This window comes from Strongylocentrotus purpuratus, unplaced genomic scaffold, assembly GCF_000002235.5.
Source record: "Strongylocentrotus purpuratus isolate Spur 01 unplaced genomic scaffold, Spur_5.0 spur5_scaffold_21, whole genome shotgun sequence".
In the NCBI taxonomy this organism is placed as follows: Eukaryota; Metazoa; Echinodermata; class Echinoidea; order Camarodonta; family Strongylocentrotidae; genus Strongylocentrotus; species Strongylocentrotus purpuratus.
This window is the reverse complement of record NW_022145607.1, coordinates 2740085-2812173: the sequence shown is the minus strand read 5'-3', so window position 1 is coordinate 2812173 and position 72089 is coordinate 2740085. Positions and strand designations below refer to the sequence as shown.

Here is a 72089-nt window from a genome sequence, read left to right as displayed (position 1 = left end):
TCTGAAGATTGATGGACATTTTAAAACGTGTCAATGACTACTATAAAATTTAATTTCCTACAAATGCATATTTCCAACAATTTCACTTTCTTGTGGGCTTGATACTTTGATACCTTGATACAAAGCAGAAAGCCGCACATGTTACATCTAATGCTAACCGCACCATCACATTCCAGAGAAGCGCGCGCTTTGCAAAGAGTTGATCGTTGATCACTATTGCGGTATAAATAGTCTGGGAGAACATCATAGTCTGATACAAAGCAGAAAGCCGCCAATGTTACATCAAATGCTAACCGCACCATCACATTCCAGATAAGCGCGCGCTCTGCAGAGGTTCTGTTTAAGCTACATCGTTCTATAATTATTTGCTGTGAGAGATCAAACTCTGAAATTGACAAATATTTATTCATGAGTAAAATATCAGAAACATAGTTTTACTGTACACATTTATTGCATCATGATCAAGGGCGTCAATCCAAGTTTGAGCATGGGGGGGGGGGGGGATACAATTACATGTCACCTTTACAGTTTCTTTCACAATTATACCATGTTATGTTGCTACACTCACACTCTCTCTCTAGTTATTCTGTTTCACGGCATGTACTTTCATTGGTGACCGGTTCATTTCTTGTCTTTTTATCTTTGACGTTTCATTAAATTATTAGAAAAAGAAGCCGATTCATTGTAGCGTTGTCGACTCTTAATCCTTGTTTAAATTCAGTTCCCCCCCCCCCTCCCGCGCAAAGCGAGGAAGCTTTGACGTTTCATTAAATTATTAAAAAAAGAAGACGATTCGTTGTACCGTTCTCGACTCTTAATCCTTGTTTGAATTCAGTTTCCCCCTCCCGCGCGTAGCGCGGAAGCTGTGACGTTTCATTTAATTATTAGAGAAAGAAGACGATTTGTTGTACTGTTCTCGACTCTTAATCCCTGTTTCATTAAAGTTTTAGAGAAAGAAGACGTTTAGTAGTACCGTTCTTGACTATTAATCCTTGTTTGAATTCAGCCCCCCCCCACCTTCCCGCGCGGAAGCTCTGACGTTACATTAAATTATTAAAGAATTTCTTTTCTGACAAAACACGGGGGGGGGGACATTTTACCACCTGAAAATTAGTGGGGGGACGTATCCCCCGTCCCCCCCCCCCCCGATACGTCCCCCCCCCCCCCAGGATTGACGCCCTTGATCATGATACTGCTTGTATACATGATAATATTGTTTGAAGGATATTTGGTGCAGGATTTATAAAAGGTGTGCTGGCATGCACTGTATACGACAGTTTCCAGCAGGTACATATTCGTACAAGTCTACACATTAAACAAAATGCATCATGAATTTGGCAGAACAAAAACAGTTGAGGGGCTTATGCTGTATTTCTCCCACGTTTCTTAATCACAAACATGATTTTTTTAAATATAAAGTTACGCAGTGTTATGGTCGAGACTCGAAAGCACATGACAAAATACCTGGGTAGATATGTCACAACGTTTACCACTTGTAGGCCTACTATCTGACATTCTTCAAGCGAAGCTTTGACATTGTTTGTTAAACTTTTGTAATAAAGTAATGATGAGGGGGACAAAACATCCGTGTCTTTTTATTAATGTTTTCTTGTCATAACAGTCTTATGGGATGGACATGAAGATGGGTCTAATTACTGAATTTGTGGAATTTCCGTGCGATCTTTATAACTGATTCCCTGTTTTATCTCATTCAATCTTAATATTCTATGTACTTAGGCCTACTTCCTCAAAACCAAATAAACATTTAAAAATCAACCAATTTAAAATATCGAAAAATGATAGAAATTAATATACATGTATGCAAACCTGATCACAAAATATAAGTTTCAAATTTATTTTCCACATTGTATTATCCTGGGGACATGTACGAAGTACAATACACAGTCATTTATAAAATATAATAGACTAGCCCAGTAGCTTACATCTTGACATTTTGTGTGATAAAGTGCTGTGATATTATGATGGCACCAATTTTTCCCCCTACATTTTTTTTGTACCTGACATTTTTTCCTCTGACATTTTCACCTCTGACATTTTTACCTCTGACATTTTTACCTCTGACATTTTTACCTCTGACATTTTTACCTCTGACATTTTTACCTCTGACATTTTTTCCTCTGACATTTTTACCTCTGACATTTTTACCTCTGACATTTTTACCTCTGACATTTTTACCTCTGACATTTTTACCTCTGACATTTTTACCTCTGACATTTTTTCCTCTGACATTTTTACCTCTGACATTTTTACCTCTGACATTTTTACCTCTGACATTTTTACCTCTGACATTTTTACCTCTGACATTTTTACCTGGCACCGATATGGCTCATATGCTGACAAACAACACGGAATCTTGGCAAGGCACGAATTATTCTGCCTTCGATTCTACGATGCGATATTTTCCTATAAAAGAACTCGATAATACCCCCTCATTATCATCCTACATTCAACAAGATCAATATCCAACAACAATCTCGACACATTTCGCAACTACCACTACAAGTGCATCGAAGGAGTTAACTGAAGGAATGCCAATGTTTGTAATACCCATTTTGATTGCGTTTGGCCTACTGATCTTCATTATTATAATCATCGTCTTAATACAAAAGTTGAAAGGTTGCAGCTGTATTTGGACTCGCGAATCTAGTGTCCCACCGCCTTCTCCGAAAGGGATTCGTTTTAATGTTAAGAGATCTCCTTCACGCGACGTACAAGAAGATGCTTTCTATGAAATGCCTGACTCTGATTTACGCCCTTCAATTTCAAGCAATGATAGTAAGCTTAAGAAACATATATCGCTTGGGGAACGGGGACATATTAACATCCGAGAAGAAGACTCCTTTGCAGAGAGCATAAGAGACAGTTCAGGAAGTGACTCGAGTGATGGAGATCTACAGACTTCATATATCCATGATGATTAATGGGACAGCAATCTGCATCATTATAAATGCGTTATAATTGTAATTGAATCTATGAGACGGAAAGTTGGGAGTAGCTATTTTAAGGAAAGAATGGCAGAGACGAAAGACTAAAGTCTTCTTTACCCAAAAGCACATCATTCTTTAGTTGGCAAATCAATCCTCCCTAGGCTAGTGGTACATGTAGCTGGTAAGGTTCTTAGTAAGGTTTTATACATGACTATTAAGCTCGCAACTTTAGAAGAGTACCATTCTTTTTCTACGTCTGTCTGTTTGTCTCTCTCTGACAGACACACACATATGCAGGCACACACTGTTCCTCTCTTTTTCTCTTTGTTTCTCTGTCTACCTCTCTTCATTCCCGCTCTCTCTGTCTCTCTCTTTTTATTTCTTTCCTCAAATTTCTCTCTCCGTATGTATGGCTACAGATATATATGGCTACATCAAAGACCGACTGACCATGAGACCGACAGACCCTGAGACCAACAGACCTTAAAGGACAAGTCCACTCCAAAATATCTTATTTTCAATAGAAGCAAAACATTCAGACAAACCAATCAAAAAACGTTTGAGCAAAATCGGATAACTAATAAGAAAGTTATGAATTTTTGAAAAAGTATGTAAAACTATGGAACAATAAAAGTCACAAGACAAATTTGCAAATCACTCATGAGTCTGTGACGTCATGTCCTCACTATCCACTTATTATTTTCTTTATAATGATAACAATAATTTCCTATTTTCCCCCTAAGATACTTATTTCTTCACACCAGCATCCAAGTTAGATTGATAGTAATATGCTTTTTTGTGGATGCACTAATATAGAGTACATTTTTTCCAGTTTAGTCATGACAAATTAGAATTTTGATAAAACTATTTTTTATAAAAATCAATGATTATGAATATACAATATTCAGAAAATAGTATCAATTCTTCAAAATTCATAAAAGATTTTGTGAAATGTCATGCACGCAATATGATTCAAATCATATATACTTGGCAAAGGCATGGGGAAAACTGGTTTTGGGGGTTAAAAAGGGAAATTAATTGGATTAAACTATATAAAGCAATTGATAAATAGTGAGGACATAACGTCATAAACTGATAACCAATTTGGCAATTTGTGTACTGATTTTCATTGTTCCATAATTTTATATACTTTTTCAAACATTCATAACTTTCTTATTAGTTATCCGATTTTGCTCAAACTTTTTTTGATTGGTTTGTCTGATTTTCCGCTTCTATTGAAGATATTTTTGGAGTGGACTTTTACTTTAAGACCGGCAGATCAGAATATTGACAGATCAGGAGACTGACAGACCACCAGACCGACAGACCACCAGAGCGACAGACCACGAGACTGACCATGGGACCGACAGACACTTTTCCATCTCCCTCTCTCTTTCATCCCAATTCCCCTCTCCGTATATACGGCTATAGACCTTTAGACCGACATGTCACAGGACAGACGACCAACGAGAGCGACAGCCAACGATGGGGAAATTTCGCTCTTGCAGGAATTCTTTATAACATGTATGAGGGTTCATGAGACCTCCATTAGTTATATTCATATAGATCTATTTTTATACATTTAATGTTTAAACAAAATTACCTATTTATATTTGAATAGAAGGATACTGAAACATTAGGCAAACTTACACGATATACGGTCCAGGAATACAATTATTCACAAAGGAAGATGATTCTCAAATTTCTTGTTTGCAAAATTATCAAATGTATTTGGAATTTAATCTTTGTATACATACATGTACCATCGATACATGATACATTCATTGTATATCTGTGAATTATAAATATGTAACATATATTGTAAAGCCATAAACCAAGATATGTACATACATTATTGTGTTAATTATTCAATTATTGTTCTTAGTGTGTCTCTCCTCTTCATTGCTGGTCTTTCGGTGTATTTTCTACATCATTATGTTACGAGCACACATATAAAGAGCGAAATAAACGGATCTCTGGAATTGTTTTTGTTATTCTTAAATAGCAAAATAAGACCCTTAGTTACCAACAAACTTTCGTAATATGAGCAAGCACATCGGTATGAATGTCAAAGATAACTTCAAAATGTGCACAATAAATTAAAGCATTTACTCTACCACAAAATACAAAGAGGTTGAAATATTATGATTATGATATAAGGTTAAATACTGAGTGATGGAAGTATTCAAAATTGATAATGTTGTTGCTACGTATTCAAACTTTAATAATTGATCATTTCAAATATGCAGAAAGGTTTTGTAATTACGCAGGACAATATTTGAAAATTATATTTTTTATGAGTTTCATATTAAGATGTATATTATGCATACTACACTTCAAAATACACTAGATATCAATGTTTTAATACGAAGGTAAGCTGCAAAGTATGCAAAATATGTAATGAAGAATATCAATTCACATGAATAATAAACAATAGAACAAAAGAAGAACTTACACTAATTAAATGTTTACCATATATCGTACAGTGAAAAAGTTATTTAAAAAGGAAGATAATTTTCGAATTTCTTTCGTTTGCATCGTTTTAAAAAGATTGGGGATTTAGTTCTTTCATACATGCCATATGTTTAAATTTAATGTATAGCCGTTAATTAGGATATGTACAAACCTAATTGTGTAAATCTTTTCAATAGTTTTGTAGTATGTCTCTCCTTTTCATGGCTGTGTTTTTCGCGTGTTTTCTACATCGTCCGTTTACGAGCATTAATATATACAGCAAAAGAAACGGATCTCTACAAGTTTTTCCCGTTAATATCGAAAAGCAAAATTAGACCGTTTGTTACCAACATACTTTCATAAAAGTTCGCAGATGTGTTATTTATAAATGATTTTTTTTTGTATTACATTGTTTACTTGGATATAATTAAAGACACTACGAATTAATGAACAATATAAACAAGTACGCCGGTGTAAACGTCATATATAACTTGAAAATTGTGCACATTCTAAACATTTACTCTACCCCTAAATATAGAAAAAGGTTGGCCTTTATTATTATGATTAGTTTATTGAGTAGACTAATGAGAAATATACATATACAACATTGATAATTTTGTTTAATACTATGACATAAAACCTTTGTTATTTATTATTCAAAATACGCAGACAGGTTTCGTTATTATACGGGACAATCTTCACAAATTAATTTACTGTGAATTTTAATGGATAACTGTACAATATGCATACTATACAGTTTATACTATACTAAAAGCATACAAATACAGAAGATATGTAGCAAAGTATACAGAATATGGGCAACAATATTATGACAAAGCATTATCAATTCATGTATATAATTCATAAACGATATTTTAGCAAATATCATACAGCATTTACGAATACTACAGATTACTATTAATAATCCTTTCAAATTTTATAACTCAAGATTAACAATACGTGAAGAGATTATTTATTACTATAACCATTTCCTCATCACCCCCAAAGTAAGGTCAATAAACTTCTACAAAGGCACCATTAAACAGACTGCATTGTATATAACTATATATATGCGTTGATTTGGTATTTGTTTCGCTTGACCTTTCTTTCTTGTTTTATATTTACACTAACACGGATTACATTCTACGAATTACAACGAAACACAACACTGTAAAACAATATATTACTTCCTGCATGGGTACATAATTAGTTTGAAAACGTTCTTTATTCCAAAGAAAAGCGAGAAAGCACACATTTTCAAGCTTTTAAAAACGAAGTGCACAAAACTATTTAAATTCATGAGAGTATAGCATTGTTAGTGCATAATAACCAGCTTAAGGATTTTGGTTGTTGTTGTTGTTGTTGTTTTGAAGCGACGTTAACATATAACAGGATAACCCAAATGAAATGCATGGAAGCATACTGGTCATATAAGAAACTAAAAGAAAGTTATATGTACATTCTATACATCTATTTTTTATCTGTTCAGTGTACAAAAAACATTCACATTTAAATAGAAGAACACTGAAACACTAAGTAAAATGTTACAATACATTGTATAGTAATAAAGGTATTTACAGAAGAACATAGTTTTCGAATTTCTCTCGTTCGAAAAATTATCAAATACATTAGCCATAAATCAGGATGTGTACATACATAATTGTGTTAATTATGCAGTTATTGTTTTTAGTGGGTCTCTCCTCTTGAATCTTCATGGCTGATCTTTTGGAGAATAGGAGAAATTCCTTGAATGCTGTGAGCGCCGAAATCGGCAGCCTAGCAGAGCCGACTAATATTCGGACCACCTTGAGCACATTGCATGGTGGATATGTGCGCTATATAAATGTCCGATATTATTTCTATTATTTTCTACATCATCATTTTACGAGCATTAATATACGAAGCAAGAGAAACGGATCTCTAAAAGTTTGTTTCTGTTATTCTCAAATAGCAAAATCTGACCGTCTTTTACCTACATATCCATAAACGAATATTTATAAAAAAACATTGTTTCATTAAATATAATTAAAAACGTTGCAATAAATGGAAAATATGAGCAAGAACGTCGGTAGAAATGTCAATGATAATTTGAAAATATGCCCAATATAAGCATTTACTGTACCCCCAAATACAAAAGAGATTGGCCATTTCAATAACTAACATCTATTTACAGTATGATAATGACACTTATTTACAACATAAAGAACGCAATCCATAGGAAATACTTAGCTTAAAAATTAAGTAATGAATTGAGGTGAACTATATCTATATGAAAGTAAAGTTTATGAATTGTTTGTATGATAAATGCAATACATAAATTATTGTAAGTCCACGATGAGTTTTATAATAAAGCCGTGACATTTAAACTGCGGCTTACATATATATATTTGAAATTGGTGCACTTAAATTCCAGTAAACATGACACAACAGTAAATTGTTCCTCTCTCCATTTTACAACTTATTCAAATTCTGGGATTCAAAGATTCTCAGATCAAGAAACAAACATGTAATATACACTACGAATACATCCATGCAATAAGTTGCTTACATTACATCATATTCTGCAATGAAGCACAATTTCTCTATCGTGCATGGCTTGTGTTGGGAATGGCCTTATATAACATGATACACGCATTGATATCAATCAATTCAAGCCGTTCTATAAATACATGTATATCAATGTAAACTACATTGGGAAGTGGAGACATACATGTAATATATATTTAAAAAATAATTGATTAAGCAAAACAAATTTATATAGCACATGGTTTTCAACAGCGATGTTAAAGAAACTAAAAGTTATATGAACAAGATAAGTATAACAAAGAAAAGCAACGTAAACTTGATGGGAAAATGTGCGCTATAAAAAAGACTGTGTTTGCAAATTAATAAACTGTTTAGCCGTACATTTAAGAATTACAGACACTACTTCACTTACATAAGCATGTGCACCATGAAAATATACTATGACTTCGACAATGGAACATGTGTTCCTGTTCAATATTTCTTATTTTCATGGTCCAAAGTCATATTTACACATTTAGACACAACGATAAATAACCATGTACTGCCATTTGAAGCCAGACAGGCGTTATATCTGTGCTAACGTCTTTGACTTTCTGGTTTCAAACGGGGGATATTTACGATATAATGGTATATTTACTTCTTATGTGTAATTTCTTCTAATCGCTGACGTCATTCGTTATATTTATATCATGTCGTTTAAATGGAACACCAGGCTCGACATAAAGTTGAAAATAGTGAAAATAAAATCTGGAAAGAAATCACATTCCAAATTAATATTTTCATGATTAACGATGAGGATATATTATGGGTATCATAGACATTTAGAGTAATGTTCATCGTGCACATGGCAATCCTAGGAGTAACTCATGTTTTCCCCATGATTCAAATTCATTCTAAAATTGAGGTCAGACATGGCTGGGTGATAGCAAGCTACTTAAAGATAATTTTGAGTTCTGGTCATGCGATTGCATTGTGAAAGAAACGGTGTGGAATCGATCAAAACAAGATGACCATGTAGCATGTAAGTATTGGTGTGTACTTCAAGGTTCTGGAATCATCAAAATGGTAAGAAATTTGGTCCAGTCTTGGTAAAAGTAACAAGCATTCTACACAGAAAGATGTAAACGGGACTACACAAACATGTGGGATAAAAATGAGGTTCTCATTTTTAAGCTGTTACATGTCATATTTATAATATGAAGGCATTTGAAGAGCCATGCTTATCAGGGAACATTTTTTCGCTGATGTTCTTCCACACTTGCATAATAACAATGAAAACGCTCAGAAATTATTGTTCACCTCTTCCCAGAACTCAACCTTTTCTTTAAATGGTCTATGTCAAATGACATGCTCATAAAAGGGAATGTCATCGATATTAAATATGTTCCCCTCAATTATTGAAATATAGCAGATCATAGACTATTAAACAAAGCATACATAAACATAACAACGATTTGAAAAGTAGGCCATTTTGATATTTGCTTTCAAATAAAAACATACATGTATGAATATTAGCAACGACTGTGAAATAGTAAATGTTTTGTACATTGTGTGCATTAATGAAATTCGAATTCGAAAGATAATATATGTTCACATTTATTTGTTAGTATTACACTGTTTTGTGAAATAAGAAAGTGACATCACGTGTAAAGACTTTGTGTTTAGTACATTGTAAGAAAGGCAAGGAGGTATATGAACAGGTACGTGAAGTGCCACACAGAAGGAAGCATGAATTGCCTACAAGCCCCTGATTCTGTATGAGATTCTGTTTGGGGTGTGGGAGTGGTAACCGATGTAGGTACAGTATTAACAGTCTGTTTTGTAGTGTCTTTGCTGTGTGGCCACACGAAGTCATTGCACGTTATTTCACTCACATCTGAATTGGTTACATCATGCGAGCAACAAGAGAAATGACTGCCATCGGGAAGCCAAAATATACCACTGGTAACCTGGCCATTATCTGTAATATCACCCCTGATGTCAATCCTCCGATCATTCTGGTAACATGATAGTGTGGTTGTAACGCTTCCAGTGGTGGCTCGACAGTGTATTTCATAGGGATAGTCAACATTTCCACTTAAAGTGATGAAGCATTTAGCAGGTCCAGGGGGAATTTGTACAACAATTTCCTTCTTCACAGTTTCATACCTAACGTTCTCAAAACTATACCAGACTGCTAATAATACATACACACCCTCGTCTAGAGTATTAACGTTATCTATCATTAGATTCATACAAGGAGAAGTGTCTAAATCTGTGACTAAGGTGTTAAATCTTGGTAACTGGGAGGGGCTTTTAAAGCCCTTGACATCAGCTTCCCCATTAATGCAAAATGGACGAGGATTAGATTCAAATCCAAGGGTATAATAACCGCGGGATGTACTATTAGGTGGCCATGTGAGTTGGAATGGGACCACGCCAGGTTTACCTGCTTGTAGTGTGACCCGTTCGGTGACATCTCTGCCTGCTACGAGAACTGGACTTCCAGCAAGAAAGATGGCAAAAGCGATGATCATTTGCAGGAATGTTTGTACTAGGGCCAGGATTGAAGGAAAGCGGTCAACCGATGTTCGACATTTGGTCTAAATCAAAAGGGTATGAATTTGAAAGAGAACGTTAATACTGGAAATTAGACAAAGTCATGGAATATCTCGTTTTGCAAGGATCCGATGTGAACAGAAAAGATTTTTTTTTTTTGGGGGGGGGAGGGGCACCATTCAATGATGCCGTTCAATGTTCCACAAGGAAACATGTGACATTTCTCAATATATTGAAATATTTAATTGACATTAAACGATTAACAAATATGACGAGACAGTAAGTACCTGCATTATAATAATTAATGATAAGAGAAGTGCATAGTCATCGACGAGCCTTCCTCTACAAATCAAATAGTTTATTCAGCATCAACCATACTGATGAGGGTAAATGATCAACTCTCTCGTCGCAAAACATAATCTAATTGGTCGGGTACAGTATGTAGTTTCTTTTGAAACAAATTATCTAATGAGTTTTGTTTTGCACATACGCAGAAGTATAATATATTTCATCATAAGCTAGTTATTAAATTGCATAACTTCAACAGCAAGACAAATACATAAGATAAATGATAAATGGAAGCAATACTATTGTCACTTACCGCAATTTTTCTCACTGGGTTTGAGGACGTTCCTTTGCTGGTGACAGAATTTCCGTCGCACAACTTTGGGTGGGTAGAGAAGCTGTTGAAATATAATTGTAGAAATGAGAGTTAGCTAATGTAAGGAGATACCCAAAGAGGCCAATGAAATTGGGTCCGTAATAGGGTCTACTCAGATCCTGTTGAATATTTTTTGCCCATAACAAAATAAACGAAAATATATATAATAATATGAATGTTCACAAATAGACATATATGTAAACCGCATAAAGCCGACATATGGCCAGGAGAAAAACCTAAATTTAAGATATCTACCCACCAGTACGCTGGGTACCGTATCAAGTCTTGCTTCTATATTCTCTTGTTTATCAATGATTAAGTCCAGGCAAATAATAAATACGAAAATGCTCTAATTCCTGTAATAGCTAATTTCATACAGTTTGCTTACATAATCTGTTTGTGTGTAAACTGTATTCATACACATTATGAAGAATATACAAACAAATTCTGAATATACAATTACCGTGAAAGAACTGTTGTTATCAATGTTGCAAGTAATTGTGGACCGAAATATATGAACTAAATACTTGTTGTTCTACGAATAATAAAGCTTGCTCATGTAAAAGAAACAGAAAGTAACTAGTACCTCTCACACTTCATTAATGTTTCGTTGATTGGTAGATTATTGTCAGCATTCATCGGTGAAAGAGATTCCTGGATAGGGAAAATCAATTACATTATAGAAAATGTCATAATAGAGTGCTGTGAAAGGATATGAACCAAACAGACAAATTGGCGACAATCAGTTTGGGTTAGCACGGGTGCTCTAGAAAGCTTTGGGCAAAACAACGAGTAAGAACAAATTTAAAATCCTGGCATAAAATGAACATTGTTATTGTTTCACACAACATAAATATCTGACCAATGTGTATAATAGTTTTGCATGTAATTTTCTCATTCTCTATTCTTAGAATTTGAGTGCTTGTCTCATACATATACCACGGAATCTTTACAAAATGTCATTAATCTTGCTTTATACGAATCTTTTGTTTTTCATCTCTATAATGACATTATAATCGGCTGAATGGTTAGTTCTTAGCATATGTGTATTTACCATTATCTTCTCTAAACACATTTTCAATAAAATATATAAAACTTAAACATTTAATAACCACTCACTTTCTTTTCCCTGTCGTCGTCAACTAGTGAGTGAAATCTGGATTCCGGTTCTTCAGACGGGTGACCGTCAGTCTCTATGGTTTGTAGATAGGGTGGATCGAATCCGCTATATTGCCGTGTCTGAGGTCCACGCGGGGAAGACCAGTCTGTGTCATTTGTTATGGTGTCTCGTGCCCTTGTCAATGTGCATCTAATTGCCTTCATCTGATCTAGCATCTGATCTTGTTCCCCTTTGTCAGGACATTTCAGCTTAGCATGAATGAAAGGATTGTGTTCCTCATTACCAGCCTTTCCATCACCATGGGTCCTTGTGGTAAGATTCTTCAAGGAGAGTTCATTGTCTCCTCTCTTCGCATTATCAGCTTGAGTGCAGTCATTACCATCTTCTGCATTGTCTACCTTTAATGCTAACTGTCCTATACGTGACTTTGTGTCTACTTCCTTAATTTGTTTCACCTTCTTCTTCTTTGCACAACCTCTTGTGGCGAGATGTTTGGCACCATTGTGGTGGCCCCCGGACAGTGGATGTCCTGTATCTTCCTCATTCGGGTCACCTCTACGTTGGGAGAGGTGATCATTTACATTTGGATGAGCTGCATCTTTTTCATCACCATAGGTCCTTGTGGACGTATTCTTCAAGGAGAGTGCATCGGCTCCTTCCTTCGTAATATCAGCTTGAGTGTAGTCATTCCCCTCCTCTGCATTGTCTACCTGAGATGCTAACTGTCCTGTACGTGACTGCGTGTCTGCATCCTGCATTGTTACCGTCCCAAATCTGCTTGAGATGAGATTCTGGTGGCCACCGGTTCGTGGATCTCCTGTTTCTTCTTCACCCAGGCCATCGCCTCGTGATGGGATGCATTCTATTGCTTGTATTTGACCTCCGTCTACTGCTGCCAGAAGCGGTGTCAAACCACCTATATCCCTCACGTGCATGCCTGCTCCATTCAATACAAGGTGATTTACTATGTCTTGGTGTCCTTCTTGTTCAGCGGCTTCTAGTGGTATCCATCCATCATTATCTTGTTCATTGACATTAGCGTTGTGGTGAACGAGAACTTTCACGGTATCCATGTTACCGTTGTAACATGCTGCATGAAGAGGGGACTTGCCGCATTCATTTCTTACGTTCACATCATATCCACTGGAGACAAGGAACTTTACTACGTCAACATGGTCATACTGTGTTGCGATGTAAAGTGGGGTCAATCCTCTAAACCTGGTACCGTGAGCTCCTTTTGCCACTAGAAATTGGACAACTTCTAGATGACCGTTACTGACTGCGGCATGCAATGGTGTCCAGCCTTTGTGATTTTGTTGGTTCACACCAGAACCTTGCTGAATGAGATATTCCATAACTGCTATGTGACCGTCTAAAGCTGCACCATGGAGCGCAATTGTACCTTTTTCATCTTCCTCGTCCACGTCAGCGCCATTGGACATTAAGAGTTTGACGATGTCTAAACGACCAAGTTGGGCTGCAACATAGAGTGGTGTCATTCCATCAAATCTGTTCTGTTTTGCTACTTTAATTATGAGATATTTGACAGCATCTAGATGGCCGAATTCAATGGCAGCATTGAATGGGGTCCAATTATTGGCATCGCCCTTGTTCACATTAGATCCTTGTTGAATAAGATATTCAATAACATCAATGTTACCGTTGATAGCTGCACCGTGGAGAGGAATTAACCCTAGTATGGCATTTTCTTTGTTTACATCAGCACCATCAGATATGAGGAATTTGACGATGTCTAAATGACCAAGTCGTGCTGCGGCGAAGAGTGGAGTCATACCAATATATCTGTTTTGCTTCGCCCCATTAGTCATGAGGTAATTGACAGCTTCAAGATGGCCACATTGAACAGCAGCATTGAATGGTGTCCACCCAGTGTTATCTTTCTTGTTCACATCAGATCCTTGCTGAATGAGATATTCCATGACTTTCATGTAACCTCGAAAAGCTGCACCATGGAGAGGAGTCATCCCATCATTATTCCCTTCGTTTACATCAGCGCCATTGGCTATAAAGAATTGAACGAGATCTAATTGGCCGAATTGTGCTGCAGCATAGAGTGGGGGCATACCAGCCCATCTGTTCTGCTCCGCTCCTTCAGACATGAGATATTTTACGGCTCCTATATGGCCATATTGAACGGCAGCATTGTATGGTGTCCAGCCCTCGGCATCACCCTTGTTTACATCAGATCCTTGTTGAATGAGATATTCCAGGACTTGTATGTGGCCTCGAGTAGCTGCAGCATGGAGAGCAATCTTTCCTTGGTCATCTTCCTGGTTCACATCAGCTCCTTTGGAAATCAAGAATTCCACGATGTGTAAATGACCAAATTTAGCTGCGACATAAAGTGGGGTGATACCATCATTTCTGTTCAGCTTTGCTCCTTCGGTCATGATATATTTGACAGCTTCCAGATGGCCATGTTGAACAGCAACATTTAGAGGGGTCATTCCGGCGTCGTCTTTTTTGTTAACATCGCACCCTTGATGAATGAGGTACTGTATTATTTCAATGTCACCATTTATAGCTGCACCATGTAAAGGAATCTGACCTATACAGTCTCCCTCCTTCACATTACCTCCTTTGGAAATGAGGAATTTTACAACGTTTATATGACCAAATCTCGCTGCGCAATATAGTGGAGTGATTCCGTTATATGTACTCTCTGTCGCCTTCATATTCCAGATATATTTGACGGCTAGTAGATGACCATATTGAACGGCAGCGTTCAACGGTATCCAACCTGACTTATCTTTCTTGTTCACATAAGATCCTTGCTGAATGAGATATTCCATTACCTTTATATGGCCTCGAGTAACCGCTCCGTGGAGAGGAATCCTCCCGTCATCAAGTTCTTCGTTCACATCAGCTCCGTTTGATATGAAAAATTTGACGATGTCTAGATGACCAAAAAATGCTGCGGCATAGAGTGGGGTCCTTCCGACATATCTGTTCTGCTTCACTCCTTCAGACATGAGGTATTTGACAGCGTCTAGATGGCCATATTGAACAGCAGCATTGAATGGTGTCCTTCCAGTGTTACTTTTCTTGTTCACATCAGATCCTTGCTGAATGAGATATTCTAAGACTTTCATGTGACCTCGGGCAGCTGCACCGTGGAGAGGAATCTGTCCTTTTTTATTTTCGTCGTTCACATCAGCTTCGTCGGATATAAAGAATTTGACGATATCTAAATGACCAAAATATGCTGCGGCATTGAGCGGGGTCCTTCCGGTAAATCTGTTCTGCTTCACTCCGTGAGACATGAGATATTTGACAGCGTCTAGATGGCCATATTGAATGGCAGCATTGATTGGAGTGCATTCGTTGGTATCTGCCTTGTTTACATCAGATCCTTGCTGAATGAGATATTCCATGACTTTCATGTGGCCTCGAAAAGCTGCACCGTGGAGAGGAATCATCCCTTTGCGATCTTCTTCGTTCACATCAGCTCCTTCGGATATGAAGAATTCGACGATGTCTAAATGACCAAATCCTGCAGCGGCATAGAGTGGGGTCATACCTCCGTATCTGTTCTGCTTCACTCCTTCAGACATGAGATATTTGACGGCTTCTAGATGGCCATATTGAACGGCAGCATTGAATGAAGTCCACCCAGTGTTGTTTTCCTTGTTCACATCAGATCCTTGCTGAATGAGATATTCCATGACTTTCAATTGGCCATGGGCGGCTGCACCATGGAGAGGTATCATCCCTTTGTCATCTTCTTCTTTCACATCAGCTCCTTCACCAATGAAGAATTCAACGATGTCTAAATGACCAAATCGTGCTGCGGAAAAGAGTGGGGTCATACCTCCGTATCTGTTCTGCTTCACTCCTTCAGACATGAGATATTTGACAGCGTCTAGATGGCCATATTGAACGGAAGCATTGAATGGAGTCAATCCATTTTTTTTTTCCTTGTTCAAGTCAGGTCCCTCTGCAATGAAGCTCTCTAAGATGCCAACAAAACCTTTTGCAGCCGCTGCATGAAGAGGAGTCTGACCCAGATCACACTCAACACCTACGTCCGCTCCCTGCAGGATGAGAAAGTCAACGATGTGTGTATGTCCTTCTTGAGCCGCTGCATGAAGAGGACGGAGTCCACCCTTACTTGGTTTATTTGGGTTTGCTCCCCGTGAAATGAGATCATCAACATCTTCGAGATGACCTTCTAAAGCTGCCTTGTAGAGCGTTGTGTATCCTTCCTCACCCATCTGGTCTATGTCAGGGTTGAATGGTGGCTCTAGTTTAAACGCACTTGCATCATACAGAGCTATTTCTTCCAGTAGTGTGTTATGCATTGCATCCCAATCATCATTGGCATCAGTCTCTAAGATTTCCCTGATATCCACCGGCTGCAGAGGAGATGAGCATTCTTCCAATTGGACGCACTTGTCATCAACAGATGTGTTGGTAACGTGGAACACAGGTGTGTTATACGACAACTCCGGATGTCGGTCCGATATAGCGGGTCGCAGTGATGCAGGCTTATCAGATTGCACACTACTTCCTCCATCTGTATGCTTTCTGTGTGCTGCATTTTGTTCACTATTCGAGACAACGGAAGGATGTTGTGGTGGCATGCTTTCCAGGGATGAGGTTTTTGGTATCCTGGGTCCATCAACCCTAAAACAAAAGACATATTTCTATTGCTGTACTCGAAGTGATATTTGAGACTTTTAGATTTGCGTGGACTGATACGTGTGACGTCCATTCAACGCAGTGCATTAAAAGGACGTCGATCGTAGCAATCCACATTGTCGTTGTGCAAATATCAAAGTCCCTATTATGATATCTAGCACTTAAACTTGTTGAACCCTTTACGTCATGTTAATTTATAGTTGTTCGAATTTAAATGAAGGTCAAATCAATGGAATGATACGCGGTTGAAAATAGGCAACACAATTACATGATCTCACGTGATTCTGACATCATCTTCGGGGGAGAAGAGGGTTCCGTAAACAATTAAGTGAGCGGATATTTTTCAAGCAAAGAATGGAGTCTCATAGGGAAGTGAGTCGATAATACCGAGTTTCATCTAATAGGAGAGTAGAATTAAAATAAAATGGAAATCGACTGTTGTGCTAGAAATGAAGTTTATATGGGACATACGTGGCATGACTAGTTGCAAAGTACAATGAATATATAATAATATACATAATAACTATATATTACACATATAAACCAAATGTTCAAGTCTGATGTCCATGGAGATGAGATAAATGTCTAAGCATGAATACATTAATCATTATTCGTTCTATTTTTTATTCATAAAATATTAGTTATCCTATTCGACATATCTCTCCCTCCCCCTTTACTGGACGAGTGGATATGTCACCGGACTGAGAATCACAAGGCCCGCGGTGCAAGTCCCACTGCGGCACTAATGTCCTTTGGCAAGACATTGATCTACATTTGCCACTCTCCACCCTGGTGTTAAATGGGTACCCAGTAGGATGCGAAAGCTAATGTGCTTAGATTTAATAGCAAGTGTGCGCTTGTAAAAATGACTCCTGGCTAGAATGCTCCCCAGGGAGTTGTGTGCCGGTAAGCCTGAATCCTGAATCCGAAAAGCGCTATATAAGAACGAGCTATTATTATTATTATATCTATCTGTAAAGCGCTTTGAGAGGGTCTTCGGTCCTGAAAAGCGCTATATAAGAACTGGCTACTATTATATTATTATTTCTCTTTTTGTGTATTTTACCCTCTTCTCTCCTTCTCTATCGCTACCTTCGTTATCATCTTAACAATGCCGATACGATTGTATTAACTCACCTTAATATCCTCACTTTAACCTCTTTCCGTTTTATTCACAAATATGCTAATGTTATTACGCGAATACAAGTTATAACAACCAATGATAACAAATATGTCACAACCTAGGGGTACGTTTAACTTGATGATAATTGACAACAAATTAAAATAACTTACGATTTCTGACCCTGAATTCCTACGTCACAATCAGCGTCTTGAGGGAGTCTCTCCTCATTTTCATGTTGACGTACAAACTCGCAAGCTTTCTCAGTGAGCTGAACAAAAATAAACACAAACAGAACTCATCACAGATATTATGTCACACCTTCACAAGGGTTTGTGTTCCCAATCATTAATCGTTTTAGACCTATCAGATAATTTGGTTGAAATGCGACGTTATCTGGAACAATCTTATATTTCTTGTTATGGGGCGTTCCCACTATCACGATTGGCGCCACGATTCAAATCGTGGTCTTAATCGTGGAGTAATCATGGTGATCCTATCAGATAGTATCAGGTATTGAGGTCAGTCGTGGCAATCGGTTGTAGTGTTCACTCTGTAGTTCAATAAACAATAAAGTCCATGTTTAGGCGGCCTGTATTGATATCCGTCAGGGTCCAATCGTACCTCAAATCATGATCATGAAAGACCCTTATCATGACAGACATCGGGACCACAATCGTATCCTGTCGCAACAGAGCGCATCGGTTTGTGATGAACATATCGGAAGGTATCTGAACGTATCTGCACGTACACGATCGTCCAAAATCGGTGACCCCGATCGTGATGATCGTGTCACATCGAGACCCAATCGTAGACTCAATCGGGACAATCCTATCGGAACGTATATGATCATATCTCAACCTGAGATCAGATCATGTCACCTGAAATTGACCAATCGGGACCATTACTCAACCAAGCGCACCAAATCGTTCCAGAACGTATCGACTCGCATCACCTCGTATTCAAACCTGGCAATTCAGAGAAGTTCCACGATCAGCTACGAATGGCCAATCATGGGGTTCGTAACGGATCCCAAGAGAGTGGGAACGCCCCATTAGCTAACTCATGATGTTTTCCATTTAAACAGTGTCAACTGACATTACTCCTTTAATACAACAACATGACTGAACTGAGATTATTGGTAATTGCCAGCACTAGGAGAAAGCGGCAATATTAGAGTCCTTGACAAATTTCAACCCAAGTAAGAAAACGATGGCTGATTTTTGTTTCACTCTAAAGTACATAATCATTAAAGTGCCCCCCAAAAAAATCAAAAAAAATAAGAGAACACAAATTGAAGGTAGTCTATCAGAGTCTTGATGAAATTGGAGGCACTTATTCATAATAAATGAAGTACAACAAAGCGATGAGATGAATACCGTTTTTGTATCATTAATTGAGATAGAAATCTGGAACATCTATACGCATACAGAATAGAGATCAATGAAACACATCTCTCAGAAAAATATAGATCATAACGATACGTAGTGAAATAAACTCACTGCACAGATACAGTACAAACAATATGAGTAATCAGATTCGGCCCGAAAAAAATGAATGTATAGATTACCATCGGATCAATTCCCCTCTCCCGCCCCCTCAACCGATGCTTGGATACGCCTATGAAGGTCATGGACTAATTTTTTTCAGTACTACGGCCGTGGTTCCTCCGACGACATAGAGTAGAAGCAATGATCTTTGAAAAAGGGTGATATAACCACCAATTTGCCAATTTCTGTGTGCAAATGCAGCTGAATGTAATTATCAGACCCATTTGTTGCACAATAAATATCTTAGGAACTTTTTCTTCGGGACCGCTTTGAAATCATGTTGTAGTCAGTTAATTAATCAGGGGCCTCTAGCAAAAAAAATGTTGCGGGTTAATGCAACTCTAAAACAATAAAAGCAACTCCTTAATTGACATTTGGTTTACAATTATTGTTTTCTTTTTGTGAGTTAAATTTACACCTTACTGGCCCCGGAAATGATTACAAATGCCAAAGCAATAAAATCGTGTTCCTAAAACATGTCAAAGTCCCCCTTCGTCAAGTTTTAAAACATAATATTTAATGTCTGTTAATAAATGCCATTGTAACACTTTCAGGTGTTAAGAACGGGTTAATTACAATTCCTTTCCATTATAAAATATTGAACTTTTGTTGGCAAAATGAGAAATGATAAAGGTCAGAAGACCAAAGCGGTCGAAAATTTTAACAAAGTTGTTTGGGAATTGCAATTAAACTTTTGAGGGACATTAATTACCTTATGCTCAGCATTTTTTTGGTATTAACCATTTTAATTTCAAGAGAAAACTTGAATTGCATGCTCCCCCCTCCCCCTTCCCCCCGCTCGTGACATACAAATCAAAGAACGTGTTAAATGCGACATGACCATGACGGAGTGCAGACGTGTTTCGTTGCTGCTCTGAATTTCCTTCGCCATGCTACGCCGAAATTGACCTATAACTTCATATTTTTCCTGGAATTTGTGCTAGAATTGTATATATGGTGATCTTCAGAGGAATTTGATATTGACAAGCTTCTGATTCTAGGGGAATTTTTGAATACCCTGTACGTTCACTATCCTGAAGTTTTGTGAGTCACTGTGAAATATGACTAAACGCGCAACACGGTCTTCAATGACGGACATGTCGGAGAATATCAAAGATGAAGTGCGTAAAGTGCTTGACATCAACGGTGAGTTGGTAGACATTCTTACGCTAAGGATCAAAGATATTCTCATTGATGAATTGACAAATGTTATTGCTGACAAGGTTGCTCTATCTATGAAGGAGAGTATGGAGTTTGATCTTGCTGAGAGAGACGAAAAGATATCTGTTTTACAGAAGGAGCTAAATGAATGTCGCTGTCAGCAGGATGAAATGGAGCAATACTCCAGGAGAAATTGTTTGATTTTTCATGGTGTTAATGAGAGAGAAGGAGAAATCACAGATTTTATAGTGAAAGATCTATGCAAGGATAGGCTAGACATTGACATCAGCGCCAAGGATTTGGATAGATCACACCGTTTGGGTCAATCAAAGGGGAAGAACAGAACAAAACCCCGTGGAATAATAGCCAAATTCACAAATTACAACGTTCGTAATCGTGTCTACCAAGGTAGGAGGAATTTACGTGATCAACAAGGACCTCCCATTTTCATCGAGGAAAACCTCACCAAACTTAGGACTGATTTATTCTGGGAAATCAAATCAAAACTGAAAAACGACATCAAGCATGTTTGGACTCAAGATGGCCGCATCAAAGTTGTAACTAGTGATGATCGACGGGTAACGCTCACAAACAGAGATCACCTAAAGCGGATTAAACCGTCTTCTTAGTACACATTTCCGGAATGTGTACTATAATTACTGTACTAATTACTTTGACTATAACACAGCTATTCTTTACGCTTCTTAAGCCTCCGCCCATTATAAGTTCCTAAGCAGTTTTAATTGGCCAAATCTTTAGTACACGTCATTATCTATTCGTTTGCTGTGTGCATACTGAACAGGACCATTCACCCATGCCAGACAAAGGGATCGAACGCTACAGGGCGTCATAATGCACATGCTGGTCGTCGAACTCTAGTCTGTTTCATTGGATAGTGACTGAATGAACTTTTACATTCGGCGTAGACTTTAAGTGGTTTACTTGTAATCTTTTTTTTAACCCCTATTCCTTTTTACATTACTTTATTAGGTGGTCTGTTGAAAACAGATCACCTATTGTTTTCGTCAGAATTTTCTTTCTTTATTATTATTATTTATTATTCTTTATTAGGTGGTCTGTTATCAACAGACCACCTATTGTTTTCGTCAGAATTTTCTTTCTTTATTATTAGGTGGTCTGTCAACGACAGATCACCTATTGTTTTCGTCAGAATTTTCTTTCTTTATTATTATTATTATTATTATTAGGTGGTCTGTCAACGACAGATCACCTATTGTTTTCGTCAGAATTTTCTTTCTTTATTATTATTATTATTATTATTATTATTTATTTTTATTTATTTTCACACTTTTTTGTTAACAGGATAACTCAAGATCAGTTTAGTCAATTTCGTTCAATTTTGGCACATTCATAGGTCATTGTCATGAGACGTTAGAGTAACATTTTCAAGGTCATCAAGTTTTCATGACGTCATCCAGGCGCCATTTTGTGTTTTTTTTGGTACTTTTTACTCATGATCATATCTTCTTAACGGAAAAGCATTTCTCATTCATATTTATCATGATTAAGGTCAATATCCGTCCGGTCAACTTCAGGTCAAAAAACGCGCGCGCACGCGTACGTCCGCGCGTCAGCGCGCGCGCATAAAATAAAAATGCTTCAAATCGTTTAAAATTAATTTTGCATACGTTTCAGGCCATTTTAAGCGTTTTGCAAAAAAAATTCGCACGCGCGTGCGCGCGCGTTTTCGCGTGTACTGGTATTTGCCAACATAAAATCGCAAAATTTTCTCTGTCATCATATTTAGCACATTTTTCCAAGCATTTTGATACCTTGTTCACCTTTTTCTGCCCATTAATAACGGAATGAGCGTCTGTTTAATATAATGTCCGTGCGTGCGAGCTCTTGTAATACATAGCATACATGGGCAAAAACATGCCTATACAAAATCCATTGTAGCGCTTTAGGATGGAAGATGAACCAAATTTTGTTTTCATATGTTGATAGAGTATGAATTGGAGATATGATTTCATGTCTCATTTGACCCTCAATTGACTCATGACGTCATCATAATGGCCTCCGAACTCAAAATTTCAATTTTCATATTATGACGTCAGCAGATTTTTGGAAAATTGATTGTATCTCTGTAAATATTGATCAATTTTCTTTCAAATTTTGATATGTTCTACCTGAGAATATTCTCTACAAATGCAGTCGTCACAAGATTTCATTTTGACAAAGGTATCATGGCGTTTTTTGCGATTAAAGGAGGCATGTCAATTTTTCACATTTTGCGTGTATTCTCTATGGGACATGACTTTTTCTCAAAACTTGATTCTACATTCTCGTCTTTCGCGAGCAATATCTCCGTCGTTTTATCTTTGTTTACGCTGAGCTTTGAGTATGCTGTAGCTGAGAAAATAAGCTATCGTAAGTGTGTCCTTTATTTTTCGATCAGATGCCGGGATCATGCTCATATTTCACTTACAAAGTGGGATTTGATAATTCCATTTTCCGTTTACGTGTAATCTCTATGGGAAATGTTTTGGTATATCGGTAACGCACTTGACTTCCGACCTCAAGGTCCCTGGTTCGAGTCCGGGCGTCTCCAACAATTTTTTTTCTTCACTTTTTTTTCTTTTTGACCTTTCACTGTACCATCTCCTTTGAATATTAAAACACGTACAATCGCAAATAATGTAATAAACAACCATATTTACTTTATTATTACCCTATTATCACTAGATCCATTACTTTTGGCGTGTAATCCTTATGGGAGATGACTTTTTCTCAAATCTGGATTCTACATTCTTGTCTTTTGCGAGCAATATCGCCGTTATTTCGGCTTGGTTTTTGTTGATTTTTGAGTATGTTGTAGCTGAGACTATACGCTATCTAAATGTTCTCTAATTTTGTTCAGTCTGTCATCGTGGTCTGTTGATGATAATCATCAACATCATCATCATCATCATCATCGTCATCACCATTACTATCAAGATCATCATCATCATGATCATCATGATGATCATCATTGTTTACATGTATATATAACTTCTCCCTTTCTCAATATAGTAAATATTATAATCTCTCATAAGACTTGAAGACAGACCACCTAATTCGTCTCCATGACGAATTAAATTTCTAGTTATTATTTATTTTTATTTATTTTCACACTTTTTTGTTAACGGGATAACTCAAGATCAGTTTAGTCAATTTCGTTCAATTTTGGCACAGTCATAGGTCATTGTCATGAGACGTTAGAGTAACATTTTCAAGGTCATCAAGTTTTCATGACGTCATCCAGGCGCCATTTTGTGTTTTTTTTGGTACTTTTTACTCATGATCATATCTTCATAACGGAAAGGCATTTCTCATTCATATTTATCACGATTAAGGTTAATATCCGTCCGGTCAATTTCAGGTCAGAAAACGCGCGCGCATGCGTACGTCCGCGCGTCACCGCGCGCGCAAAAAATAAAAATGCTCAAAATCGTCTCAAATTTTTTTTGCATACGTTTCAGGCCATTTTAAGCATTTTGCAAAAAACGCGCGCACGCACATGCGCGCGCGTTTTCGCGCGTAATTGCTTTTTCCTACATAGAATCGCCAATTTTTTTCTGTCATCATATTTGACACATTTTTCCAAGCATTTTGATACCTTGTTCACCTTTTTCTGACCATTAATAACGGAATGAGCGTCCGTTTAAGATAATTTCCGTGCGTGCGAGCTCTTGTAATACATAGCATACATGGGCAAAAACATGCCTATACAAAATCCATTGTAGCGCTTTAGGATGCAAAGTGAACCCAATTTTTTTCTCCATATTTTGATAGAGTATGAATTGGAAATATGATTTAATGTCTCATTTGACCCTCAATTAACTCATGACGTCATCATAATGGCCTCCCAACTCAAAATTTCAATTTGCATATTATGACGTCAGTATTTTTCTGGAAAATTGACTGTATCTCTGTAAATATTGATTGATTTTCTTCCAAATTTTGATATGATCTAGCTGAGACAATTTTCTACAAATGCAGTAGCCACAATATTTCATTTTGACAAAGGTATCATGGCGTATTTTTGCGATTAAAGGTGGCATGTCAATTTTTCACATTTTGCGTGTATTCTCTATGGGACATGTATTGTATTGTATTTATTAAACATCATTGATGTACATCAATATTCTGTTTATAGACATAGTTATAATCACTTTACAATGTAATGCAACAATCGATATATAAAACATAATATAAAACATTTACAACACCTTTCTAAATAAACAATAAGTCATGCAATACGAAATATGTAAATGAGAACTAAAACAAAAGCATAAGATTGTACACGACTACTTTGTTATAACATATAGTATCTAAAAATTACCCCTCATTGCAATTATGTTTTTGGTGAACAAAGAAAAACTATCTATTACAACTTCATTATCTAATCTCATTATAAATATGAATTTTTCTTGACTATCCAAATTACAAAAATTTTCTTCCAGATTACTAATTGTTTCTATAAAATCTACTCGTAAATCTTTATACTTGTCACATTTCATAATTATATGGAATTCATCTCCTACAAGATTCATATTACAGTCTTCACAGAATCGTAGATTCGGGGGAGTTTTTTCTGGTCTTTTATACCTTCCTGTTTCTATGGGTAAGTTGTGCGCGCTTAGACGTAGTTTGGTGATATTTTTTCTTAAATTTATATTTGGTATATGAGATAAATACTTTTCTTGCTTGATTGAGTTTTTAAATTGTCTGAGGGTTCTGAGTTTATTTCCTTTACGGGTATCCCTATCATCAAATAAGTCTAGTTTTAATTGTTCATCAAATCTCCTTTCCAAACAAAGTTTACATAACTCGACAAAATCTTTATGAGAAATTTGTATATTTTCAGGGTCCAATACGGTCTCATTTCCATTATTACAAATATTTAGTGAACTAAAGATATCCCGAATTGACATTAACCAACAGCTTTGTTCGTTATTTACTAATTTTTTGTTTTCTTCAAAAGATTTATAGACAAGGCCATTTTCATCCAAACTCCGTATTCGTATCCAATATTTGAGCATGTTTATTGCAATTTGAATAAGTTGAGGATGCCTTCCAATTTCAGCTGAAACTGCTAAATTGCTGCATTTGCGGTTTACCCCTAAGATATTTTTACAACACTGAATGTGTACTTTCTCAAAATCGTTTTTATAATACAGTCCTGTTTTCCCTGTTTCTATTTGAAGAATTTTCTTCATGTCTATTGCACTAGCACCCCAAATTTCGGATCCATAAAGCAAAATTGGTTGTACAGTTGCATCAAACAGGTGTAATAAGGTTTTAATACTGGGCGTATAATTGCCGAAAGATTTATAAAGTTTAAATAATGCTCTCCTGGCCTTATCCGCTAAGTCCCTTGTCGCCATTTTGAACGATCCATTATTACTAAAAACAATGCCTAAATATTTCATTTCCTTTACCGAGGTAAGTTTTTCCCCGTTTATTTCAAAATCACTCTTATCATTCAACCTGCCTGACTTATTACATATCATTATTTTAGTTTTGGTGACATTAACATTCAACATCCAAGAGTTACAATATTGAGTGAATTTATCTAAACAGTATTGCATTCCTTGAGGGGATCTAGAAATAATTGCTAGATCGTCTGCATACATTATGCAGTTCAAGTCCTTGTCAAGTAGCGTTACTGGTTCACTAACTGAGGTATCAAAAATATCTACAACATCATTTAAAAACATATTGAATAATGTCGGGCTAATGACACACCCTTGTTTTACTCCGGTATTCGTATTGAAACACGAGGTGACGCCCTCGTCTAGTTTTATGGATACTTTACATTTTAAATACATGTCATGTAGCACTCTCAGAAAATTACCACCAATACCTTGTTTTAACATTTTATACCAAAGACCATCCCTCCAAACATTGTCAAAGGCTTTCCTTAAATCTATAAAACATATATATAAACCTTTCTTATCATTCTTTGCCCGGCCTCTTACATATTTATCTATTATTGTTTTTAGAACAAACATGTGGTCAGACGTTCTGTAGCCCGCTCTGAACGCAATTTGATTGGGTTTATACAGTTCATTGTCTTCAAGGAACTGTACTAAACGTCGGTTTAAAACCGAACAAAATAATTTGCCAAGACAGCTGGATAGGCATATTCCTCGATAGTTTGAGGGGTCACATACAGACCCACTTTTATAAAGCGGTTTTAGAAGGCTCACTGACCAATTTTCAGGGAAACAACCACTAATTAAGATTAAGTTAAATATCTTTGCTAAAATCGGTGTCAAAACAAATCGGCTTGCCTTTAGCATTTCGTTTAAAATTGAATCATTTCCTGGGGCCTTATTTCTTTTCAATTTTTCAATACATCCTAGAACTTCATTTGGAGTTATCCTAAAATCTAAAGATGAGAAGTTTTTTTGCAGTATTGCGTCGTCCGTAAAGTTTTTAATTTCTTTTTGTTCTTTTGACAGTTTTGGATTCTTGTTCATAAGGTTCTTGAAATAGTCAAACCACATGTTTGGTTGTATACTGTTTCCAGGTCTTTTCTTTTCAGTGTGTAAATTTTCTAGATCCTTTATCAGATTCCAATATTCCTTAGGGTTTTCACTATACAGAGTATCCAATTTGTCTATGATCTGATTTCTCTCTTTGCGTACTATATCTCTCAACTTCTGTTTTAACATTTTTTTCTTAGCGTAATACAGTTGTCTGAGGCCTCGATCAAAAGGGTTTCTACACACTTGTTTGCACAGCGTCTTTACACGACGCCCTAGGGCGTAACATTCGGCACTTAGTATTCTTCTTCTTTTCTTCCGTTTCTTTCTTACTCTGTGTATTTTTTGCCTTATTCTAGCTTTATCGGCAATTGTTAAAATACAGTTTGTAAAGTCATTCACTGCGCTTTCGATACCTTGACTATTTGGCTCATAAACCATTTCTTTGATTTCCTTTATTTTATCTAATACGAGGGGTATTCCCCTGACTTTTTCTCAAAACTGGATTCTACATCCTGTCTTTTGCGAGCAATATCTCCATTTTTTTAGCTTTATTTTCGCTGAGCTTTGAGTATGTTGTAGCTGAGACAATAAGCTATCATAAGTGTGCCCCTTATTTTTTGGTCAGATGCCGGGATCATGCTCATATTTCACTTACAAAGTGGAATTTGTGAATTCTATTTTCCGTTTACGTGTAATCTCTATGGGAAATGTTTTGGTATATCGGTAACGCACTTGACTTCCGACCTCGAGGTCCCTGGTTCGAGTCCAGGCGTCTCCAACAATTTTTTTTTCTTCACTTTTTTTTCTTTTTGACCTTTCACTCTACCATTTCCTTTGAATATTAAAACACGTACAATCGCAAATAATGTAATAAACAACCATATTTACTTTATCATTACCCTATTATCACTTGATCCATTACTTTTTGTGTGTAATCCTTATGGGAGATGACTTTTTCTCAAATCTGGATTCTACATTCTTGTCTTTTGCGAGCAATATCGCCGTTATTTCGGCTTGATTTTTGTTGATTTTTGAGTATGTTGTAGCTGAGACTATATACTATCTAAATGTTCCCTCATTTTTCAATCAGATATGATGATGATCATCAACATCACCATGATCATCATCGTCATCATCACTACTATCAAGATCATCATCATGATCATCATGATCATCATTGTTTACATGTCTATATAACTTCTCCCTTTTTTCAATATAGTAAATATTGAATTAAAGATGAGCATGAACATAGGAATTGAAGACAGACCACCTAATTCGTCCCCATGACGAATTAAATTTCTAGTTTTTATTTATTATTATTATTTATTATTCTTTATTTTTATTTATTGTTCCCACTTTTTTGTGAACAGGATAACTCAAGATCGGTTTAATCAATTTCGTTCAATTTTGGCACAGTCATAGGTCATTGTCAATAGACGTCAGTGTAACATTTTCAAGGTCATCAAGTCTTCATGACGTCATCCAGGCGCCATTTTGTGTTTTTTTTGGTACTTTTTACTCATGATCATATCTTTATAACGAAAAGGCATTTCTCATTCATATTTATCATGATTAAGGTCAATATCCGTCCGGTCAATTTCAAGTCAGAAAACGCACGCGCATGCGTACGTCCGCGCGTCAGCGCGCGCGCAAAAAATAAAAATGCTCAAAATCGTCCCAAATTCATTTTGCATACGTTTCAGGCCATTCTAAGCATTTTTCAAAAAAACGCGCGCACGCACATGCGCGCGCGTTTTCGCGCGTACTGGTATTTTTCAACATAGAATCGCCAAATTTTCTCTGTCATCGTATTTGGCACATTTTTCCAAGCATTTTGATACCTTTTTCACCTTTTTCTGCCCATTAATAACGGAATGAGCGTCCGTTTAAGATAATTTCCGTGCGTGCGAGCTCTTGTAATACATAGCATACATGGGCAAAAACATGCCTATACAAAATCCATTGTAGCGCTTAAGGATGCAAGGTGATCCCAATTTTGTTTTCATATTTTGATAGAGTATGAATTGGAGATATGATTTCATGTCTCATTTGACCCTCAATTAACTCATGACGTCATCATAATGGCCTCCGAACTCAAAATTTTAATTTTCATATTTTGACGTCAGCATATTTTTGGAAAATTGATTGTATCTCTGTAAATGTTGACCGATTTTCTTCCAAATTTTGATATGTTCTAGCTGAGACAATTTTCTACAAATGCAGTTGCCACGATTTTTAATTTTGACAAATGGATCATGGCGTAATTTGCGATTAAAGGGGGCATGTCAATTTTTAACATTTTGCGTGTATTCTCTACGGGACATGATTTTTTCTCAAAACTGGATTCTACATTCCCGTCTTTCGCGAGCAATATCTCCGTCGTTTTATCTTTGTTCATGCTGAGCTTTGATTATGTTGTAGCTGAGACAATAAGCTATCATAAGTGTGCCCTTTATTTTTCGATCAGATGCCGGGATCATACTCATATTTCACTTGCAAAGTGGGATTTGAGAATTTCATTTTCCGTTTACGTGTAATCTCTATGGGAAATGTTTTGGTATATCGGTAACGCACTTGACTTCCGACCTCGAGGTCCCTGGTTCGAGTCCGGGCGTCTCCAACAATTTTTTTTCTTCATTTTTTTTTCTTTTTTGACTTTTCAATGATCAAATTGAAAACAGACCACCTAATTCGTCCCCATGACGAATTAAATTTCTAGTTTTTATTTATTGTTCCCACTTTTTTGTGAACAGGATAACTCAAGATAGGTTTAATCAATTTCGTTCAATTTTGGCACAGTCATAGGTCATTGTCATAAGACGTCAGTGTAACATTTTCAAGGTCATCAAGTCTTCATGACGTCATCCAGGCGCCATTTTGTGTTTTTTTTGGTACTTTTTACTCATGATCATATCTTCATAACGAAAAGACATTTCTCATTCATATTTATCATGATTAAGGTCAATATCCGTCCGGTCAATTTCAAGTCAGAAAACGCACGCGCATGCGTACGTCCGCGCGTCAGCGCGCGCGCAAAAAATAAAAATGCTCAAAATCGTCCTAAATTCATTTTGCATACGTTTCAGGCCATTCTAAGCATTTTGCAAAAAAACGCGCGCACGCACATGCGCGCGCGTTTTCGCGCGTACTGGTATTTTTCAACATAGAATCGCCAAATTTTCTCTGTCATCGTATTTGGCACATTTTCCCAAGCATTTTGATACCTTTTTCACCTTTTTCTGCCCATTAATAACGGAATGAGCGTCCGTTTAAGATAATTTCCGTGCGTGCGAGCTCTTGTAATACATAGCATACATGGGCAAAAACATGCCTATACAAAATCCATTGTAGCGCTTAAGGATGCAAGGTGATCCCAATTTTGTTTTCATATTTTGATAGAGTATGAATTGGAGATATGATTTCATGTCTCATTTGACCCTCAATTAACTCATGACGTCATCATAATGGCCTCCCAACTCAAAATTTCAATTTGCATATTATGACGTCAGCAGATTTCTGGAAAATAGACTGTATCTCTGTCAATATTGATCGATTTTCTTTCAAATTTTGATATGATCTAGCTGAGACAATTCTCTACAAATGCAGTTACCACGATATTTCATTTTGACAAAGGCATCACGGCGTATTTTTGCGATTAAAGGAGGCATGTCAATTTTTCACATTTTGCGTGTATTCTCTATGGGACATGACTTTTTCTCAAAACTGGATTCTACATCCTGTCTTTTGCGAGCAATATCTCCGTCGTTTTAGCTTTATTTACGCTGAACTTTGAGTATGTTGTAGCTGAGAAAATAAGCTATCACAAGTGTGCCCTTTATTTTTCGATCAGATGCCGGGATCATGCTCATTTTTCAATTACAAAGTGGGATTTGTGTATTCCATTTTCCGTTTACGTGTAATCTCTATGGGAAATGTTTTGGTATATCGGTAACGCACTTGACTTCCGACCTCGAGGTCCCTGGTTCGAGTCCGGGCGTCTCCAACAATTTTTTTTCTTCACTTTTTTTTCTTTTTGACTATTCACTCTACCATCTCCTTTGAATATTAAAACACGTACAATCGCAAATAATGTAATAAACAACCATATTTACTTTATTATTACCCTATTATCACTAGATCCATTACTTTTTGCGTGTAATCCTTATGGGAGATGACTTTTTCTCAAATCTGGATTCTACATTCTTGTCTTTTGCGAGCAATATCGCCGTTATTTCGGCTTGATTTTTGTTGATTTTTGAGTATGTTGTAGCTGACACTATATACTATCTAAATGTTCTCTCATTTTTTTCAGTCTGATGTCATCGTGGTCTGTTAATGATAATCATCAACATCATCATGATCATCATCATCATCATCGTCATCCCCATTACTATCAAGATCATCATCATCATCATGATCATCATTGTTTACATGTCTATATAACTTCTCCCTTTCTCAATATAGTAAATATTATAATACATCATAAGACTTGAAGACAGACCACCTAATTCGTCCCCATGACGAATTAAATTTCTAGTTTTGTCTTTGTTTTTGCTTCTTTACGTATACTGTTAAATAATGGTAGTTTGTGACTCCCCTTTCCCTTTTAGTAACATTTCCAACTTAGAATTTGACTGTTTATTCCAAGATACGCAAAATGAGTTTGATAATAATAACAAAAATAACACGTATGATACGAATATGAACCCGAATGAAGAGGATCATTTATCGGATATAGACCCTGACGTTAATTGTCCTGTACTTGATAGTCCAAATAGAGACTGGCTACCAGCTGATTTTAATTCTGAAATGAACTTTGATAATGATTCATTAAGTTTACTCCATTCTAACGCAAGAAGCCTAAACAAAATTTTTGATAATATACATGATTTTATTACGAAACATATAGATACTAACTTTTCAATGTATAGTTTCAGTGAAACATGGATACACCCATTGACACCAAAAAAATTATTTCGTGTAGAAAATTACATTTTTTTTTTCATCGTGACAGAACATAGAGTAGAGGTGGTGGAGTAGCTATGTTAATCCATGATTATAAACGATTTAATGTGTAAGAAAAATAAAAAAAACTTTCCATTATATTTTATGAAAAATATATAAAAGTATATAAAAATGAAGATATAGTAAATGGATTTAACAATTTCTTTTCTAATATTGCTGCAAATACCTTGAAACAAATTCGTCATAATTCTAGAATTTTTTTTAGTCACTACCTTAAAAATCCATGTCAAACTTCTATGTATTTTTATCCAACCAATGAATTAGAAATCATCAAAATTGTTAAAGATATGAAAATGAGTTATAGCACTGGCTTTGATGATATAAATATTTTTGTTGTAAAAAAAGTAATCTATTCCATATTAACCCCTCTAGTCCATATAGTTAACCTATCTTTATGTTCAGGAGTAGTACCTAATAATCTGAAAATTGGAAAGATCATTCCTGTATTTAAAAAAGGCGATAAACACTTATTTTCCAATTATCGACCAATTACATTATTACCATGTTTTTCCAAAATCCTAGAAAAAATTGTTTATAAAAGACTAATTTCTTATTTGGATAGAAATAAAATATTAAATAATTGTCAACATGGCTTCAGGGCAGGACATTCGTGTGAACATGCATTAATTGATTTAGATAACACTCTTTTAACTAATATTCATAATAATTTTCACTCATTTGGTATGTTTCTAGACTTGTCGAAAGCCTTCGACCTCATAGACCACAACATACTTTTATATAAATTATCCCATTATGGTATCAGGGGAGCAGTGTGGGAATGGTTCCAGAGCTACTTACTTGATCGACGTAACTATACTTCATTTAATAATTATAATTCCCATTACTCGACAGCCCAGTATGGTGTCCCTCAAGGCTCCATACTGGGCCCGCTCCTCTTCCTAATTTATATTAATGATTTATGTACAGCGTCTTCTTTTTTTGATTATGTCTTATTTGCAGACGACACAACTATCATTTCAACCCATAGCAATTTCATTTTTTTGTTAGAAAAAAACAATACTGAATTATGTAAAATAGCCGATTGGTTCGATGCTAACAAACTGATTGTTAATTATGAGAAAACTAATGTTATGTATTTTAGAAAACCTCATGTATCACACAATTCTTTAGATTTTCATATAAAAATGAAAGATGTTACTTTAAATCTTGTTAACTCTGTCAAATTCCTAGGATTTATACTTGATGATAATCTGTCATTTAAAGAACACCGTTTTTTTATAAGTAATAAGATGTCAAAGAACATAGGTATATTATCTAAATTACGTAGTACCCTTACAGAAAAGCATCTGTTAATGCTTTACAACTCGTTAATACTTCCCTATATTTATTATGGCAATATTACTTGGGCAAGTTGTGGCACTACTAAATTGACCCCTTTACATAGACTGCAAAAAAGGCTTTACGCATATGTTCGAATTCCCCTTACTTAGCTCCGTCACGCCCATTATTTGCAAGATTAAACACATTGACAATTTTTGATATTCATGAAATCCAAATTGCGATCCTGATGTATTACGTGAAACATAATTTAGCACCTCTTAATATAACAAATCTATTTCAGGATAATAAAGACTACCACCAATATATTACCCGTTCCCACTCCAAATTCCATTTACCATTAGCACATAATCAATCGACTCTTATTGCATTTAAATCTGCTGGTTCTCGAATATGGAATTCCCTCCCTTCTGATGTAATCCCCAGCACTAATGTTACTTCATTTAAAACCAAACTCAAACGTTCAATAATAACTACCTACGTCAAATAAACATGTAATTTCATCTCTCCTCCCTACGTTTTCTTATTTCGCCTTTTCCTTTTCCCCTTTACCTGTATGTTTAGTGCTTAATGTTTTTATATTTTTTTTATATTTTTTTAATTTTTATAACTAAGTTTGTTTGTATCTCATGTTTATGCTATGTATATTTCTTTATGTATAGGGGGCCCAATTCATCAAGCCTTGGCTTTTAGGGGCACCCTGGCATTTACACTGTATCAATAATGTTCATACACGCATAATTTGTATATTGTTTTTAATTTTAAATGGTTTAATAAAACGAATTTAATTTAATTTAATTTAAATTACACATGTATGTAGGGCTATGGTAAGTTATTCAAACGATCGATATACATAATTGTAAGCTATAAGTCAAATTTATAACCTAGATGCTGAAATAATTGAAAGGTACGCAAGGCTTTCACCTTATCGTCTTCATACATACAGCCAGCAACTAAATTATTCATAACCTCACCAAGTGTTGTTATTGTTAAAGTAATGTGATAAATTAATTTGGCCCGATTTATCTTTCTTGAGAATGTGAGGTTTTAAAGCTGAAACTATTTACGAATGGTTTAGCTGTAACTGTTCGGTTATTGATCGGCAATACTAAACAAAGATACTTATTATGAAATGGAGGGACTTTTTCCGGATCCATATAAAAAAAAACAGCAGCATACCTAACATGTATCAATGAATGGATGAGACTTTGCCTCACTTTTGAACTGACATTTCGTGCTTTTAGTAGGCTGCTTCAACAGGAAAAAACTAGGTTGTTTTCACATAAAGAAAATCACAGGATAACATGATTTAATAAGATCAATAAAAAGAAGTATAGGAAATTAATTTCCTCTTTTCTTTCAATGGAAAAGTATCAAACGAACTGAATTTTTTAAAGAGCAGTATAAGAAACAATATAATTTTCACACTTTATAATTAGATTTCTTTATGGTTATTGATGTTCTACAAGCGTTTAGGGTCTAATCAGTATCTGATCGTACATCATTCGCAGATCAACTGCCGACTTTTTCTCAATCTACTATCGCCCGGTAATAGTCGACAACCACTGTGGTTCTTTCGTGTATCAGTCTGAAAACTGTTGCCTACCCTTGGAAGACAAAGACAAGCATTTTCACGACTAGTTTGGTCTGCAAAAGGTTTTCAATGCAGCATCGTAAACTTCCTGTCGACCAAAATGTTCCAGAGAGCACTGACAACCAACTGCCGACCAGTGGTTGTCGGGTGTCGACGGCCGGTCGTATCTCTAGTGTGAGGCTTTATCTTAGGCTATAAACTATCGAATTCTCTCTAAATGTCTTTCACAGGTCATGATAAATAACCTGTAAAATTACCGCAACGACGATTTCTCCATCAACTATTAGTTGAAGTACCCCAACAATTTCGTTTTAGGAAACCGTCATAACTAAGGGTTCACCAACCTCCAAAATGAAACGCAGGTTAAATTCAATACATACGTTTTAACGGGTAATCAGCGAACTTGCTTTCATTACGGTTTTATGAAAGTTAACCTTGGCAATTATAATAACAACGAAACAATTCTGAAAGAGAAGGGTCTATTTATTAAAAGGAGAGAGCAGATTTGTCCGGTCGAACACATTAATCCGAATGATTGCCACGTTTCAATCTCCAAAGCTGATTTAAAAAAAAAAAAATTGTAAACAATTTACACATTAGTTCTAATTTGGAGAGGACTAACAAAATATCTATTTTGTATAAGATCATACGGCCGGGTCTGTATAGGGAAGCCTATCCCGACAAATTTGATTTTAACACAACCAGGATAATGAGATAATAGGATCTGAGGGAAATCCGACAAAAGAATGGGGAAGTTACGAATCTGTTACATGGTATCAATCAAACCTTGGTTGAAACGCATCGAAATGCGTCATATGGCGCATAAACCTAGGTAAGTCGACAAACCTTCGTGAATTCGGGCCTTTGTCATCAAACTTGCGTACACTTCGGCCATTGTTTTTATAAAGATATCAATGTATTTCTGTTACAGTGTTTGATGATGGTACAAACACGTTTCTCATAATATAATTAAGGCATAGGTATGAACGCTCAAAATACACGGGGGCGATGGGCGATTCGCCCCCGTGAGCTCCATAATCGCCCCCGTCAGGTTGCTCACGGGGGCGATTTCAAAATTAAAAATCGCCCCCGTGGAATTATGAAATAAAGATTATCTTTTTCGATATAACTTTAACACAATGAAATGGAACTTAAATGGCGCTTTCTCTCCCATCTCTATGAGTATTACCGATACAAACAACGGAAGCTCGCAGTGCAGCTAGTGCGGCCGTCAGCAGAGGCTATACTGCGCTGGTAGTACCGGTGTGCACGCTGACGCCCAATATCTGCAGGAGCTGAATACGATCGCGCAAGGACTGAAACATGGAGAAGTTTTTCGTTGTGAAAAGTGTGAATCCTCTGAAATCTGGTTATTCTAAAAGACCAGCAAATAATGTAACTCGACCAGTAAATCAATATTGAGAAGAAGATCACCAAAGATGTTGCAGGGACGGATCTAGGCGGTTTAGGGGGTTTTGGGCTGCCAAGTGAAAATGTGATGTGCATAGAAAAATGCTATCATGTGTCCAGACCTAGTAGATGTCAGTAGATGCCAGGAAAACATCACTAACGGGGGTTCAAAATAGCACCCAAAAAAAATTTAAAAAATCGCCTCGCCGCTTTGCGGCTCGTGGACGATGCTTCACATGTTAATAGATGCCAGGAAAAACGGTTAAAAATAGCAACAACAAAAATCAGTCATAAAAATATTTAATATAAATAAATATAATACTATTTTAAATTAGACTTCAATGACCAATCCTTTTAAAATGCCTAAAAATACATTTTGCTTACCTCAACTCCATATGTTACTGTTGCTCCTGGACTTATCTCCTTGTCATCCGTGTTCCCCCTCCTCTTGGATTTATGTGCCCCCATGATGGGATCACCCTGTACCAATTGAAATATACAAAACTTAGAAAGGGCTTGTAATGCATCAAGCTCTGCATATCTTAGAACCATGGTCACTTCTGTTTAGTATAAGTTTATACTTCTCATATGTTTTAACGTAAATTCTATATGATTCGATTCAATTGAATTCAAAGTAAATTTTCCATCACAAACATAATAATAATGTAATAAATACATACAAACAAAATATTGGAAGGACCCCTAAGTAACCAAAGCTTATTAGAAGGGGCCGTGTACAAATAAAAACAAATACATGAACATAAATGAAATTTGAATAAAATTTATTATCAGGAAATAGTAGTAGAAGCAAAAACACGCACACACACACACACACACACACACACCACTTCATTCCGATACCACACCCGTATTCACACAAAAACCTTCATCATCATGCAAACCATACAACACACGCAAAAAGAAAAAAATAGGATAGCCACAAATAAATAGAGAGTCGGAGAAAGAGATAGATAGAGAGAGAGAGAGAGAGAGAGAGAGGAAACAAATACCAATGCAATTGATTGATAATGTATACAATCAGAACTAACAACAATTAAGAAAGAAGTGAAATGAAACAAAAGGCCACATGACGTGTTTTGTAAAATAGAAACAAATGATGGAAGTCAATTATTACTATTTCTGATCTCTGTTTACAACTTTCCGCCCTAATTAGGCCTATATAAAAGCATGTTTAACACTTGTATTTTCGCCTGCAGCGACGGAATTTTAGATGAACACCCTATATATTTTAATGATATTCAATTTTCTGATTACAATTCACAAGGTTTAATACTTAGGTTTAATACAAGGTTTAATACTGCATACACATACTTCTTTCAGATTACTCACTTCTTATATACACCTCATGTATAGAACTGTCCTCAGTCGTACATTAATCTACCAGTCGATAGCCTAGTCCCGAAAAGATGGCTGTAGAATAGCGCACCAAACCAACTGCCACGAGTTTAAAGCTGTTATTTTTAGCATGTTTGGTAGGAGTAGGAGTGCTTTGATAACGCCTTTATTTATCACGTGATATATATTATCCAATTAACTTTTGTCCCAAGAGCTTATGATGTCAAAAGGTTTCAATTTCCTGCTTTGACCTTTGTCTTATGATGAGTTTATTCAGTGGTTAATAATATTCCATAATTTGTGTTTGTATTTTACGGGTGGTGTCAGAGGTTATCATGATAACCAATCAGTATCAAGATTTCAAACGAATGAATATGGCTCCTGTTATCTGATTATATTTATTGCTGAAGAGATAAAATTATCTTGAATATGTGATATCAAATATTTGACGTTTAAATCTGTTTAAATGTTTTTTACATTTCGTTTTGCCATCGTCACGTAGCCCACTTATCCACCCCATTTTTCATTTTCGTAGACTGGTAAACAATATTTCACTCAAAATTCCTCCAGGCTAGTAGGAGCGAATTCTCACTACTAACTCACAACTAAGCGAGCAAGAAATTAGGTGAATAAATGAATGAAAAAATAAATATTAAAATGAATTTTGGAAGGGCCTACGACCGACAGCCCAGAATACTAACAGGAAAATAGACCGATAAATCAAAGACATAAGTAAGAAAATATAGAACACAAAATAAAGTTACAAAAGTTTCATAATTCCCAGGACCCACGAGACCATCAGCGCACGTGACCAACAACAGCCCATAAGACCGATAAAAAGGAGAAATACACGTTGGAAAATGGAAAGATGTCGGTCTTGTGGACCTTAGATTTAGTAATTTAAAAAAAAATCCTAGAAAGCCTGGATGACCGACATTTTGGTAAAGTGGGCAGATGATCAGATGGGCTTTCGGCCTAGTGGACCATCACAGCAATTGCCAGTCGAAAAAAGGTGACCTGAGTGCGGCACTGTTTTACGACTTTTATACTCCAAGTTTGTACGGAGGGGAGTGCATTGAATTACGGTCAGATGAGTAACCAGGGGCCCCCCTTAGGACCCTTGGTTGGATCCAGGAGGCAGAACCCCCGGAAGCACAGGGATAAAACATGCTCAGCAACATTTGTAAATCACTGGTATCGAATTAGAAATAAACCAAGTTTGAATTTCATTTGGGGGAGCTGCCCCCAAAGCCCCCTATCAGTACGCAGATGCGAGGGAGCAATAGTGAGTGAGAGGGGTGAAGGTGACGGAAGTGTCTTCCCCCTCACAGGTTTTCGAACTTTTGTTGTATTAAAAAATTACAGTCCTTATCAAAACTATAGTATAAAAACGAGCAATATACTTGTTCACACTTCATTTTTCTCAGTATTTACTTACACATTTTGAAGGATATTATACGAGGGAGCGTTGCTCCCGAGTGAGAAGATTTTTGCATTATTCTGTGTCTAAACGCTGCACTCTTAGGCCCCCCCCCCCAGAGCCTAACAGTGTGTTGCAGTCTTTAGCCAGTATTTGCTATACATTTTTGGGGGCACATTTTCGAATTTTGAGGGGGGGGGGCGTGTCCCCCCCCCCCCCCCCCCCCGTCCCCCCGGATCGCGGCCCCTGGAATATACACATTGATGAAATTTGTAACAAAATTTGGAAAATGATCAATCTCTTTAATAGGAAGATTGTGTAATTATGTTAATGAAATTGGGTTAAAACTTGTATATAATGCTGCAATTATGCCACATTTTGATTATGGTGACGTGATATGTCATTGGGGCACTAACACTCAAGTAGACATGCTACCAAAATTACAGAACAGGGCTGGTAGAATTATTCTAAAATTTAAATTATCTGAACATAGACCAATTAGTGAAATTCATGATATTTTAAATTGGGCAATTTGTAAAAATAGGAAAATTAAGCACAGTTATTCCACATGTCAAGGCATGACATTTATTTTTTCCCGTTTTTGTTACGCGTCAGAATAATTACATTTTTACTTGAACTTTGTGTATTTCGAAACAATAGTCGTTCTTTGTTTTATCTTTGTTTCACTACAGGATTCACACGATTGTTGAATGTGCTTTTCAGCACCACAACTATTAAAGGGAAGCTAATTCAAGTTCACGCCTCCTGTGTGGTCATTATAACAACGTGGAAGTTTAGACACGGTCTTATAACACCACAGTTAGTAACGCCTGGCTGGAATGCTCCCCAGGGAGTGGAGATTGTGCACACAGTGTGTGCGGGCAAGCACTGAATCCAATGACCGGGGTAATAGTATATCTGTAAAGCGCTTAGAGACTTCCGAGATGTATTGGCGCTATTATCCGCTATATAAAACTGAATATTATTATTATTATTCCATGGACCTACTAAGAGTAGGTCCATGGTTATTCTTAGATGTATAAGATATTTCACGATTTGGCACATGCATATTTGAAAGAGAAGTTTACTTTTCGAACTACGGACTATGCTTTTATAGGTACTAATTTTATTTTTCCAAACCGAAAACACAAAATTGTGTATCGCGGAAGTTTGGCTACAATATGTTTTAAAATAACATTAACTCATAGCCTGCCATGAGGCTGCATGCACGCTATTGTTATAGTGCCTTGTGCACGCTAGCAAGCTACTGCTCCTCTGCTTCTTGCATGATTGCACGCAGATGTAATAGCAGTTATTGTTCATGCCTATTGGACTGTGCCTAGTGTTTCGCACGCGATATTGACAGTACCATCGCGTTAATCCAATTATCTCGTTATAAATTTGGCACTCGGGGGATTTGTGGCCTGGCACAATAGGGATTAGCCCTGTGGCAGGATAAGAGTTAATACCCATTTATGATTGTACATAAAGCTGTTTATTGTTCTTTGTAATATACCCTGGAGGAATTGAGATTGTATGTAAATTAATGTCATTTTTTGCTTTTGGACCCATGGAAGAACAGGACCTTTTCGAAATGGTCCAGAAATGGGCTATCTTACCGTTTGTCTTTACTTTACACATTTATTTACTTTCTTATCATTTGAAATGTGCTTTATATGTAGGTGTTTAAAACTTGTATGTATTTATGGATTTCGGAAATAAAAACAAACAAATTATATCCATATATGTGTTTTACAATAAGTCCAAGTTTAGGCAAGAAAAGGAACTTATATATGAAGTTGAGTACTGGTCATGCGATTAAATTGTGTAAAGAAATGTCGAGAGTTATTTGGGATGGTTTATTATAAAAATAAGTGAGTATAGTACGTTGCTTAGTTTTCGAAACTATTGATGGCTAATTGACCAAATATTGTTTGAAATTACAGTAAAACTATGAATCACTTTAAAGTTTGAAGGACTTCACACATGTGGCTTAGAAAACGATCATATAGTTCAGGAGAGGAAAAAGTTGACACGTTATCTTTCACCTGTACCAGAACTCAACACGAAGTAGTATGGCATTAAGCATGCAAATCTTATTAAACGAATGAAGAAAGAGAAAACGTTCGAGAGCAATTTCAATTCATGTATTTATTAGTAGAAACAAGCAAATTTGTTCATTCATGCCCAAATAGGGTCTAATTTCATAACAATCCATGTTTATGGTCAATCTTTCATGATTATAATGATGGTTAGGTAATACAAAGTTTTGGGAAATTTAGAAAATTGGGTGGATAGTGATTCTTTACAATTTTTATATATGTAGATGCCCCTGTGGATGTTTTATAAGCACTAGAAAAATTAGCCCCTAAAACACTTCTGCTTTCGAGAACAATTGAATATACAAATTTACCGGTGCTCCCGGTAAATTTGGATAAATTTCAAATAGCGCCCACGGCCGTACAATAGTAGCTGCGACCATGAAAATCTCAGAATATGTAGTTGTGATATATAATTTCCAAGCGGGAGTAGCTAATCGGTCAATTTTAGTCAAGAAACATTGTTTTATAGCTTAATTGTGGACTAAATTCAATGCATTTCTTAGGAAAGCACTTATCTTTACTTCATTAAAGACAAATCTGGTATAAACAGACCTCTAAAATTCTTAATTTTTCCTTAGACTGTTGGACATCAACTTGTATATCCTGGAAAAGGCACTATATACATAAAACTATTATTATTATTGTTATCATCATAACAGATGACAAGAATATAGGTTGTGCAAGGTATGAATGATAATATACTAATACATGTATACGGCATATATCGGTTGAAGATCTAACGAACGACCAACCTGATGGTTTATTGATGACCTTATCGGCAACTACAAATGTAATGAACACAATTACACATGTAGTATATCGTGTACATTGTCAGAGCTGTAGCTCATATAACCATGTATTTAATCTATCTAAAAAAATAACTATCTAAATTTGAAGAGAAGGAAGCTGAAGCACTCAATAAACCGACACGATATATTGTATAGTAAAACAATAATTATGGAGAAAACGTTACTTTGTTACTTCTCGTTTGCATGGTAATTTTATAGATTTTGAATTAGTTACATTAATACATGGATTGTATTAACTATCCGGATTTGTAATTTGTATATTTGTTAGTATGTCTCTTCTCTAAGTAATAATTTTGTGTAGACTTTTTACATTGTAAGAACGTGAGTATGAATTTCACAGATCATTGGATAATGTACACCATGTATGTCAAGCATTCACTTTCCCCCTAACATACAACAGAGGTTGGCCTATCTATGAACGAGACTCTGAATGATCATGTACAACAAATGATTATTATTGAATAACGATTATTTCGTAGCTTTTTCATTAAGATACGCACGATATTCTTTTTATATCATTTCACTATTAGCTAAATAGCTAACTGTGCAATGTGCAAAATATCGGTTAACATTCTCTACACTCTATAACACAAAATATATTACATTTCTGTTTAGAACATTAGCTGCATCGTATGCAAAATAAGTACAACCATGATACAACAAATGTATCATAATGTAAATAGTTTATAAAAGATATGTTAACGAATAATAAACAACATTAACGGTTACTATGGACATCCTTCAAAATTGTATCACTATTTACATCATGCACCGTGAGAGGTCAATATACAGCTACATAGATGGTTTTACACAGTTTAAAACTATAACAAAATATGATTTATTTCTGACATCGGTCTTTCTATATGTTTTCCAAGTTGTAATCATTTTTTTTTCTTATTTAACTTATTTAACAAGAGTTTACAAAGTACGTCCACCAATCCATTCTGGTTAATGGTTAGTATCAATACCATAGTAACATATTTAAAAAAAATGTTTGCCTTACTAAAAGATATATACATCTCCATCAAACAGAAATAACCAAAACAGTAATAATACAATTGTAGTGGTTTATAAAAAGTGAAGTGTGATAATAACATTATTTATATCTAATAGTTCCTTAGAATGGTCTTCTCGAAATTTGAAAAATCCATAGAGGACCGGTCTCAAAGTTACATCACCCCGTCGGGTGTTCAACCGCTTCGCATGTTTTTTCTACAGTACAAATACAATAGCATGATAACGACTGTCGAGTAAACGGTATATATTTGTTCACTCAACTCCACTGACAAACATTTCGTTATGATTCAGCTTCGAAAACTATGATATGAAAGTCGTTATATGAAAGGAATTGATATATATTTAGACTACACAAAAAAGATATATAACAAATGAGTGAGGTTTTATTTATATCTATATATATATATATATATGTTGCTCATATATACCTCGGCATTAGCAATTAAGATATCCGTTATTACGTAAAATTGATACATCTAAATTAAGCAATACATCCGAAAAAAGAGTTACATTCACGTTCCTTGGCCGACTCCAACGTTTTCAGAATAACTGTGCCCGGCCAATCTTTCAATAATCGAAATGGTCTCATGCTTCCCCCATTGGTACACAAGGTACAGTGGCTTCCAGTTACTGAGAGAATAGTATATACCAGATACTTGTTTAAACTTTTAAATCTTTGTCAAACACACTTTCTCTATACTTCCACTCACTCTTTCAATGACAGAGAACGTCATATTTATACCGACCTACATCCGCTCCTTCATTTCTAATTCCCAAATCCCGAAAACAGGCAGGCATCAAATCCTACAATCCGTTGTCCCACGCCTGTGGACGAAATTCAATGCATTTCTTAGGAAAGCACTTCTCTTTACTTCATTAAAGACAAATCTGGTATAAACAGACCTCTAAAATTCTTAATTTTTCCTTAGACTGTTGGACATCAACTTGTATATCCTGGAAAAGGCACTATATACATAAAACTATTATTATTATTGTTATCATCATAACAGATGACAAGAATATAGGTTGTGCAAGGTATGAATGATAATATACTAATACATGTATACGGCATATATCGGTTGAAGATCTAACGAACGACCAACCTGATGGTTTATTGATGACCTTATCGGCAACTACAAATGTAATGAACACAATTACACATGTAGTATATCGTGTACATTGTCAGAGCTGTAGCTCATATAACCATGTATTTAATCTATCTAAAAAAATAACTATCTAAATTTGAAGAGAAGGAAGCTGAAGCACTCAATAAACCGACACGATATATTGTATAGTAAAACAATAATTATGGAGAAAACGTTACTTTGTTACTTCTCGTTTGCATGGTAATTTTATAGATTTTGAATTAGTTACATTAATACATGGATTGTATTAACTATCCGGATTTGTAATTTGTATATTTGTTAGTATGTCTCTTCTCTAAGTAATAATTTTGTGTAGACTTTTTACATTGTAAGAACGTGAGTATGAATTTCACAGACCATTGGATAATGTACACCATGTATGTCAAGCATTCACTGTACCCCCAACATACAACAGAGGTTGGCCTATCTATGAACGAGACTCTGAATGATCATGTACAACAAATGATTATTATTGAATAACGATTATTTCGTAGCTTTTTCATTAAGATACGCACGATATTCTTTTTATATCATTTCACTATTAGCTAAATAGCTAACTGTGCAATGTGCAAAATATCGGTTAACATTCTCTACACTCTATAACACAAAATATATTACATTTCTGTTTAGAACATTAGCTGCATCGTATGCAAAATAAGGACAACCATGATACAACAAATGTATCATAATGTAAATAGTTTATAAAAGATATGTTAACGAATAATAAACAACATTAACGGTAACTATGGACATCCTTCAAAATTGTATCACTATTTACATCATGCACCGTGAGAGGTCAATATACAGCTACATAGATGGTTTAACACAGTTTAAAACTATAACAAAATATGATTTATTTCTGACATCGGTCTTTCTATATGTTTTCCAAGTTGTAATCATTTTTTTTTCTTATTTAACTTATTTAACAAGAGTTTACAAAGTACGTCCACCAATCCATTCTGGTTAATGGTTAGTATCAATACCATAGTAACATATTTAAAAAAAATGTTTGCCTTACTAAAAGATATATACATCTCCATCAAACAGAAATAACCAAAACAGTAATAATACAATTGTAGTGGTTTATAAAAAGTGAAGTGTGATAATAACATTATTTATATCTAATAGTTCCTTAGAATGGTCTTCTCGAAATTTGAAAAATCCATAGAGGACCGGTCTCAAAGTTACATCACCCCGTCGGGTGTTCAACCGCTTCGCATGTTTTTTCTACAGTACAAATACAATAGCATGATAACGACTGTCGAGTAAACGGTATATATTTGTTCACTCAACTCCACTGACAAACATTTCGTTATGATTCAGCTTCGAAAACTATGATATGAAAGTCGTTATATGAAAGGAATTGATATATATTTAGACTACACAAAAAAGATATATAACAAATGAGTGAGGTTTTATTTATATCTATATATATATATATATATGTTGCTCATATATACCTCGGCATTAGCAATTAAGATATCCGTTATTACGTAAAATTGATACATCTAAATTAAGCAATACATCCGAAAAAAGAGTTACATTCACGTTCCTTGGCCGACTCCAACGTTTTCAGAATAACTGTGCCCGGCCAATCTTTCAATAATCGAAATGGTCTCATGCTTCCCCCATTGGTACACAAGGTACAGTGGCTTCCAGTTACTGAGAGAATAGTATATACCAGATACTTGTTTAAACTTTTAAATCTTTGTCAAACACACTTTCTCTATACTTCCACTCACTCTTTCAATGACAGAGAACGTCATATTTATACCGACCTACATCCGCTCCTTCATTTCTAATTCCCAAATCCCGAAAACAGGCAGGCATCAAATCCTACAATCCGTTGTCCCACGCCTGTGGACGAAATTCAATGCATTTCTTAGGAAAGCACTTCTCTTTACTTCATTAAAGACAAATCTGGTATAAACAGACCTCTAAAATTCTTAATTTTTCCTTAGACTGTTGGACATCAACTTGTATATCCTGGAAAAGGCACTATATACATAAAACTATTATTATTATTGTTATCATCATAACAGATGACAAGAATATAGGTTGTGCAAGGTATGAATGATAATATACTAATACATGTATACGGCATATATCGGTTGAAGATCTAACGAACGACCAACCTGATGGTTTATTGATGACCTTATCGGCAACTACAAATGTAATGAACACAATTACACATGTAGTATATCGTGTACATTGTCAGAGCTGTAGCTCATATAACCATGTATTTAATCTATCTAAAAAAATAACTATCTAAATTTGAAGAGAAGGAAGCTGAAGCACTCAATAAACCGACACGATATATTGTATAGTAAAACAATAATTATGGAGAAAACGTTACTTTGTTACTTCTCGTTTGCATGGTAATTTTATAGATTTTGAATTAGTTACATTAATACATGGATTGTATTAACTATCCGGATTTGTAATTTGTATATTTGTTAGTATGTCTCTTCTCTAAGTAATAATTTTGTGTAGACTTTTTACATTGTAAGAACGTGAGTATGAATTTCACAGACCATTGGATAATGTACACCATGTATGTCAAGCATTCACTGTACCCCTAACATACAACAGAGGTTGGCCTATCTATGAACGAGACTCTGAATGATCATGTACAACAAATGATTATTATTGAATAACGATTATTTCGTAGCTTTTTCATTAAGATACGCACGATATTCTTTTTATATCATTTCACTATTAGCTAAATAGCTAACTGTGCAATGTGCAAAATATCGGTTAACATTCTCTACACTCTATAACACAAAATATATTACATTTCTGTTTAGAACATTAGCTGCATCGTATGCAAAATAAGGACAACCATGATACAACAAATGTATCATAATGTAAATAGTTTATAAAAGATATGTTAACGAATAATAAACAACATTAACGGTAACTATGGACATCCTTCAAAATTGTATCACTATTTACATCATGCACCGTGAGAGGTCAATATACAGCTACATAGATGGTTTAACACAGTTTAAAACTATAACAAAATATGATTTATTTCTGACATCGGTCTTTCTATATGTTTTCCAAGTTGTAATCATTTTTTTTTCTTATTTAACTTATTTAACAAGAGTTTACAAAGTACGTCCACCAATCCATTCTGGTTAATGGTTAGTATCAATACCATAGTAACATATTTAAAAAAAATGTTTGCCTTACTAAAAGATATATACATCTCCATCAAACAGAAATAACCAAAACAGTAATAATACAATTGTAGTGGTTTATAAAAAGTGAAGTGTGATAATAACATTATTTATATCTAATAGTTCCTTAGAATGGTCTTCTCGAAATTTGAAAAATCCATAGAGGACCGGTCTCAAAGTTACATCACCCCGTCGGGTGTTCAACCGCTTCGCATGTTTTTCTACAGTACAAATACAATAGCATGATAACGACTGTCAAGTAAACGGTATATATTTGTTCACTCAACTCCACTGACAAACATTTCGTTATGATTAAGCTTCGAAAACTATGATATGAAAGTCGTTATATGAAAGGAATTGATATATATTTAGACTACACAAAAAAGATATATAACAAATGAGTGAGGTTTTATTTATATCTATATATATATATATATGTTGCTCATATATACCTCGGCATTAGCAATTAAGATATCCGTTATTACGTAAAATTGATACATCTAAATTAAGAAATACATCCGAAAAAAGAGTTACATTCACGTTCCTTGGCCGACTCCAACGTTTTCAGAATAACTGTGCCCGGCCAATCTTTCAATAATCGAAATGGTCTCGTGCTTCCCCCATTGGTACACAAGGTACAGTGGCTTCCAGTTACTGAGAGAATAGTATATACCAGATACTTGTTTAAACTTTTAAATCTTTGTCAAACACACTTTCTCTATACTTCCACTCACTCTTTCAATGACAGAGAACGTCATATTTATACCGACCTACATCCGCTCCTTCATTTCTAATTCCCAAATCCCGAAAACAGGCAGGCATCAAATCCTACAATCCGTTGTCCCACGCCTGTGGACTAAATTCAATGCATTTCTTAGGAAAGCACTTCTCTTTTAATACTTCATTAAAGACAAATCTGGTAACAGACCTCTAAAATTCTTAATTTTTCCTTAGACTGTTGGACATCAACTTGTATATCCTGGAAAAGGCACTATATACATAAAACTATTATTATTATTGTTATCATCATAACAGATGACAAGAATATAGGTTGTGCAAGGTATGAATGATAATATACTAATTCATGTATACGGCATATATCGGTTGAAGATTTAACGAACGACCAACCTGATGGTTTATTGATGACCTTATTGGCAACTACAAATGTAATGAACACAATTACACGTGTAGGCCTATATATTCAAGTGATATGGGTATTTCTGTTCACAAAAGCCCATATATTGGTGGTAAAGTACAGAATTTATATCATTTCTATAGTCATAATGTGTATACAGTATAATGCCTGAAATATTGGAATGAGGTTATGAATTTGAATTTGAACTTTAAAATGGCGCTCTTATTAAACAATTTTATACATTTTACAAGATGGTCGAGGAATATTTACAACATGATAGAAAAAAGCTGTGGAGTATTCCAATTTTTGATAAAGTGGTTAATGTTATGTTATCACAATTGGAAACTAAAACAGCGAAGAACAGAGGCGTGATCACTTAACTCTTAGATGAAACATATTATGATCTAGAGGGTAGTGAAAATGTATATATATATATATACATTTCACTGGGATGTATGGAACGTGGTATGATTTCTAGTAAAATAAGAGCACATCGCCCTTTACATTTCACTATTCCAGCAGAGAGGCTATGTCAAGAAAAAGCCCTGTCTATTTCTTTGATGTAAACGTATGCCCCTTGACGTGTACACAGAATCCGAAGATTTCGAGACTCATTCGAGAACATGCATCATTGCTTGGTTAAATACACATTTTAAATTGTACAAATATAGACTTCATTTCAATATCTACACATTCAGGACATGCTAGAATGAGGTCAAATTGTCTCTAGGTGACGTGTCAGGCATGTACTTACGGAACATGATGAACGCTTTAAATTGCAATACAAGACTTTAGATTGATATATTACATCAAGAGTATGGAGTAAGCGTAAACAAATCAGACGTGATATATATCTATCACATATTGCCTATATATGCTTGATATCTGTTATCAAAATGAACCACATAGTGTAATGTATTTCTTTTGAATTATAGTGACCTCAAAGGCAAAAAAACTGGAATACAAATTGTTACCTAAAAAAAAAATATTTTAAACACACACCATACATACAAACATTTTACCTTGTGACGATGTTATTTCAAGAATTTCAAAACAAAAATCAAATTAAAAAACATGAACAGTTAGTAGTGCCCCCCCCCCCGTGTTAAAAAATCGGATTATATTCATGACCCTTTGGGTGTACCTTTTGAGACGAGGCTTCTAACGCTAATATAGCATTACGAAGTATTATATTGCAATGTAATTATGCTTTATGTAAAATGTCAATGATTAGGACATAAGGAGTCATTTCACTGAGAATTACCGTGAGTAAACATAAGCCAATGAATAAGTTCAGAAGTAACCAGACAAACGTATTTACTCTGAGAAGATAAACGTACGATTTTCATTACCCCTGTATTAAAAAAACAGTCGAGACATTTTATTAAGAACTATTATAAGTTTGCAATACAACAATGAATATGAAATTTGAGAGGACCAGACAATCGTATTTACCCAAGGAAGATGAAACTACGATTTCCATTATCCGTGCATTCAAATTTACTGCTCCAAAAATAAAACAAATGTATAGAAACAGTTGTTTCTGGTGAGCTGGGTGAAGAAGAATGTGGATCTAGAGTAAGAGTTTAAAAGACCCACTGGCAGATGATGATGAAAGTTAATAGAGGGTCGACGGATAAATGAAAACGCATTGTCCATACAAAACCATTTGTACATACAAAACCATTTGTACATTGTATGACACAATTTCGTTTACGTTACAGTCAGTACTTTGAATATAATAACTTCTTTAAAATGTAATTTAGAAGTTGATGATGCTTAATGATTACATTCGTTAATGTTTGGTATATACTATCATATTTTGTTTCAAATTTGAAGAGATTTTAACCTGTTTTAGTTTATCAGCCATCCTAATCATAATCAAAAGAGCCAGGGGTATCAACAGGCATACGAAGGGCAAAACAGAACGAAGTATGAATTGCTTAGAGGTTCCTGATCCTTTTTGGGATTCGTTGGTCCATGGCGTGAGAGTGGTTGCATTGTGTACATGAGCAGGCCTACTGATTTTGTAAGAAATCGATGTAGTTGCAGTATTAACTGTTTGTGATGTAGTTTCTTTGTCACGCATGTCAGGTGGCCACTCGAAATCATTGCACATTGTTTCATTCACATGTGAAGTAATATCATGTGAGCAACAAGAGAAAGCAGTGATAAGGGGTAGCAAAAATATCCCAGCGATAACTTGGCCATTATCTGTAATATCACCCTTGACATCAATTTTGTGATGATTCTGGTAACATGATAGTGTGGTTGTAACACTTCCAGTGGTTGCTCGACAGTGTACTTCATAGGGATCATCACCATTTTCACTTAAAGTGATAAAGCATTTTGCTCGTCCGGATGGGATCTGTACAACAATCTCCTTCATCATAGTTTCAAACCTAACGTTCTTTAAACTACGCCAGACCGCCGTTAATAAATACACACCCTCGTCCAAAGTATCAACGTTATCAATAACCAGATTCACGCACTGAGAAGTGTCTAAATCTGTGACTGAGGTGGTAAATCTTGATAACTGGGAGGGGCTTTTAAAGCCCTCGATATCAGCTTTTCCATTATTAGAGAATGGACGAGGCTTTGATTTATATTGAAGTGTGTAAAATGGAACAATCTGGGATGTGTCACTAGGTGACGATGGGAGATGGAATGGGACCACACCAGGTTTACCTGCTTGTAGCGTGACCCGTTCAGTGATATATCTGGCTGCTACGAGAACCGGACTTCCAGCAAGAATGATGGCCAAAGTGATAATCACCTGTAGGAAAGTGTGTACGAGTGCCAGGATTGAAGGACACCAGTGAACTGATTTTTGACGTTTGGTCTAAATCAAAAGGGTATGAATTTGAGAGAGAATGTTGATGAAATTTGACAAAAGTCACGGAATATCTCAATCAGCAAGCATCCGATGTGAACAATACACAATTGTGTGTGTGTGGGGGGGGGGGGACACCATTCAATGCTGGCATTCAATGTTCCACAAGGAATCAAGTGATATTTCTCAATATATGCGAAAGATTAAATTATATCAATTCCTTACCCCATAAAAACTATTTAATAGAAAATATAACGAAGCAGTAAAAACCTGAATTGATAATGAACGCCTTCATGTACAAATCGTAGAGGTTACTCAATTCATTTCATTCACTGGTAGTGTTCTCATATACGTTTTGTTTTGCACAAATGCAGAATGATAATCCAATTTTATCTTAAGCTTGTTATTCTATTTCATAACTTTCACAGCAATTTGTTGATAAATCAAAGATGGGAGCAACAATTCACTCTTACCCTGATTTTCTGAACTGGGTTTGATGAGGTTCCATGGGTGGAGACAGGGTTAGGGTCATACAACTTTTGGGGAACGACATCTGGTGGGTGTTTAGGGGAGCTGTTGAATTTAATTGTAGAAATAAGTTAGCGGATGTAAAACAAAAAAAGCCAATCGAATTGGGTCCCTAAAATCTCTGAAAGACAGAAATGTTTGTATGACTGTTGAAAATAGACGTACATGTATATCGGAGAAAGCCCACATATCGTCGCTGTTTTCACGAAGTGACGGTAGTGAAAAAAAATTGCATTCACTTTGCGTTACGATTTTCCTCACTACCGTCACTTCGTGAAAACAAGGACGATATGGCAAAGGAAAAATACCTAAATTTAAAATATTGACCCCAACAGTACCCTGTGTACCGCATCAGTTCTTGCTTCACTGTTCTCTAGCTTTTTGAGGATGAAGTCCAGGAAGGTTAAATATCTGAAAGTGCTCTAATCCTGCCAAAAGGTTAAGTCATGCAGTTTACGTAAATAATGCTTTTTTCATAAACGATTATTCATAATTATACATTATGAAGAATATCTAAAATAAATCTAAATATCAATAAACATGAACAAAATTGTTTTTATTAGTGATGCAAGTACTTGTGGAGCGAAATATATGCACTAAATACGTCCCGTTCTACGAATAACAAGGTTTCCTCATAATAAAAGAAACGGAAAGTAACTAGTACCTCTCAATCTTTGATGGTTCGTTGATTGCTAGATCATCTCCAGCATTCATCGGTGAAGAAGATTCCTGACAGGGAAAATCAATTACATCAAAGAAAATGTCATATTAGAATGCTGTGAAATGATATGATCTAAGAAGACAGAATAGCGACGATTAGTTTTGGTCAGCACGGATGCTCTAGGAGGAATTAGACAAAAGAATGAGTACGACAGACTTTAAAATACATGCAAAGAATGAACACGTTGTTGTTTCTTACATCATAAATAACTGACCATTGTGTATAATAGTATTGCATGTACTTTTTTAATTCTCTATTTTTAGAATTTGAGTCCTTTTCTCATGCATAGGTGTGTTTGAAGCAAAACATATTAAGGAATCTTCACCATAGGGCTTTGAACAAAAGGTCATTAATCTTGTTTCTACCCATCTTTAGTTTTCATCTCTATGATGAAATTAGAATTGGCTGCATGATTCCTTCCAAGCATATCTGTATTTGCCATTATATTTTATATCCAAAGTTTCAATCAAATTCATGCTTCGTTAAGCGAGAACTTAAACATTTAATAACCACTCACTCTCATTTTCCTGTTTTCGTCAATTAGTAGGTGACATCTAGATTCCGGTTCTTCAGACGGGTGACCATCAGTCTCCATGTTTTGTAGAGAGGGTGGATCGAATCCGCTGTATTGCCATGTATGAGGTGCATGCGGGGAAGAACAGTCTGCGCCATTTGTTATGGTGTCTCTATTCCTTGTCCCGGTGCACTTAATTGCCTCCATCTGATCTAGCATTGGATCTCGTTCACCTTTGTCACGATATTTCAGCTTAGCATGAATGAAAGGATTGTGTTCGCCGTTGCCACCTGTTTGATCATAATGGGTCCGTGTGGGAAGATTCGTCAAGGAGAGTTCATCGGCTCCTCTCTCCGTTTTATCAGCTTGAGTGCAGCCATACACATCATCTTCTGCATTCTGCTCGTCTATCTGAGATGATAACTGTCCTATACGTGACTGCGTGTCGTCTGCATCCGTCATTGCCACCGTCACATATCCTCTTGTGATGAGATTATGGTGACCTCCGGATCGTGGAAATCTTGTTTCTTCCTCACATGGATCACCCCAACGTGAAGAGATGCATTCTATTACATTTGGAAACGCAACTACCTGCAGCGGCGACAAACCATCTATATCCTTCAGGTTCATGTCTGCTTCATTCAATGTAAGGTAATCGACTATGTCTTGGTGTCCTTCTTGAGCAGCGGCTTCTATTGGTGTCCATCCATCATGATTTCGTTCATTGACGTTAGCGTTGTGGTGAATGAGAACTTTAACGATGTCCATGTTACCCTTGTAACATCCTGCATGAAGAGGGGACTTGCCGCCGTCATTTATTTCGTTCACATCATATGTACTGGAGACTAGGAAGTTTACCACGTCAACATGGTCATACTGTGTTGCGATGTAAAGTGGTGACAATCCTTCAAACCTGGTAAACTGAGCTCCTTCTGCCAAGAGAACTTTGACAACTTCTAAATGGCCGTTTCTGACTGCGGCATGTAATGGCGTCCACCCATCGTCATCATTCTTGTTTGTATCAGAACCTTGCTGAATGAGATATTCCATAACTGCTATGTTACCGTCTATAGCTGCACCATGGAGAGCAATTATCCCTTTTTCATCTTCCTCGTTCACATCAGCGTCATTGGATATTAAGAATTTTACGATGTCTAAATGACCAAATCTTGCTGCGGCATAGAGTGGTGTCATACCATCATATCTGTTCTGCTTCGCTCCTTTAGTCATGAGATATTTGACAGCTTCCAGATGGCCCTCTAAAACGGCAGCATTGAATGGTGTCCGCCCTGTGTTATCTTTCAAATTCACATCAGACTCTTGTTGAATGAGATATTCCAAGACTTTCATGTGGCCTCGAGTAGCTGCACCATGGAGAGCAATCTTTCCTTGGTCATCTTCTTGGTTTACATCAGCTCCTTTGGAAATCAAGAATTCCACGATGTGTAAATGACCAAATTTAGCTGCGGAATAAAGTGGGGTCATACCATCAAATCTGTTCAGATTTGCTCCTTTAGTCATAAGATAGTTGACAGCTTCCAGATGGCCATATTGAGCAGCAACAGTTAGTGGGGTCATTCCGGTGTCGTCTTTCTTGTTCACATCGCACCCTTGATGAATGAGGTATTGTAGCATTTCAATGTCACCCTTTACAGCTGCACCATGTAAAGGAATCTGGCCTATACAGTCTCCCTCATTCACATCACCTCCTTTGGAAATGAGGAAGTTTACAACGTTTATATGACCAAATCTCGCTGCGCAATGTAGTGGAGTGATTCCGTTATATGTACTCTCTGTCGCCTTCATGTTCCAGAGAAATTTGACGGCTAGTAGATGCCCATATTGAACGGCAGCATTGAACGGTATCCAGCCTGACTTGTCTTTCTTGTTCACATCAGATCCTTGCTGAACGAGATATTCCATTACCTGTATGTAGCCTCGAGTAGCCGCACCATGAAGAGGAATCCTCCCGTCATCAAGTTCTTCGCTCACATCAGCTCCGTTGTTTATGAGGAATTTGACGATATCTGAATGACCAAAGAATGCTGCGGCATAGAGTGGGGTCATACCATCATATCTGTTCTGCTCCGCTCCTTGAGTCATGAGATATTTGACAGCTTCTAGGTGGCCAAATTGAACAGCAGCATTGAATGGACTCCAATCCTTGACATCACCCTTGTTCACATCAGATCCTTGTTGAGTGAGATATTCCACGACGTTCAAGTGGCCCCGAGCAGCTGCACCGTGGAGAGGAATCATCCCTTTTTGATTTCCCTCGTTCACATCAGCCCCATTGGAAATGAAGAATTCGACGATATCAAAATGACCAAAATATGCTGCAAAATAGAGTGGGGTCTTTCCAGCATATCTGTTCTGCACCGCTCCTTGAGTCATGAGATATTTGACAGCTTCTAGGTGGCCAAATTGAACAGCAGCATTAAATGGAGTCCAACCCTTGACGTCACCCTTGTTTACATCAGATCCTTGTTGAATAACATATTCCATGACTTCCATGTGGCCTCGAAAAGTGGCAGCATGGAGAGGTATCATCCCTTTGTAATTTTCTTCGTTCACATCAGCTCCTTCGGATATGAAGAATTCAACGATGTCTAAATGACCAAAATACGCTGCGGCATAGAGTGGGGTCATTCCATCATATCTGCTCTGCTTCGCTCCCTCAGTCACGAGATATGTGACGGCTTCTATGTGGCCATATTGAACGGAAGCATTGAATGCTGTCCACCCAGTGTTATCTTTCTTGTTCACTTCAGATCCTTGCTGAATGAGGTATTCCATGACTTTCAAGTTGCCTCCAGAAGCTGCACCGTGGAGAGGAATCATCCCTTTGTCATTTTCTTCGTTCACACCAGCTCCTTTGGATACCAAGAATTTGACGATATCTAAATGACCAAATTGTGCAGCGGAATAGAGTGGGGTCATACCTCCGTATCTGTTCTGCTTCGCTCCTTTAGTCACAAGATATTTAACGGGTTCTATGTGACCATATTGTACAGCAGCATTGAATGGAGTCCAGCCGGTGACAATACCCTTGTTTACTTCAGATCCTTGCTGAATGAGGTATTCCATGACTTTCAAGTTGCCTCCAGACGCTGCACCGTGGAGAGGAATCATTCCCTTGTCATCTTCTTCGTTTACATCAGCACCTTTGGATACCAAGAATTTGACGATATCTAAATGACCAAATTGTGCTGCGGCATAGAGTGGGGTCATTCCATCGTATCTGTTCTGCTTCGCTCCTTTAGTCATGAGATATTTGACGGCTTCTATGTGACCATATTGTACAGCAGCATTGAATGGAGTACAACATATAGCATCACCCTTGTTCACATCAGATCCTTGCTGAATGAGGTATTCCATGACTTTTAAGTGGCCTCCTAAAGCTGCACTGTGGAGAGGAATCATCCCTTTGTCATCTTCTTCGTTCACATCAGCTCCTTTGGATATGAAGAATCTGACGTTATCTAAATGACCAAAATACGCTGCGGCATAGAGTGGGGTCATTCCATCATATCTGCTCTGCTTCGCTCCCTCAGTCACGAGATATGTGACGGCTTCTATGTGGCCATATTGAACGGCAGCATTGAATGCTGTCCACCCAGTGTTATCTTTCTTGTTCACTTCAGATCCTTGCTGAATGAGGTATTCCATGACTTTCAAGTTGCCTCCAGAAGCTGCACCGTGAAGAGGAATCATCCCTTTGTCATCTTCTTCGTTCACATCAGCTCCTTTGAATACCAAGAATTTGACGATATCTAAATGACCAAATTGTGCAGCGGCATAGAGTGGGGTCATACCATCATATCTGTTCTGCTTTGCTCCTTCGATTGTGAGATATTTGACAGCTTCATGATGGCCATCCTGAACGGCAGCATTGAATGGAGTCCGCCCTGTTTTATCTTCCTTGTTCACATTAGCGCCTGCTGCGATGAGACTATATATGATACAAGTATAGCCACTGCATGCTCCTGTATGAAGAGGCGTCTGACCCAATTCACATCCTACACTTACGTCCGCTCCTTGAAGGATGAGGAAGTCAACGATGTGTGTATGTCCTTCTTGAGCCGCTACATGAAGAGGACGGAGTCCATCCTTACTTGGTTTATTTGGATTAGCTCCCCGTGTAATGAGATCCTGAACACCTTCGAGATGACCTTCTAAAGCTGCCTTGTAGAGCGGTGTGTATCCTGCCTCATCCAGTTGGTCTACGTCAGGGTTGAATGGTAGCTCTAGTTTGAACAGACTGGTATCACTCAGGGATATTTCATTCAGTGTATTATACGTGGCATACCAAGCGTCATTCGGATCAGTCCCTAAGATTTCCATGATTTCACCTGGCTGCAGAGGAGATGTGCATTCTTCTACATGGACGCACTTGTCAGCAGCAGATGTGTCGGTATTCAAATTTACAAGAGCGTCGTTTGACAGCTCTGTCTTTTCGTCCTCTTTATCTGCATCAGGTCGAAGTAATGTAGGCGCTTTAGACAGTACACTGTCTCCACCATCTGTATGCTCTCTCTGTGCTTCGTTGCGTTCAGTATCCAAAGCACCGGATGTATGGTGTGATGGCATTTTTTGCAGTGATGTGATCAGTGGTATACCGGTTCCCTTGGCCCTATAACAAAAGGCATATTTATAGTGTTGTACTCGAATTGATATTATGGAATATGACATTTTAACTTGTTAAACCTTTTACGTCATTTGATTTATACTTGTTCGAATTCCATTAGACAAGAAAGAGATTGAAATGAAGGCAAAGGCGATAGGATGATATGCGATTGAAAATAAGCAATAACATTACATGATGCAATTTGAGACTGACACCATATTTGGGGACGGAGAGGGGGGACCATTTGTTGCATATCTGGGATGTAACATTTCTAGTCCCTTGCTGCGTATTGATTCCTCAATAACTATTTATGTATCTACCAGATTTTTCAAGGGAAATTTGAAACAAGTCAACGCATTTTGTCGATATCGATTTGTAAAGGACAATATGAGATTTTAGAATAAAATGTAATATCAAAAGATGGAGGTGAAGTCAGTCTCATCATTAGTAATAGGCGTAAGAAACATAGAACAAATTTACAGTTTTTAACCCCGACCATGCCAACGGTTTGTAAGCGTTACGAAATCAAACCTTTAATAAAAGAGGTTTCGTAAACACACTTCCAACTGAGCACTTACTTTTCAAAAAGATAATAGAGTCTCATAAAGAAATGAGTGGAGCCCATCGAGTTTCTTCTAAGAGGAGGACAGAATTAGCAAAGATATATAAATGCTTGGTACTGAAACGGGAAATCGACTATTGTGTGATATGCGTGAAATGACTAGTTGCAATGATTATCCAATTACGATGAATGGTTACAGATAATAGTGGTTCAAATAAAATATATTCATGTTTGATGTCAATGACGATGAAATAAAATGTCTAAGCAGAAAAACCTCAATTATGACAACGCTATGCGTTGTATTTTTTATTTATAAAATAAAGGTTGTCCGATTCAGCATCCACTTTCCTCTCTCTCTCTCTCTCTCTGTCCTCTCTGTCCTCTGTTTCTATTACTCTATAGTTTGCTGAGCACTCTTCTCTACTTTTCTATTGGTATGATCTTTATCATTTTAAGAAACTGCCCATATTTTTCAAATGAACAAAGACAGTATAATTATCATGCAGATAACGATGTTATGAAGGTACTATCATGCCTGGATTACATTTGGCCCGGGCGCCGCACTATAAATTGGTCTACAATATTTCGTGCGATTTGGGGGGGCATCGTAGGAGGCTAATGGCTACGATGTTTGTGCTTACATTATCTACGAGCATCGTGCTATTTCTTGTATTGGCCCTCGGGGGCAGACCTGGACACATTCGTACACAGGCTGCTCGGAGATTGTACGGAAATCGTGCAATTTCAGTGCAACACCCGTGCAGTCTCTGCAACCTCCGCACGGAAATCGTACAGAGCTCGTGCAGCTTCCGTGCAAAGGTTGCGCGGAGAGGCGCGGTGACCGTGCAACCTCCGTGCCGGTTTTTCGGCGTCTGTTGCACCCATGTTCACTGAAAAATCGTGCGTTTGCTGCACGATCAGCGTGAGGCCTGCGCGCATTGCCCGTGCGGGGATTGTGCAATGCCACCTACGACATGTCTACGGGCTACGGGCTTACGATTTTTCAAATTTGTTTAACTCATATTGCTCCGGTTGTCTCATTTACGCTCGCTGGAACATTGCCAGCACAAACCACTGACACCTACCTCCTGGACGGATCATCGCCCATTCCCGCCCGTGATAACGCTTGAAGTGGGCTCGCACGCGCGGCGGCCATTTTACACTTCAAAGAGCGATACGGCTCACTATACGTTACGTACTAAAAGGCTGTATTGTCTGACCGTTAATGAATATTCATGTTTTTGCTTACCTCGGCAAAATGCTTGCCTATACTAAATGGAAAAATTACGGTGGGGGTTGGATGAAATGGACATAACGAACAAATCAGAACTGATTTATGATAATTCATGCTTCTTATTCTTCGTGTGCTTGACTTATAACCTTACAATCGCGTGGTAAATTGAGTCCAAAGTTCGACTTGTTATACATGTGTTATATAGACAATGGGGAGCTTGCGACCTATTTTGATGAAATTACGGTGGGTGAAATTTCAAAAGTCAATGAGACATGAGGGTTCCAATGAAAGAGCTAGTGATAACGTACGTCGGGGTGGATGTGCTTTTCGTTTAAACAAAAAATGAATTTTTAACGATTTTTGTGGGTAAAAGTCCATAGGCTAACATGTTAGGCTGCTGACTCTGACGATAGGGGGCGTTGTCAAACGGAGCTATATATGCCCCGCGAAACAAAATCGTAGTCGCTGCGGAGCCCGTGAATCCGTACGAAAATCTCACGGCCGCCTCCTGCCTCTCCACGGAGGCCGCACGGAAAAGGGGATACGAGCAGGATACGGGCCCCGTAGACTAATCGCAAGCGAAATGTAATCCAGGCATGAGCCTCACTTTAATAATAATAATATTGAATTTTTATATTTTTATATATATTTTTTATTTTTTACATTTGATTCACTGATAGATTAACTCGCAATATGTTTTACGCTAGTGCAATTACCATAAATACAATTCATAACAACCTATACAGTATATGGCACAACCGAGGCCCACGTTTTACTTGATGATGACTGATACAAAATTTAAAAAAAAACTTACAGTTTCTGATCCTGAATTCCTACGTCACCATCAGAATCTTGAATGAGACTCTTCTCATTTTCATGTTGTTGTTCAAACTCGCAAGCCATCTCAGTTTGCTGAAGAAAAACAAACAAAACTAAAATTTATCACAGCTAATGATATCATAATTTTACAGGGGTTTTTATCCCACTAATTGGAAGCCCAACAAAGCGAGGAAATGAAAACCGTTTTTTGTATCACGAGCTGAAATAAAAATTTGGAATATCAAATAAAGATCATAATACAGATTATGTATGGATTACGAAGAATACATATCTATAAAAAAAAAACATACCAATCACAGCGAAATATGAAAAAAAATAATGTAATTGCACCGATAAATTATCAGTGATCGAATTTGGCCCGAAAAACGAATTATCTTGATGGATATATAGACTACCTTCGTATCAAATGCCCCCCCCCCCCCCCTCAAGCAAGGTATGGTAACCCCACTGGGAGTCATAGACACATTTATTTCGCACTACGATTCGGCGACATATAGTAGCGGCAATGATCTTTGTCGATAAATGATATATCCTTCGATTACGTAATTTCTGTGTACAAATGCAACGAATTAGGAATGTTTTTCCCATTGGTCACACAATAAATATAACAATAACTTTTCCCTCGGGGCCGTTGTGAATATCATGCTGTGATCAATCATCCAGGGGCCTCTAGCATAAAATGTTGCGAGTAAACGAAACTCCTTAAAGATTCTATATGTCCCATTTGCAGGCCAAAAATTGAGAAGGTTAAATTCCAACGGCATTTGAAAGATAATACTAATTTAGAACTTCCGTAAAAAAAGAGGGGCTTGAAAATGTCTTTAATTGGAAAACTACGACTATTAGTTGTCAAAGCAACTTAAGTGCCACCAAGTCAGAAAGTAATAGTCTGATTTTCAGACCATTGTACCGAATGGTCATACGTTTTGTGCTGCACAAAGAATCAATCAGTTTAATGTTGGCCATTACAAGAAGTGGGTTATTGAGGTAGACTAATGATAATGTACCCTTTACAGCTCATTTTATGTATGTTATTACCAAAGAAGAAAGAAAAGGCCAGTCAGTCACTCAATAGTGTCTAACAGAGAAGTCTAGCAAGTAAACAGGTTTCCTTGCATACCTTGAATATTAAGACACTGCTAACGTTTACATTTCACAGATAGGACATACATGACATATTCATAATTCCTGCAAAATTCTACAGAATTTGATGTCGGCTGCAAAAGGGGCATAGTAGTATCTTTAATTCACATTTGGTTGGAAAAAAATGTTTCTTCTTTTAAAGTTGAATCAACATTTTAATTCAGGCTCCGGGAATGATTACGAATGCCAAAGCTCTAAACAAAATTCCCGAAAACATGTCTAATTCACCCTTTGTCAATTTTTCAGACTTAATCTTCATTATCTGTTAATAAATGCTGTTATAACACCTACCGGTATTAGGAACCGGTGAATTACAATTCCTTCCAATTCAATACAATTTGATTTTTACTGTCAAAAAGAGACATGACAAGGTATTACACAAATAAAAAGATCAGCATTTGCAAATATAGTCATGATAAAGAGATGAGAACATTTAAAGAAAGTTGTGTAGGAATTGCAAGTAAAGTTTGGCGAAAACTAATTATCTCGTGCTCAGCATTAGTGCCCCCGTTCGCTTGATTAACCTTTTAAAATTAAACCCCCACCTTGTGATAGACAAGTCTAAGAATGTCCTATGCTACATATGGTAAAGTATTTATTTGATTGATTTACAAAATTAACAGTTCACTTGAAGTCAGTCAAATGCATAACCTAGATGCTGCAATATGGAAAGCTTTCACCTTATCGTTTTAATACATTAGTGAATAAGTTCTGAAGTCCCTTTGCAGTTATATATATGCTTTTTTTTTTACAAGTCAGGGATAGAAACGGTATTTTACCACCCCCTTTCTCTCTCCCACTATCTCTCTCTCTCTCTCTCTCTCTCTCTCGCCAAAGCCTAGTCATTCTAGGCGAACCACCGAAAACGATTTCCGACAACCGAAATGAAGCTGCGCCCATCGGCAACCAATTTGCAAATACTTTATAGTGGGCGATCAGTACCAAAAAGGTTACATGGCAGTTACTGATAGGTTGCCGAAGGTCGTACAAAAATGTCACTAACATCAACAAATTTCGTTTAAAGATTTGCAACCGCATGTGGAAATATTTGCAAAGGGTTGGCAGTTGTTGCCTATTGCTCGGCGATAATACACAACTTGTCAGAGATCAATGGCTAATGTAATCGTTATTGATGTATGCACCAGCGGTACATTCTTTGATACACAGATAGAAGTATTATTTTCAAGAGGGAAACAAAAGGTATTCATGAAGCGCCTCCATCACTTTGGCAGTTATTATTCTAAAATCTACAAAGCGGGACGTCTCCATGTCTAAAAGATCTGTGTATATTTGGGGGTCATCTCCGAAGAGGCTTTAATATGAAATGGGGGGATTTTTTTTCCGGATCCATATAAAAAAACAGCAGCATACGTAAAATGTATAAATGAATGGATCAGACTGTACCTAATTTTTGAACTGGCATGTTGTGCTTTTAATAGGCTGCTTCAGCTATAAAAAACTGGGTAATTTTCATTATTAGAAAATTACAGAATAACGTGATCTAATAAGATCAAGAAACAATAAAGATTTAAGTTTCCTTCCTTCTTCTTTTTCTTCCTCTTTTCGTTTAATGGAAAGGTATCAAACAAACTGAATTTGTGAACCATTCAGTATAAAGCATCAATAAAATTTCTAAAGTTTAAAATGCAATCCTTCCTGAATATTGATGTTCGGCAAGCATTTAGAGTTTAATCGGTAATTGATCTTTAATCACTCGCATATCAACGGCCGACTGTTTCTTAAAGGTAATACAAAGTTTTGGGAAATTTTGGAAATTGGGTGGATAGTGATTCTTGACAATATATCTTGACAATATTCTTGAAATTTGATATTTTTTGATGCCCCTGTGGATGTATTATAAGCACTAGAAAATCTAGCCCCTACAACAGTTCTACCTTCGAGAAAAATTGAATATAAAAATTTACCGGTGCTCCCGGTAAACTTTGATAAATTCCAAATAGCACCTACGGTCGTACAATGGTAGCTGCGACCATGACATTCTCAGAATATGTAGTTGTGATAAATGAGCTGCCTGGTCTCTTGAGGGCCGAATCTTCGCGATCGGTAAGACCCCTTTCAGTAACAAGAAACTGATAAAATCAAAAGAAGACATTGATCGCATGTAACTTAATCTAGTATGTACTCCTGGATGACTTTTTATCACATATACTATAACCGTTGTTGTTTGATTTCCCCCTTTTAATGCTTTTTTTAGTTTTATGTTTGATGTTAATTATTAGTTGTTTGTGATGTTTTGTGCAGTTTGTAATCTTGCAGTAAACACGGATTTATTCACTTGTTCCCATTGCAGAAACTATCACGATGATCGTCATACTTCTATAGATGATTTACATGATATACATGTATGTCAATGTCAATTTCCACGATGCTTCCATTCTATTTTTCCTCTCAATGATATCCACGATACTGAATTGATTGATATGTATGTTGAGAGCGCAAATACTCAATCGCTCGGAACTCAAGATTTGAATAACTTGTATAAACAAATTTAATTCGAATAGTGATTCTGAGTTTGATTTGGAATTCGATTTTAATTGCAAATACTATTTAGATGATCAATTTATAGACAGTTTTAAAAATGTAAATAATAGCTTTAGTTTACTACACTTTAACGCTCGTAGTTTGAACCAAAATTTCGATGCGATATCCGAATTCGTATCTACATTGTCGTTCACCTTTTCTATCTATGGATTTTCAGAAAACTGGATTAATAACAGTACCCCTTTATTGTTTGATATAAATGGTTATGCATTTGTTCATTCTGATCGGAATCTTGGGAAAGGTGGAGGAGTAGCTCTCTTGATTTCAGATTCATTGAATTATGTAGTTCGGACAGATTTATTAGAACAATCACAAAATTATGAATCACTTTTTATTGAAATAATGCTATCACAAAGAAAGAATATTATCGTGGGTATTGTTTACAGAAAACCGTCATCAAATATTATTGATTTTAATTGTAACTTTGAAGATTGTTTGAAGAAAATCGATATAGAATGTAAGCATGCATATATAATGGGTGACTTTAATATTGACTTGATGAAGTATTCTAATTGTAATTCTGTAAATCAATTTCTTAGTATAATCTATGCATATAGTTTCTGATAAACCGTCTAGGATTACTCAGTCATCATTTTCTTTAATTGACAATATTATTACAAACAATTTTAATTCTGACATGTCATCTGGCCTATGTGTGAATGACATCTCCGACCATTTCCCTGTATTCCAAGTTTTAAAGAAATACAAGTTATCTAAAAATGCTTCGATATATGAACGTCGTAATATTAATGAAAATACTATTACTACTTTCTAAGAAAAAGTTGCTGTTTTTGACTGGAATCAAACACTATTTTGTGAAAATGCTGAAGTTGCTTACAATAGATTTTTAATAAATTTCAGTAACTTATATGATACTGTATTTCAAATTTTTTCCAAAATCAGAGGGAATAAGAAAAGGAAGAAACCTTTGATTGATTCAATTTTATTACAAAAGATTCGGAAGATAAATAAATTATTTAAGAAATATCGTGAAAATTCAAACTATAATACCAAGAAAAATTATGCAAAGATAAGAAATGTTGTTAACAATAAAGAAGCTCGGAAAAGGTTTTACGAACATAAATTTCAGGAATCTAGTGGTAATCTAAAAAAAGACATGGAACATTATTAAAGAGGTACTTGGTAGTAAAAAGACTAATTTGCCTATCTTTGTATATGATAATGGGAACACTGTATGCGGGGATAAGAATATAGGAAATAGTTCAAATCAGTTTTTTATAAAATATTGGATTATTAATAAACGATTCCGGAAATCAGCTTAATAACAATGATTATGTCAAATTCTTGCTGCAGAATTGTTCTAAATCATTGTTTTTTAAACCTGTAACTGAAAATGAAATAATTGAAGTTACTAAAAAGATCAAATGTAGTAGTAGTTGTGGTATTGAAAATTTGAGTCCGGAAGTTATTAAGAAAATAATAGTACTTATTCTGCAACCATTATGCCATATTTTAAACTTATCCTTGTTTACATTCTGATCGACGAGGAAGTGATGGTTTGCCATTGCCTGAAACCAAAAGGTGTATATTTGCTTTATATTCCACATCTAAAACAATTTAACTACAAAAAGAGAAGGACGTGTATGCATCTACATAAAAGACACCTAGGCCCAAATTCATTCCAAAAAAGTTTAAGTTTAACCCAACCACTTGAGGGTACGGTGCGCGTATGTGTTTTCTTTAATTGCGCTCATTGGTAATGCGCGCTTAATTACGCCTGTTTTAGTGCGCTTTTGGATAATCTTCAGTAAAAGAGCGTTGCCCTGTGTAGATAGTACCTCTATCTTCAGTGAAAGTGCGTTGCACTGTGTAAATAGTAGTACTACCTACACAGTGTAACGAACTTTTTGCTTCTCCCATCAATAATGGGCGAACTATCTTTCATCACGTGATTTACTTTTGACCAATCGTAGAGCAAGATTCTTAGTATGTGGAATATAAACCATATTATTAACCGTCTCAGACATCTGAGCAGGGACATTTTTAAATGTTATTGCCCTCAAGGTTTGATGGATAACCCAACAAAACTACAGGCGAAAAAAAATATCATTGACCGCTCAGAAAAGTCAATGGGATTTTGTGTTTAATTTGTCGGTAAATACGGTTATACAGTAAACCAATGAACAAATATTATTGCCCGCTCTGAAAAGTCAATGGAATTTTGTGTGTAATTTGCCGGTCAATACGGTTATACAGTAAACCAATGAACAAATATTATTGCCCGATCTGAAAAGTCAATGGCAAAATGCGTGTTAAACTAGTGAGCAATTTTACCGTGTTTACACAGTGATACGCCTCGAGGGTTGAAGCCGCGAGTCGTGTTGAACCCGGCAATTTTATGTCATGTAAACGGTAAAAAATTGCCGGGTTCAACACGCCTCGCGGATTCAACCCGGCTTCAACCCTCGAGGCGGATCACTATACACGGTAAATATAAAGCGGTGTCACACAGAAAAATCCTGACCCATCTTAAATAAACCAGATTTGAGAAATCTAGTTTTTTCATTTACGTCGGTGACAGACTGGTGACAGACAGGCTACGAATAAACTGGATAACTAAAATCCGGATTATTGATGGGCCATTGCGCACACGCCGTTTAGGTAGATAAGCATTGTGACATCACACTTTCAAACGCGTCTCATTAAATGCGCACTAATATATTAAGTAAGAAATCACCTTCATCCGAATGAAACGCATGTTAACATTAATACATACATTTAAATGGGTCGTCGGTGAACTTGCTCTATTGACGGTTTCACGAAACTCAACCTTGGCAATTACGACAACAATGAAAAACTCCCGAAAGCGAAGGGAGGCAGTAGATTTGTTCGGTTTGTTCGGTCGGACAGAAAGCTCCGACTATCATCTTTAAATTTCCGAAGCTGATTTTTGTAAAATTTGTATGCATTTGGTTCTTAACCACTGAGAATCTCCAAGAATAGGGTCTTTTAGATTTGCACTATGACAGAGTGGACTGCTACATGTGACGTCATTTTAAAGGGATCGTTTAACAATGTTAAATCTGAGATACACGGCCCTACGTGTTATCAGTGTCTGTGATATGGTGAAATATTGAAGCCCTAAACAAAAATGGGCTTCAAAATGAGGAAGAAGTTCCTCAAAAAGGTAAAAATCTTTGAGTGACCGGTTTTGCCATACTCGTTTTCCCCAATAGACTGTAGTGTTATGAAAACCGTTTGGCAAACGGTTTTCAAAATTTGTAATTCCAATCATAAATATCTTGACAATCAGACAGGCGATCGGCTTGTAAAGGTCATGGGGTTCCTGACTGACCTAAATGTTTATAATTATCATTGCAGCATGAGCAAAATCCAGAATTTTGTTTCGGAATCTGAGAGAAAGTTACCGGATCCCTTTTAATGGAATAGATTCATCAACTATAACATTTTTTATATATATATATCTTTTGTTTCAATGGTGGTGAATAAATTCAATTCAATTAAGTATTAAATCATTAATGAGTTACAATTATTGTTGCCCAGTTATATATTTTTTCACCAAATATAATTGTTTTCTTCTCACCTATGATTTTCCACATTGAAAGGTAAAGTTCTGCTATTTGATTGAGAATAGAGCTTGCTGCATACAAGTTTGCATGGTACGTAATATTATCAAGAAAATGGCTGCGCCCATGTCATGATAAATATCATTACATCATGTCATGAATATCGAGATCTATATATCTCTTGTACATTTCTCAAGAGACATTGTAAATCAATAGGCAGGAATAATCTCATCTTTTCAGCATACCTACGCTTAATATTCTGTTGAGTGAGGTTTCCTTAAAGTAGCAATGTGTTAGAGATAAATAAACGTGATATTATTTCCTTTATACTTTATCATGATTAATCCTTCTTGTATCCCGAACAATATGTTTTGCTTACCTCAACTGCATCTGGTACGGCTGATTCTTTACTCATCTCCTCGCCATCCGTGTTCACTCCCATGATCGATCACCCTGTTAAATATTAAAGATATCCATCAGAAAGGGCTAATATGGCATCAAGCTCTCATTATCTTGAGCCTTGGTCAGTTCTGTTCTCATATTTCTCATATTTTCCTTTAATTTAGATTTATTTTATTAAATTAGATTCAAATCTATATTATTTTTCATTGATAACAAAATAATTTACATAATGAATACATACAAAACATACTTTGAAAGGACCCCGTAGTAGGCAAAGCTTATTAGGATGGGTGCTGTTTAAATGAAGACAGTCAAATGAACATAAATGAAATATGAATAAAATAAATCGACAGGCAATAGTAATAGAAGCAAAAACATGCACCATATGCACCCACATAATTCATTCCAATAGCTATACCACATTAGTATTTACACAAAAAGCCACCACACATTACATCAAATACACACAGAGAAGTTTCACTGAAGAAGAAAAGGGATAGACACACAGAGTTAAAGAGTCAGAAAAAGAAGGAATTAAATTTATCCATTATGTATACGATCAGAACTATAAACAAAAATCAAAAGAGTAAAGAAAAGGCCTTATGATGTATTTGCCAAGCAGAAAAATGACGGAAGTCAATTAATATTATTTCTATTCTCTATTTACAACTTTACGCCTTAATCATATCCAAAAAGTTTAGCACTTTCACCTACAGCGATTAGATTTTAGATGAACACTTTGTGTATTTCAAATATATTCAATTTTCTAATTACACCTCACCAGTGTCAATACTGCATATTAAACTTTCATAGTACTTACTTCTTATAGAACACTAAGGTATGGAAGTGCCCTCAGTCTGGCATTGATTCAGCAATAGACACGTCAATAGCCTAGTCCAGCAAAGATGTCGCAACCTGGCTGTAGAAAAGCACACCAAACCAACTGCCGGGAGTTGTCGCAAAATAATGGCGTGTACTTTTAAATTGTTGGTTAGGAACGTTTTGATAACGCCTTTATTTGTCACGTGATGTATGGTATCCTATCAGTTTCAGTCCCAAGCGGTTATAATGTCACGAGGTTTCAAAGGCCTACTTTGACCTTTGTCTTATGATGAGTTTATTCAGTGGTTAATCATTTTCCATAATTTGTATTTATATTTTATAGATTGTGTTAGAGGTTATTGTGATAACCAATCAGAGTTAATATTTCAATCGAATAAATATAGCTCCTGTTATCTAATTATATTTATTGTTGAAGATATGAAATTATCTTGAATATATCATATCAAATACTTGACGAATCTGTTTGAATGTTTACATTTCGTTTTGCCTTCGTCACGTAGCCCACGTAATTACCCCATTATTCATTTTCGTAGACTGGTAAACAATATTTCACTCAAATGTTCCCTTCCTAACACACCATTGACAGTACTGTGTAATACTTGATTATAAGGTACATTACCGTACGAGCTTTTAAGGGGGTCCTCCAGGCTAGTAGGAGCGAATTCTCACTACTAACTCAAAATTAAGCGAGCAAGAAATTAAATGAATAAATGAATGAATAAATAATATTAAAATGATACTTTGTATGGTCCTGACAACGACAGCACATTTTTTTGTCCCGAAATTTGACAACTTTGGCCGATCGATATTTCGTTCCGTTGGGGGGGGGGGGGGGGGGGAGGGGGGGGGGGGTAAGGTTACCTTTTTTGGTCACCCATTAGCACAATTAAAAAAATAAAAAATAAAGAAACAGAACATGAGAGGGGGGGGGGTTACACACTAAAACAATTTGAGGGGGGTTCAACCCTTTCCCCCTGCGTACGCGCCTGCACACACACACACACACAAACAAACACACAAACGTTATGTTGGGTCAAGATGGAACAGGAAAAATGGCGAGAGGCGAGGCCATGATATTGTGATTACCCCAACTAATGAAAACTTTCCGTATCATATTACCTAAAATTTGTTCTATTATGAATTCATTCTTTATTAAAAATACTTCATCAAGCTGTGCCATGTTTCATTGTATATTTTTTGTAATTACTTATACTAAATTGCAAATAACATTTCAAATTCATTTCATTCTTTTTTGCATGAGAAATAAAATCATTTGAATCTTGAATCTTGAATGTATTCAATTTGAGAAGAAGAAAGAAAAAGCAGTTTTTCATACTGGTGACCCTGTCCTCAAAAGAGGTAGAATTTATTTTATCAAATAGTATTATATTGTATTTAATTTTATTTCAATTGATTTTATTTCACTTTATTTTATTCTATTTTATTGGTGCGTGAAAACAGAACAGCAGCACCATCTAAAGGTTAATCCGATGCGTCTAAATCTAAATGAGTCCATGGTAGGATGCAAACTTTAATGTTCTATGCTCAGCATTGCGTCTGTAAAATGGCGCCTGGCTGGAATATTTCCCCAGGGAGTGGAGAATATAAACACGGAATATTAGTATTATGATTCGTTTGATTTTCATGGTTGGAGCATCTTAAGCTTCGATAAATATTTTGGCATAAGCGTAACTCACTGGAAGTAAAATGGGACAAAACCATTAGCATTGTAATTTAATTTTTTTTTCTTTCTTCTTTTAGTCTGTTCATCATTCATGTACTTTGATATGCCTATATTTACCTTGGGGGAGGGAATATTTACACATTACCTTGATGAGTGCACACGAACACTTAAATACATATTGTTATCATTCAATTCAATTCTGTGAACTCTGTCATTTAATCAAGATATATGGAGCTTATTAAAATCTTTACGTGGGACTTCGAACAGTATTTGTTTGTTCATATTCAAACTTGACTAGACTGGAATCTCTCTTTACCCTTAAACTTCAAAAACTGTTAGCCTGTCAACCAATTCAAAACTTGTCTTAACACATATTTATTCAAAAATGCTTTTGATGATTCACTTTCTCTGTTCACATTGATGTAGATTTCATATGTTTTGTAATTTGTAGGTTTAGTCGTAATTTTTGTTTTGTTTAATATGTAATTGTTATAGAGCTTAATAACTTCGATAATACGCGCTTAATAAGCGACGTTTATTATTAGTAGTATTATTAATATTTCTCCCTTCCACACTCATTTTCATTTTGTTTTTCTGTCTCATATCTGTCTTTCTGCCTGGTTTTCTTCCCTATCTATATATTTCCAGCTATTCTCCACCTTCTCTCTCTCTCTCTCTCTCTCTGCCTTTTCTCTCTCTCTCTTGCTTTCCTCGCACTCATTTTCACTTTGTTTTTCTGTCTCTATGCCAACTTCTCTTCCCTTTCTACATCTTTCCAGCTACACTCTCCCCCCTCTCTCTCTCTCTCTCTTTCCCTCTGTCTTTCTGCCTCCTCTCTTACCGCCTTCCTCCCCCTCCCAGTCATTTTCACTTTGTTTTTTCTGTCTCTTATCTGTCTCTATACCTACTCGTCTTACCTCTCTATATCTTTCCATTTTTACCATCCACCTCTCTCTCTTATCTGTCCAAACCCTTTAGTAAGAACTGAAAAGTAACAGGGCCTAAATACTCAAGATTTTCTTGTTAGTGAACGCATTTGTTGGTGATAAAGATTTGACCACATAAACATTTTCCTACCTAATGCCCGTTGACTCGTACTTTATCAGATACGAGATGATATATGACATCTAATAAACTCGTTCAAAGTACAGTTTATTAATAAGATAGAACTATTAAGAGGATCAAAGTGATTCCATAATCTTATAGATACTATGTCTCTTTTGCAGCCAACATCAAATTCTGTAGAACTTTGCAGGAATTATGAATATGTCATGTATGTCCTATCTATGAAATTTAAACGTTAGCGGTGTCCTAATA

The 72089-nt window shown here is 36.2% G+C and overlaps 1 protein-coding gene across 1 annotated transcript; it reads right to left on the bottom strand.

Moving 5' to 3' along the window:
- Positions 1–52749: 52749 nt before the first annotated feature.
- On the bottom strand, positions 52750–68285 carry LOC574658 (serine/threonine-protein phosphatase 6 regulatory ankyrin repeat subunit B-like). Its single transcript, XM_030995083.1, has 4 exons — positions 68223–68285; positions 60565–60662; positions 53331–57960; positions 52750–52821 (listed from the first exon to the last, which is right to left on the bottom strand). The coding sequence occupies exons 1-4, from the start codon at positions 68283–68285 to the stop codon at positions 52750–52752; spliced, it is 4863 nt and encodes a 1620-aa protein (XP_030850943.1).
- Positions 68286–72089: the final 3804 nt, after the last annotated feature.

Bases quoted from the DNA above. Each gene is read 5' to 3' on its own strand.
- LOC574658 (XM_030995083.1), bottom strand. From the start codon at position 68,285: ATGGGAGTGAACACGGATGGCGAGGAGATGAGTAAAGAATCAGCCGTA. The intron at 60,663-68,222 runs GTAAGCAAAACA...GTTTTTCTTCAG, and splicing joins CCGTACCAGATGCAGTTGAG to CAAACTGAGATGGCTTGCGA. The intron at 52,822-53,330 runs GTGAGTGGTTAT...TTTCCCTGTCAG, and splicing joins ACGAAAACAGGAAAATGAGA to GAATCTTCTTCACCGATGAA.